This window comes from Coptis chinensis, chromosome 2 (assembly GCF_015680905.1).
Source record: "Coptis chinensis isolate HL-2020 chromosome 2, ASM1568090v1, whole genome shotgun sequence".
NCBI lineage: Eukaryota > Viridiplantae > Streptophyta > Magnoliopsida > Ranunculales > Ranunculaceae > Coptis > Coptis chinensis.
The window spans coordinates 71,868,351-71,940,439 of NC_141457.1; the positions used below are offsets into that span (position 1 = coordinate 71,868,351).

Below are 72,089 nucleotides of genomic sequence, written 5' to 3' on the forward strand. Positions count from 1 at the left end.
TTGGACAACCATACCAACTTTAGGTACATACTACCAAAGAAGACAAAGTGAAGTCTTGAACATTGTTATACTTCGCGTATCAGGAAAAATAAATACATTATTATATGTTTTTTAATCTAGAAATTCGAACTACTAATCTCACCAAACTCTAATTAATCTTCTTATTATGATACTTAATCTTATGACTGAATAAACAATGTCCCCACCATAAATTATTGTTAAACTGGGTCAATGTTAAATCACAAAATATGAGTACGTATTAATAAGTTGTGATAATTAATAAAGTTAATTAGTGAGCCAAATCACACAAGTGCTCACAGCTCAGGTAAATCTTGCGAAGTATCCAAAACACGCCTCTTTCACTATTATAAACTCTAATTAATCTTCCTAATTTGATCCCCTAATCCTTTGACCGAATAAACAATGCACCGCAAATATGTTATTGTTAAGCTGGGCCAATGTTAAATCACAAAATATGAGTATTAAGTTGTGATAATTAGTACGGTCATACAAGTGCTCACTGCTCAGTGCTCCCGTAAATCTAGGAAATGATCCATTTGGCGAACAATTTGAAATGCTTACCAAAGTTACATTTCGGTATTAGGTAGAATATCAATGGAACTGGGATAGAACTCAGATGGCGTGGGATAGTGGGGGGGTAAACCACGATGTTTACAAATATGGGGAGTTTATTATAAATTGGTGACAAAAATGGAGGTTTAGACAAATTAACCCTTAATATATATATGTATGCACTATGCAGCCTACTCAAGTGTATTATTTTGTGGAGCATCCGAGCAGGTTGCACTAAATAGAGTCCACACCATGTACTAGATTGGCAAGTTTAGTCATCGATAAATTAGCAATTGAATACCAAAACTGCTCGAATTTGCATGAACTTTTCCAAAACTACTTGAATTAATTAAGTTAATTGGCCTCTCTGCTAAGTAACGGATTTATGTAAACTACTAACCATCAATTTTTAGATGAAGTTCCAAAGCATAGAAGATGGAAGAACAAGTAACAGTTGATCTCCATATGACTTAATTAAGTTTGGTATATGGTTGGAACTTGGAACTATGGCCCAAATGCCGAATGGATGATTCAATTATTTGGTGCACCTGCTAACAAGGAAGTGCTAGAAGAAATTTTCATACGACTATAAAACTTTCCTGTAAGGGAGTAATATTCTCATTAAAGAATATTAAGCACGCGTTAAGCATAAGCAGAGATCGTAGCGAACTCATGACACCGACCTCTAAGATCGATTCGTGAGCAGCTCGCCTCATATAGGTGGTACACTTCTGCTCGCTCAAGAATACCTCCAGGCGAACGAGCGACCTAAAGCAGAACGCTTCGAATAAGGACACCATCCCTTATCTAGATGCAATCATCACAGTAGCCATACCTGTACTTCCAATCACCGTGATATATGAACTACTGCACCCACTCCCAATCATCACAGTAGCCATACCTGTACTTCCAATCACCGTGATATATGAACTACTGCACCCACTCTCAATCATCACACAATTCCAACCAAAACCAACCTAACACTCATACTTAATCACCACCCTACATATGTACATGACAGTACACGTGTCTCGAGGATCAACACCCTTCCCACCTATAAATACCACTTATATGAACTACGTGAGACCTGATTCTTCTCTCCCCCCAGAATCAAGAGAAGATACGTAGTGTAAAGTCCTGAATTATTATTAAGGGTATTTTTGTAAATTTCATATCAAATCCAGGGTTGTTATATAATTTGGTCGTCGGGTTTATATTTCAAAGGTACGTAACTTACCGAAACTTGACTCCGACTCATAAGTCACGTTAGGTAAGCGACCATATAGCGAAAAATTTGACAAAATGCCGGTTAAGCGGTTTTTCTAGCCGAAGGCACGAAGTTAACAACGTACTACACGCAGGGGTGGGTTATTGTATAGCCTGCGGTGAGATAGAATATAGAAGACTAAATTTAGCGGGATGGGCCGAAAAATAATTACGACGCGACGTCAATTTCGTTAGTGGTTAGGAGTCTAAGTAGGGCGTTAAGGCTAATTCGGATATATTGGGCTTGGGCCCAAATATATCGGCCCAAATTGAACCCACGAAATCGCGAAACCGAAAAATCGAAAATCAGCAAACCCAAAAATCGCGAAACCAACCTCTTCTTCCCCAATTCGACAGTAACAAAAACCTAGGAGAGAGAAACCAAAAATCCTCTCCATTCACATCGATCCAACCATAAATTCTTCACACCCAAACCTATAGACACTAAACCCAAATGAGAGAATTCGAAATCTCTTAATAAATTGAGCATCTCGAAGCCAAATCGTATGGCAGCTTTGGGTAATTCCTCTCCAACCGATTCAACCCAAGAATTCAACAACTAATCCCTAACAACACCCAAAGCAAGTGTGGGGATTCAAAAAATTATTGGAATTGGCGGCGATTTCATGAGAGGTGAGTTTGAATTCGTTTCAAATAAATAGTTAGCTTCAATTTCGATTTCTTGAGATTGTAATGCTGAATTTGATTGTGTTAGGGGTGTTGAAGGGCAGCGGCAGTTTGGAGGAGTTAAAGTGGAGGGAAACAAAGGTGGAGGAGCCGAAAAATTTTGAGTGCATCGGGTTTTTGCGAAAAGGTTAGTGAATTTAAACAAAATCGATAGTATAAACTCGATTTCGAAGTTCATTAGTGGTATTGGAAAGAAAAATGATAATAATAATTGGAATTGGTTGTTTAATGTCGGCAAGAGTTCTCGGGTTGGAGAAGGAGAGCTGCGATTTTTGGTGGAGCGACAAGCTAGGAGGATTTTGTGGTCGACTTGGTAAGAATTTGATTATTCAATCCAATTTCGAAAGCAATTCATGTTGATTTATAACCGTTTAAGACTTGAATGAGTAATGAGTGAGGGATAAAACACACCCCGATATTATTGTTAGAGTTAATATGAATCGAAGGCGGTGGATTTGGTTGTAGTTGAAATTTGGGACTGGAAAGTAGGATGGAATAGGATTGGCGTCGATATGAGGGCCTGCCATGGCTGAAATAGCCGTAGAGATCGCCGAGTAACAGCGTTTAAATGGCCTCAGAGCTCTGCTAATCCAGAGTTAGATAAAAATAAATACCCGAAACCAAATTCGTAGTGTCGAGATTCTTCTCGACTTACGTTATATAAGAATTCTCGTTCGTTCGATAATTTCTAATGGTCGACGTATATATATATGATGTGTAGGAGTAAATACGAGGGAATTCAGTTAAGCGAGCTTGATTCAGTTAAGTGGGCTGGAGGAGAACGGAGCTTGCTAAGGTAGGAACCTACATACCAATATATAGTCTGCTTATTTTCATGCATGATTTGAGTTGTTTAAAATGTTAAGAAATAGTTTATGATCAACCATGCATGTATATATGATATTCATGTTTTTGCATTGTAGTTTTCCCTCGATATGAATTAAGTATATGGATAGCTTTCGCGAAATGGTTTTCTCAGAAAAATCGGGTAGCGAGGGATTGTTTTCTCGGTTAAAAGTGAAAAACTGGTTTTGGGGAAAGGTTCGCCTCTTGTCCTCGAAGGAGACGAGAGATGGATTTTGTAATGCGGGTAAGGATTACCCGGTTGTTTGTAACTAGGTGCGAAGTTCGATTGGTCCCGGATGGTCGTAAGTTATTTTTTACGATGATTCGCCGCTTGGGAATCATCGGTTGTTATTTACTATGATCCGCCCGCTTGGGAGTCATAGGTTGTTCTCGCCGATTTCGGAAATCCAGAACTCACACCTATATAATCAACAGCTTTAAAAGAAAACTAGATATGTAACTAGAGTATTTGAAAATAATCGGTAATACGATTATATATATATATAGATATTACTATGTTTATCACGAGGAGATTTAGAAAAGGAACCGTGAATTCCTATAAAGAAGGAACCGTTGTCGCATTTCGAGACGGCAGCAGCTCTAGATTCCAACTGGTGTACACCTTTTGAGGTGGTGGGCCACCTTTAAAGGGATGCATCAATCGGATGTAGTCCGAATTCCTTTTCTACTTTTCTAGATAACCATGCTTGTAGTGTCACCGTATGGTGATTAGCTTGAGTGGGTTACATGTTACCCTCGATGAGGTTTAGACGCCGGGAGTGAGAGTTTAGTCCACTGGATGTGTGTCGATCCCGAAAGCGTCCGGCAGTCGTCGAACGGTTGACCACCGTAGTTAGGTGACAGCCCGTGATGGGGTCGTGGGTCACAGGGCCCACCCGAGCCCTAAAAAGCTTTGGGGATTTTGTGTGTACTAACACAACAACGGCATTTCAGCTCCCTCCCCGGTAAAAAATCGAAAATAATCGGTGCATGGTTCACACCGGGAAGCATCGAACCGAGATTGCCTCGCGGATCAATCGAAAACCACCGCACCCTCACCATTCTAATAGGATGCAAATGCCACAATAGTTGTATGATGATTGTGAAAACTCTATTTTGAATATCAATGAAGCATGTCGAGATGATTTATGCTAGTTAGTGATGTATATATACATAATCACAATATTTGAATACTATTATAGAACCCCCGCATGTTTTAAATGTTTTCTATAAGTAGTCTATTTATTGGCTATGTGCGCTTCTCGGGCATAGTTGTTTGCTCATCCTACTTAACATTTCGCATTTGCCAAGGAGGAGGGTTTCCCTAACCCTAGTGATGACGGGTATGGTGATTTGGGAGGATTCCCTTTACGCTTGACGAGAGGCGAGTCAAGGTTATATTTGGATCAGATAGAGATGACCTAGGTTATTCTTTTGTCAGATATAATGAGCCTAGCTCTTTTCCTTTGGTTATATAGAAAGAGACTAGTTTCTTTTGTTGTATATATAGAGAGCTAGGTCATTTTGATGTAATAATCGTATTTTGGCAAATCCGCTCTCCTTGTTTTGTAGTTATATCGTCATATCCCCGTAGTAGTTAGAGTTAAGTGTAGTATATATGGTTGTTGGATGTATGTATGGTTGTTGGAAGGGAATTATAAGATGTCCGTGGTTTATGACAAAGTTATGACAGTTTTTTGGTTTACTTAACGCCGATCAAACAAAGGAAACTCACCGAAATTTCGTAGAATCGGGATAGGTGTCTGCCTCGAGATTCATTCCACGTCCTCGGGATGTGTGTTGGGTCTCGGGGCGTGACAGAAAACGTGGTATCAGAGCGTCCACTATTAGATCCGTCTGGGAGCTGTAGTGGGGGACTCGGTCGCGACGCGTTTCTAAAGTTTCATCGGAACCCGATAAACCCTAGATACACTACCCCTAGTTAGTACGTTAAGCGTTAATACTAGTTTTGCAATGTCGAGACGTCGCATGGGTAGTTGTCTTGTCACAGCGGAGAGTGTGGACACGTGTCGGAGGAATTTGACGAATCGGACACCATTAGGTCGGAGTGAATTTTCATTTCGAGGTGCGTAGAATTCGCGCCTGAATCTCATCTCTTGAAATTCTACCCACGCTCATTCTATGCATGTGAATTCAATAGGGCGCGGCCTATGCTCTTGCATAATTTTGAGAAATTCTCTCTAATGGATCATACACTGAGTTGGCTCTTTGTGTATGTGCAGAATAGTCACCACGGATCCGGAAAGTACTAGTGGTGATGATGCTACGGATCGTGGTCGGGAGGACCGAATGGATAGGCTCCTCTATGATGAATCAAATGGCTCAAGCACAAAATGAAATGAGAGAGCGAGATCGAAAGTTTGAGGGCTAGTCGGAACGAGCCCCAAACTCTTCCTCGACATCCATCGTTATTCCACCGGTGTAGCACCGAGGTAGCATCCCCACCACCACGTGAGGGTTGAGGAGTTCAGCCACCGCAAAGTCAATCGGGTTTTTCACTGGGCAAATTTCATCGTTACGCCCACCTGAATTTGTGGGGTCTTCGAGGTTAAAGTAGTCAAGACCGGTTGTTAGACATGTCTAGTATGCTCGGACTCCATGATATGTACCGATGCGGAACGGGTTACTTTGGTCGCCTTCATGCTTAGAGGTGAAGCCAAACACCGGTGGATCAGTGTTAAGGACGTGGAGACGTTTCCTATGAGTTGGGCTAAGTTTGAGGAACTCTTCCTTTTGAGGTATGTTACCGAGGCGGCGAGAGATAAGAAGCGAATGGAATTCCTCAAGTTAGAACAAGGAAACATGACCGACGGGACAAGATGAAGAGAGATTCACCGCTCTTTCACGATACGGGAAGGAGATGATTTCCACAGAAAAAGCTAAGGCTCGGAAATTCATTGACGGTTTGAAACCGTATATGCAGAGCAAGATGTCGGTCCTTCAGATCGATTCCTATGCTGAGGCTGTGAGAAGAAGAGCTCAAGGTATTGAAAGAGTGGATGATCGCCTATTGCTACAGAGGCAAGAGGTTGGAAGCGGTAAGACAAATCGGCATCTCGGTGGTAGGCGGGATACGGGAAAGAGGCAGTTTACCAAGGTAGTGGTTCGTGGTCGCAAATGATGTATAGGCCGGTTATTCAGCAGGCACCACAAAGGAGGACACCAAATGCATTACCGTGGGTTTGAATGTGGTTAGGCCAAAGACAGAGTCTACCAGGTTGTGAGACCGATGAGTGGATCACGAGGCCACCGAGGGTACCCTCGCTCCTTCTCGCACTGAGCACCACCAGCAGAATTTGAGGCCTCGTGGTCGAGAGCTAGATTGCAATCTGTAATACCCCAGAGCAGCACAAACGGGAGAGAGAGTGTGGTTTGCTATGGTTGCGTGAAGTCGGGCATATCAAGCGGTTTTGTCCCAAGTCCACTTCAGGTGGAACAGACCACGGCCAAGGTGTATTATCTAGTGCCGAGGAAGAAGTTGTGGATCCCGCGATCACCAAGAGGAAGCCACGGTATATAATGCTATGGGGGCAGATATCAGCGCTACCGATCAAGTGGTTGAAGGTATGATATGTCTGTTTACACATAATGTGCATGTCATGTTTGATACGGGTGCTACTCATTCTTTCATTGCCAGAAATATGGTGAAGATTCTTGGTTTGGATGTAGTTAATACCGGGAGGAAGCTCATTTTATCTACTCCTCTAGGAAAGAAAACTATGTTCTTTGAAGTTTGTCACCATTGTGTGATAAAGATAGGTGATAGGGAGATGATAGTCGATCTAACGGTGATGGATCTAAAAGATTTTGATATCATCGTAGGGATGGATTTGTTAGGGAAGTATCATGCCCATGTAGATTGTTTTGCCAAGACAAAGGACGCTTTTAGAGTACGGACGTTCCGAGGTTGTGTTTGAGGGGATTAGAAAATACGGTATCTCGAAAGTGGTGAAGACCAAGTCCGACTTCAAGTATGATAGATAATGGATTGTTAGTCGGTCTTAGTCTCCAAGGGCCGGGTTCGAATCTTCCGAGCTTGTTCCTCAGAAGTTAGTGAGTTTGCGGCGTTGTTCCCCTGATGCATTGCCGGATTGCCTCCCCTGGCGGGAGATAGATTTTGTCATAGATCTAATCGCCGAACGAACGCCGCCTATTTCGATGATTCCTTATCGAATGGCTCCTCCTCGAAATGAGAGAACTCAAGTCCCAATTAGATGAATTGAAAAGATCGGGGTTTATAAGGGAAAGCCACCACCTTGGGGAGCACCGTGTTATTTGTGAAGAAGAAGGATGGGTCATTTCGCTATGTGTGGATTATCTAAGTCAATAATGTGACTATCAAGAACAAATATCCGCTTGCCTAGGATTAATGACCTGCTTTGATCGCTTAAGGGGTGTCAAGTATTTCTCAAGATAGATCTCGAACAGTGCTACCATCGATGAGAATTCGAAGAAGATATACTAAGAAGACTTTTCATTAACGCTAGGGCATTTTGAGTTTTGGTGTTACCATTTGATTGACAAATGCTCCAGCTGCATTTATGGATCTCATGCACCGAAAGTGATGTGGAAATACTTAGATCAATTTGTTATCGATTCATAGATGACATCTTGATTTATTCCAAGACTAGGGGCTGAAACACAAGGAACACTTGAGGATTGTCTTCCAAACATTAGTTGATCATCGCCTTTTATGCCAAGTTCAAGTGTGAGTTCCGCTTGAATGAAATGAGGTTCTTAGGGCATGTTGTATCGAGAATGGAATCAAAGTTGACCGCTCAAAGATAGAGGCGCGAATAATTGGTCGAGACCGACGCCGGCGACGGAAATCGAGTTTCTTGGGATTGGCGGGGTATTACCGCCGCTTTGTAGAAGGATTCTCTAGCATAGCGTCGTCCTTAACTAGATTGACACGTATGATGTGAAGTTTGAATGGACGGAGGCATGCGAGAAAGCTTTCCAAGAGCTAAAGACGCGATTGGTAACAGCGCCAGTTTTGACTATTCCAGATCCGGAGAAGAGCTATGTGATTTATACTGATGCCTCTAACACCGGGTTAGGATGTGTCTTAATGCAAGAAGGCCAAGTGATAGCGTATGCGTCTAGACAATTGAATGCCCATGAGAAGAATTATCCTACTCATGACTTGGAGTTAGCGGCGATCATTCATGCTCTAAAGATATGGAGGCATTATGTGTATGGTGAGAAGTTTGAGATATTCTCTGATCACAAGAGTCTCAAGTACTTGTTCTCGCAGAAAGATTTGAATATGAGGCGAGGAGATGGGTTGAGTACATGGAGGACTATACATTCACATTGCAATACCATCCGGTAAAGCAAATGTAGTTGCAGATGCATTGAGTAGGAAGCGAGAACATGTCCGTGGCTCGATGATGATGAAGGAGTGGCAATTGCTAGAGTCCGCCGCTTTCTTATGGTTTGAGATCACGGAAATGGAAGTGGAGATCCTCGGCGTGTTATTTTGCAGCACGATGATGACAATGACGCAGAAAACACCTTGGTTCGTGAGATTGTGGATGCCTCGTAATACATCGAGGGATGGACCTAGGTACCGAGGATATGTGGATAATGCCGAGGATGTTGATTGGGAAAAATCCGGAGATGGAAGCATCGATTCGTCAGAGGAAGGATTTGGGTACCTTTTGATCACTCTTTGCGAATAGTATCTTGAAGGAGGCACATAGATCGGCGTATACCATTCATCCCGGTGGTACCAAAATGTACGAGATCTACGCGCCGCCGGGCTTTGGTGGCCGGGCATGAAGCGACACATTCGCGAATATGTTAAGAAGTGTGCCACATGCCAACAGTGAAAGCCGAACACCATAGACCACCGGTCTTCTTAAACCTCCGAGATTCCGAATGGAAGTGGGAGAATATAACCATGGACTTTGTATCCGGGTTACCGAGGACCAAATGAGGGGAATGGATTCTATATGGGTCATTGTTGATAGATCGACCAAGTCCGCCCATTTCATACCTGTTAAGACTACTTACTCGCTGAAAAGCTAAGTAGAATCTACATGTCGATGTACTCGAGGTTGCATGGGGCACCATTATCTATAATTTCAGATAGAGGTACTCAATTTACCGGTTCATTTTGGAGAAGTCTTCAAAGGAATTGGGGACCAAACTGAAATTCAAGACAAACATTTCATCCGCACCGATGGGGGCAATCGGAAAGAGTCATCCAAATCATAGAGGATATGCTTCGGGCTTGCGTTTGATTTTGGGGGTAGTTGGAAGACTCATTTGGCATTGGCTGAGTTTGCTTACAATAACAGCTTACCAATCTAGTATTGGTATGGCTCCGCTTTGAAGCGTTGTATGGCGTAATCTTTGCGTAACACCTCTCGCTGGACCAAACCGAGATAGTATTATGTTGGGGCCGAGATGGTTAGTGACACCACCGAAAGATCGAGTGATAATGAATCGGTTGCTCACAGCCCAGTAGTCGCCGAAAAGCTATGCGGATAGGCGAGACGCCCCTTGGAATTTTATGAAGGTGACAGGTATTCTTGAAAGTATCTCCGAAGAAGGGCATTCGAGAGGTTCGATGAAAGGGAACTTGCACCTAGATATGTGGGACCATTCCCCGATTATTCAAAGATCTCCGAGCTAGCTTATAAGCTCGAGCTACCGTAAAGGCTATCACGGTTCATAACGGTTCCATATCTCGATGCTACGCAAGTATGAGCCGGATCCACTACATGTTGTCGATTTGGAATCGTTGGAGTTGAAGAAGACATTACCTATCCGAAGGGCCAGTTCAGATCCTAGATGCAGAGAGAAGAGATTGAGGTCCAAGGTCATTCCATTGGTAAAGGTCTTATGGAGAAATCACAACGTGGAGGAAGCAACATGGGAGAAGGAATTTGATATGAGGCAACAATATCCAGAATTGTTCGAGAACTAAGGTATGATTTAATTTCGAGGACGAAATTTTCTTTTAAGGAGGGTAGGATGTAAAGTCCTGAATTATTATTAAGGGTATTTTTGTAAATTTCATATCAAATCTAGGGGTTGTTATATAATTTGGTCGCCGGGTTTATATTTCAAACGTACGTAATTTTATGAAACTTGACTCCGACTCATAAGTCACGCTAGGTAAGCGACCATAGGCTTAAAAATTTGACAAAAATGCCGGTTAAGCGGTTTTCACGGTCGGGTTTCACGAAGTTAACGGCTTTACACGCATGGTGGGTTATTGTATAGCCCTCGGTGAGATAGAATATAGAAGACTAAATTTAGCGGGATGGGCCGAAAAAAATAATTACGACGCCGCCAAATTTAAGTTAGTGGTTAGGAGTCTAAGTAGGACGCTAAGGCTAATTCGATATATTGGGCTTGGGCCCAAATATATCGGCCCAAATTGAACCCACCAAAAAACCGCTAAAAAAAAAAATCAAAAATCAGCAAACCCAAAATCGCTGAAACCAAAAACCAACCTCTTCTTCCCCCATTTCGACAAGAACAAAACCTAGGAGAGAGAAACCAAAATCCTCTCCATTCACATCGATCCAACCATAAATTCTTCACACCCAAACCTATAGACACTAAACCCAAATGAGAGAATTCAAATCTCTTAAAAATTGAGCATCTCGGGCCAAATCGTGGCGGCAGTTGGGGTAATTCCTCTCCAACCGATTCAACCCAAGAATTAGAACAACTAATCCCTAACAACACCCAAAGCAAGTGTGGGGATTCAAAAACGCTTGGAATTGGCCGTAGATTTCGAGAGGTGAGTTTGAATTCGTTTCAAATAAATAGTTAGCTTCAATTTCGATTTCTTGAGATTGTAATGCTGAATTTGATTGTGTTGGGGGTGTTGAAGGTCGGCAGTGGCAGTTTGGAGGAGTTAAAGTGGAGGGAAACAGTGGTGGAGCCGAAAATTCTTGGAGTGCATCGGGTTTTCGCGAAAGGTTAGTGAATTTCGCTTACAAATCGATAGTATAAACTCGATTTCGAGTTCATTAGTGGTATTGGAAAGAAAAATGATAATAATAATTGGAATTGGTTGTTTAATGTCGGCAGTAGCTCGGGTTGGAGAAGGAGAGCTGCGATTTTGGTGGAGCAGCAAGCTAGGAGTGATTTTGTGGCTGACTTGGTAAGAATTTGATTATTCAATCCAATTTCGAGCAATTCATGTTGATTTATAACTGTTTAAGACTTGAATGAGTAATGAGTGAGGGATAAAGAACACCCCGATATTATTGTTAGAGTTAATATGAATCGAAGGGCGTGGGATTGGTTGTAGTTGAAATTTGGGACTGGAAAGTAGGATGGAATAGGATTGGCGTCGATATGAGGGCCTGCCATGGCTGAAATAGCCGTAGAGATCGGCCGAGTAACAAGCTGCTTAAATGGCTCAGAGCTCTGCTAATCCGATAGTTAGATAAAAATAAATACCAAAACCAAATTCGTAGTGTCGAGATTCTTCTCGACTTACGTTATATAAGAATTCTCGTTCGTTCGATAATTTCTAATGGTCGACGTATATATATATGATGTGTAGGAGTAAATACGAGGGGATTCAGTTAAGCGAGCTTGATTCTGTTAAGTGGGCTTGAGGAGAACGGAGCTTGCTAAGGTAGGAACCTACATACCAATATATAGTCTGCTTATTTTCATGCATGATTTGAGTTGTTTAAAATGTTAAGAAATAGTTTGCGTATCAACCATGCATGTATATATGATATTCATGTTTTTGCATTGTAGTTTTCCTCGATATGAATTAAGTATATGGATAGCTTTCGCGTGAAATGGTTTTCTGTAAAATCGGGGTAGCGAGGGATTGTTTTCTCGTTAAAAGTGAAAAACTGGTTTTGGGGAAAGGTTCGCCTCTTGTCTCGAAGGAGACAGAGATGGATTTTTTGTAATGCGGGTAAGGATTACCCGGTTGTTTTTGTAACTAGGTGCGAAGTTCGATTGGTCCCGGATGGTCGTAGTTATTTACGATATGATTCGCCGCTTGGGAATCATCGGTTGTTATTTACTATGATCGCCCGTTTGGGAGTCATAGGTTGTTCTCGCTTTCGATTTCGGAAATCCAGAACTCACACCTATATAATCAACAGCTTTTAAAAGAAAAACTAGATATGTAACTAGAGTATTTGAAAATAATCGGTAATACGATTATATATATATAGATATTACTATGTTTATCACGAGGAGATTTAGAAAAGGAACCGCGGAATTCCTATAAAGAAGGAACCGCTGTCGATTTCCGAGACGGCAGTTCATTTCTAGATTCCAACTGTGGTGTACACCTTTTGAGGTGGTGGGCCACCTTTAAAGGGATGCATCACCGATGTAGTCCGAATTCCTTTTCTACTTTTCTAGATAACCATGCTTGTAGTGTCACTGCATGGTGATTAGCTTGAGTGGGGTTACATGTTACCTCGATGAGGTTTAGACGCCGAGGAGTGAGAGTTTAGTCCACTCTAGATGTGTCGATCCCGAAAGCAGTCTGCGTAGTCGTCGAACGGTTGACCACCGTAGTTAGGTGACAGCCCGTGATGGGGTCGTGGTCACAGGCCCACCGAGCCCTAAAAGCTTTGGGGATTTTGTGTGTAATGAACACAACAACGGCATTTCAGCTCCCCGCCGAAAATCGAAAATAACGGTGCATGGTTCACACCGGGAAGTATCGAACCGAGATTGCCCGCGGATCGGGCCGAAAACCGTACCATCACACCATTCTAATAGATGCAAATGCGCCACAATAGTTGTATGATGATTGTGAAAACTCTATTTTGAATATCAATGAAGCATGTCGAGATGATTTATGCTAGTTAGTGATGTATATATACATAATCACAATATTTGAATACTATTATAGAACCCCCGCATGTTTTAAATGTTTTCTATAAGTAGTCTATTTATTGGCTATGTATGCTTCTCTACCGGGCATAGTTGTTTGCTCATCCTACTTAACATTTCGACGACGAGCGATTCATGGGAGGAGGGTTTCCTAACCCTAGTGATGACGGTATGGTGATTTGGGAGGATTCCCTTATGCTTGACGAGAGGCGAGTCAAGGTTATATTTTGGATCAGATAGAGATGACCTAGGTTATTCTTTTGTCAGATATAATGAGCCTAGCTCTTTTCCTTTGGTTGTATAGAAAGAGACTAGTTTCTTTTGTTGTGTATATAGAGAGCTAGGTCATTTTGATGTAATAATCGTATTTGGCAAATCGGTTCTCCTTGTTTTGTAGTTATATCGCCATATCCCCTGTAGTAGTTAGAGTTAAGTGTAGTATATATGGTTGTTGGATGTATGTATGGTTGTTGGAAGGGAATTATAAGATGTCCGGGTTTATGACAAAGTTATGACAGTTTTGTGGTTTACTTAACGCCGATCAAACAAAGGAAACTCTGCCGAAATTTCGGTAGAATCGGGATAGGTGTCTGCCTCGAGATTCATTCCACGTCCTCGGGATGTGTGTTGGGTCTCGGGGCGTGACACGTAGGCAGCTCGCTCTATAGTGAACTCGGTCTTTCCTAAATCCAAACCTCTTCCTCTTCCTCATTCGTATGTAAAGGAAAAACACACATTTACATTGGCACCGTCTGTGGTCTCAATTACTTGATAAACCAGTTTCATATAAATCAAAAACCAAAAACCAAAAACCTCATGCCCACGAAGCATGGCAAGCCTCGAAGCTCAAGTTCAAAGCCTCGCAAACCAGCTCGGTTTAACAAACGAGAGCATTTCCTTGCTCTGGTAGGAAAATGTTGCTCTTCGCGCACAAGTAGATGCACAACAACAATCAACTGGGAACATCGCTGAGAATGACATCAATGAAGTTAATCAGCAGATTAACGAACTATCGCAAAGGATCGGCCAAAGTGCAGTGAGAAAAGATGCAACCCAGATCGTCCAGAAAATACTCAAGACGTGCTGAGCATTGCCATTCACTACGGAGGTACTAAATAAACCCTCCCCTCAAGATTTCGTTCAGCCACGTTTTCCGATGTACGATGGCAGCACGTGCCCTGGTCAACACGTGGCTCGTTATATTCAAAGCTTGGCACTATATAGTGCACCAGAGTTTGATCGCCTCCACTGTCGTTTGTTCCCCGCCAGCCTCAAGGATGGTGCACTTGATTGGTTTTTCTCACTCGAGCCAGATTCGATAAAGACCTTCGAGCAACTTACCGATTCATTTGCTAGTTAGTACGTGCATAATAGACGTAAGAAAGCTGATCTGGATTCGCTGTTCCAACTTTCACTTGGCGAAAACGAAACAATTCGTGAATTTCTAGGTCGGTTCAAAGCCGAACTACTGTGCATGGAAGCAGGTCTGAAAGAGTCTTTCACTACCTTGACATTTTACAACGCTTGCCGTGTGCGCAACACGGCACTCGCCAGATTGCTGATGAAAGAACGCCCCGAGACTTTATCTGAGCTGTACGCTCGAGTCGACAAGTATATAAAGTTGCAGGATAGCCTGAAACGGCAAGGCCTACCAGAAGAAGAAGAGGTCGCAGCAATATCAGGTGACCCCCTAGCTTCCAAAAAGCGTCCCCGACAACAAGAACGGAAGCCGGGAAACAGAATGAATAATGACTGAGAGTTTGTTGTCCTGACACGCTCTCCCAGTTACATCTTAGAAAAGATCAAGCGAGCTTCATATTTCCGACCTGATGTGCGGCAACCAGCGGACCGACTTGACAAACCTTACTGCGCATTTCACCGAGCCAAGTGTCACGAGACCGATGCATGCTGGGGGCTAAAGCATTACCTCCAGGACCTCATTAAACCTGGACATATCAAACAGTACACCAACATTGCCGATGGTGATTTACGCCATAAGCTCATGGCTCGTTGAGTGCGCAGCAGATCTCCACCTCGCTAGGACCACCACAAGGCTCAGGCTCGTTCCCGCAGCAGAGGACGTCCCAGAGACCGTTCTCGCCATGAGCGCCGTCAACATTCGTTAGATCGCGACAATGACAGAACCATTCATATGATCACTTTCCCAGATGATTCTGTAACATCTTCCAGAGAGAAACGAAGGCGTGTCGGTGCCCTTCAAGAAGTTTATCATTTTTCTTCACAAGCTGCACATGCCCCGCAAAGTTCAGGTCGCAACGCAGGGGATATCACTTTCACAGAGGCCGACCTGAACAAGGTTTGCCTCTCTCACAACGATGCACTTGTCGTCCATGTCAAGATCAGCGACTAGACAGTCAAACGCGTTCTGATAGACCCTGGTAGTTCGTGCAACATTCTGTTCTACCATACCATTCAAGAGATGAACTTACCTAAGTCAGTCTTTATATATCCGATTGCTCCTCTTTACGGGTTCAATGGCTCTAGAGCCGACCCAATTGGTGATACCATACTCCCAGTTTCTGTGGGATCACGCGAAGATAAAGTCAGTTTCAACACGCATTTTAGCGTCTTGGACATTAAGTCATCTTATAATGCCATACTAGGATAACGTTGGATTCATCAAATGCAAGCTGTACCGTCAACATTGCATCAAGTTCTCTGCTTCCCAGGCCTTAGAGGTATGATGGAGCTTCGTAGCTATCAACTCGAGGCTTATCATTGTAATCAAATCCTCTCAGCAAGCAAGACCGTTGACTTACCAATCCACACAAAGAGCGAGCCCACCAGCTACACAATGGCCAAAGACTTGGTTGCCGAGGTCAGAGATAAGACAGCAACACATCACACTGGGGGCTCCAGCAAGAAGGTCCAGTCGTTCCAAATCCAGAAATCAATCAAACCATTGTTGCTCCACCAGTCAAGACCCCAGAGGTCGCATCAGTTGTTGTTGCTCTACCAGTCAAGACCCTAGAGGTTGCATCAGTTGTTGTTGCTCCACTATTTAGCACCACAGAGGTCATACCATCATGTTTCGCTCAATCAGTACCAATTCCAAAGGTCACTCCAGTCTCTGTTGTCATGACCATAGAGACCACCCCTGCCCCTGTTGTCGTCGCCACAGAGATCGCTCTAGACCATGCGACCAGTTCCACTCTCCCTCAGATCGACAAAGTATCTCCAGAGATTAATCCAACTGAGGAAGCATCAGTGTCAAAGACAACATCTCAACATGCAGACAGAGAGCGAGTGAACCTAGGAATAGAAGAAGATCCTAAGTTCGTATATGTAGGGGCCTAACCTTGACCCCACACTCAAGGCCTAGCTTGTAAATTTTTTGGCCATGAATAAAGATGTTTTTGCTTAGTCGTATGTCAATGTGCCTGGAATAGATCCTAATGTTGCGTGTCATAGACTAAATGTGAACCTTAATGCTAGACCAGTTCGTCAGCGACCTCGCCAACTATCCCTGCGATTCTAGAAAGCCATCAATGATGAAGTCGACAAGCTTAAGTAAGTCGGTTTCATTAGAAAAGTAGACTATCCAGACTGGATCACCAACATTGTCACAGTTCCAAAAAAGAATGGCACAGTTTGTCTTTGCATCGACTTCACGAACGTTAATCAGGAAACGCTAAAGGATAGCTTCCCTCTACCTCGCATCGACTGACTCGTGGATCAGACATGTGGCCATGAGCTCCTCTCTTTCATGGATGCGTACAGTGGATACAACCAAATCCCACTTGCTAAAGAAGATCAAGAGAAAACATCATTCATCACAGAACAAGGAATCTATTGTTACAACGTTCTTCCCTTCGGCCTTAAGAACGCTGGCGCAACATATCAGCGTCTTGTCACTGACATGTTCCAAGACATGTTAGGTGACACCAAGGAAGTCTACATCGATGACATGGTCGTCAAAAGCAAGAAAGCGGAAGACCACCTCACTTATCTCGAGAAAGCATTCTCTTGGTTGTGCCAAACTCGAATGAAGCTAAATCCCTAGAAGTGCCTCTTTGGAGAGTCCTCCGGGAAGTTCCTTGGGTACCAAGTATCATAAAGAGGGATCAAAGCTAATCCAGACCAAATCTGAGCGTTCTTGGACATGCCCGATCCCCAGACAAAGAAGCAAATTCAGAAGTTGTCAGGAATGGTCGTGGCACTCAACCGATTTATATCAAGGGCGTCAGACAAGTGCCGACCTTTCTTGAAACTTCTTAAAAAGGCTGAGCAGTTCTCGTGGAACGATCAATGCCACCAAGCGTTCTCCACCCTCAAAGAGTACCTGACTACACCCCCCGTCCTGGCCAAGCCTAAGGATGGCGAAACGCTGGGGATATATTTAGCGATATCAGACTTTGCCATCAGCTCGGTTCTTTTCAAAGAGGAAAACAACTTAGAGAAACCGATCTATTTTACAAGTAAGACGCTCACTCCAGCTGAAAAGAATTATTCGTACATTGAAAGAGCAGTACTCGCATTGTTATACTCGGCAAGAAAATTCAGGCCCTACTTTCAAGCGCATCCAATCAAGATACTCACCAACCTTCCTTTGAAGAAAATTATTCACAAAGAAAACAAGACAACTCGCATGGCAGTATGGGCCGAAGAGCTCGGAGAACACCATATGGAGTTCGTCCCTCGCACTTCACTGAAAGGGTAGGTCATGGCAGATTTCCTAGCAGATTTCCCTGTCGATAACCCAAATTGGGAACCAGAAGTAGAGGTCGCACCCATAAAGGAAACTACTAAGTCAATATGGTCTCTCTTTGTCGACGGTGCTAGTAACCCTGGAGGAAGTGGAGTCGAAGTCGTCTTAGCATCCCCAGATGGAGCCATGGTCGAGAAATCAGTTCGCATCGACTTCGTGACCTCTAACAATGGAGCGGACTACGAAGCATTAATTATGGGGCTTCGCATGGCGCTACAACTCGGTGTAAAAGAACTTCAGGTCTTTAGTGACTCGCAACTGGTTGTTCACCAGATTGCAAAAGAGTACACTACCCACGAAGGTAACCTTTCTAAATACCTTCAAGTCGTTAATCAGTTACTTCCTTCTTTCAAAAAAGCCACGATACACTACTTCTTGCGTGATGAGAACCGTCACGTAGACAGTTTAGCTTATTTAGCCACTCAAACACCGAACTGCCCCCCTAGACAATTACTTATTGAAGTAGTTGACCGACTTGCTTATCAAGTAGACCATGTATTAGAAATCAGTGACTTGTGCCCGCTCTCTACCAATCAGATGAGCCAAACATGGATGCAGCCCATCATTGAATACATCCAACACAGCACGCTCCCAGAAGAGCGTACTAAGGCCAGACAAATCCCATATCAGGCGCGCCATTACTGCATGCTCAATAACAAGTTGTTCAGAAAGTCCACTGGCGGCCCTCACTTGAGGTGTATAAGCCCAGAACAAGGCCAACTGATTTTTGCTGAGATTCATGAAGGAGAGTGTGGAAACCATGCGAGAGGTCGCTCTTTGGCTCACAAAGTAATCTCCCAGGGATACTTTTGGCCTCACATGCAGATCGACGCCAAAGCATATGTACTCAAGTGCGTCAAATGCCAGACTTTTGGCCACAATATCATACAACTAGCTCATGAGTTGATTAACATTGCGAGCTCTTAGCCATTTCACATGTGGGGCATGGACATCATGGGACCCTTCATCCCACTGAAAAGCACCGGCTTCGGTTTTGTCTTAGCTGCAACCGATTATTTTACTAAATGGGTCGAAGCTATTCCACTAGTAAATGTCAAAGAGTCACATGTCAGAAACTTCATCTGGACTCATATCATCACCAGATTTGGTTTACCGCACACACTGGTGATCGATAATGGCTCCCAGTTCAAAGGCAAAACGGTCAAAGAATTTCTAGCCAAGTGGAAGATAGTTCATGCATTTTCCACTCCCCAGTACGCCCAGAGCAATGGTAAAGCTGAGGCCAGCAATAAAGCAATCTTAGAAAATTTGAAGAAAAAGATTGAAAAGAACAAAAGCCAATGGCCAAATCAGTTAGAGAACATTTTGTGGGCTCATCGCACCACAGCTTGCTCAAGTACCTTGTGTTACGGCATAGAAGCCGTTATTTCCACCGAACTGACAGTCACTACTACTCGGTCAGAACTTGTCGAGTCTGGAGGCAACGACTCCATCTTAGCACTAGAGGTCGATCTGCTGGAAGAACGGCGCGACCTAGCCGCCATCAGAGTAACATCCTATCAGCAAATTCTGAAGAAGTCCTACAACAAGCGAGTGCATCCTCGATCTTTTCAACATGGTGATCTAGCTCTGAAAAAGACTCAAGATGACTCCAAACTAGTACCAACATGGGAAGGCCCATACATAGTGGAACGTGTTGTAGGCAATGGAGCGTACTGGATCAAAACCCAAGAAGGGAAATTATTACCACGACCTTGGAACACTTATTTGTTGAAGAAGTTTTATGAATAAAATTACATCGTTGTATATTCCATGTTTTCTTTTACTGTAAATTCAAGGTTAATTTTCTTATGTTTATTATTATAATCTACTCTATTTACTCGCAAGGGTAAGACACGCAATTCTCACCGCAAGCACGACCAGTATACTTGCACTATCGACACTTTTCGAAGTTTCAACGCTCTCAGTGAGCAATGCGCTTTCTTAAGCCAACACGCTCTCCGTGAGCAGAACGCTCTCTGGAGCTTACAGGCTCCACAGTCTCTTCGAGTCTCGCTAGTCAAGGACCTATACTTCTAGGATCGACTCAGCGAGAACGCTCTCAGTGAGCAATGCGCTTTCTTAAGCCAACACGCTCTCCGTAAGCAGAACGCTCTCTGGAGCTTACAGGCTCCACAGCCTCTCCGAGTTTCGCTAGTCGAGGACCTATACTTCTAGGATCGACTCAGCGAGAACGCTCTCAGTAAGTAATATGCTTTCATAAGCCAACACGCTCTCCATGAGCAGAACGCTCTCTTGAGCTTACAGGCTCCAGTGCCTTCCCAACCCACCTAGTGGAAAACTCTTAATGTTAGGCTCAGATCGACGAGAATGCTCTCAGCGAGCCTTACATCATAGCGTAATAACCATGAAAGAAAGCGATAACTACGAGCGTAACGCGTCTTTAAGCTAAGCCTCAGGCTCCTTAGCCATTTCATACCATACGCATTATAAACAGGGCCTTAGCTATAAGCATTCAAGCAGAAACATGCATTCCATACACATTCAATAGAAATACTCGGCCAACGCCAAGAAACTAGTTCCACCGATCTGCTGGGTTTACCCAGGAAATCCAGATCGGTACTTCTTACAATTTAATAAAACATTGAACTGCCCCTTTCGTGGAAATCAGTTCTCTGTATCAAAATAGCGAACTGCTCAGGCAAGCCTGAAGACACAACTCTATTGTTAACTCTCATATATAAGAGGAGAAATTACAAAATATTCATAAACTTTCAACAACTAACAAAGACAAGAGGAGAATTCACAATCAAGAATCAATCACGACATGCTTATCTTTCGAGGCAGCGCTAGTCGAAGGTGCCTGGCAGATCTCAACACCACACGCATACCTGGGCCCTGCTACCAGCCATCACTCGCCTTTTTCAGCTGGTGATATTTCTCATCCAGCTCGGCATATTGGACACAGGCCATGGTATACGCATCCTGCGCCTTGCGCGTCACCCCCTGACATTGTTTGGCATACTCAGTCACTTTAGTTAGCTCCCCCTGTAGCTCAGTCATAGCGGTAACTAGCACAGTGTTCTCGTCAGCAGCATCCCGATACTTCTTAGTTATCATCTCCAGTTTCTTCTTGTCAACCCCCCACGCAGCTCGCATACATCCCAACTCGACGTGCGGGTTAACGTCAATATCAGCGCGCTGCACAGCGTTCTTCAATTTGTCATACCTTGCAAGAAACTGCAAGTACAATACTAAAGTTAAACTTGCCTAAGAAACGGAAAGAAAACCACAACGCATGAGAAGCTCACCAAACAAGCAGCCATGTCTATGGTTCCCAACAGCGTCTCCATATCTTCATCCTCAACCTCAGCTTTATCACCATCCAACACGATCCCTTTCAGGAGACTGGTCGCTATGGGTGCCGAGTGGAAGCTGCAGTCAGAACGTTTCACAACACGCTTCTTCCCCGTCTTCCCCATATAGTAGAATTGGCTCCCCACATCCCCGAGACGCTGGGGCGAACTCTCACTAGCGACGTTGTGGCCTCGACCTGGGTCGCTACGTTCCTCAGTAGCTTGCTCGGTCTCATCCGTCTGCCGAGGAGACCTGAATACAACGCCACCAGTCGAGCGACCTGAACTCCTGGGTTGCTTATTGCCCTTAGCTTCTGCAGCAACAACTTTTCTCTTACCTCTATCACCATGAGCATGCGGGTGGAACTCCATTTCCTCCATTATAAGAGGGGAGGTTTATCTCAAACTCCCCTCCCCCTAGTGTACTTGCGGCACCTGGCCATTGTGCAATCTACAAGCAAAATTGACATTAAACGAGTTAACAACCAAACCACAGTTTCTCGATCAAAAGATATAGCTAACAATGTCAACAAACATACCTGGATGAGCAGCGAAGGAAATGGCACACATCGGTTTGAAGAAGAAGAGATGTATCAGCAAGACAAGCAAATGCCTTTAGTATTCTAGGAACAGTTCTACTTATTCGCAAATAACGTATCTTCCCTAAGCATGTCATAATTACATCGAGACGCCAAACATCAGGCCACCTGGCAGCCATTATTACACATCTCTAACCGCTCATTTGTGTACACGTGTCACGCACGTGCAGAAATGCTTCAAATCTCCAGAACGAAGAACTCAACATATGTCCTACTATCTCTGTAGTTCTTCACGAGTCGCCAACTCTCATGGCATGCGACCTACAATGCTAAATTACCATTTAAAGACAGAACGCCCATTCAAAGACCGTAGGTTACTTAAAGTTAACTACTTTCACAAGGAATCGTTTACGCAATCACACAGACATAGCAATATCTCCATTCATACATTCAACCATACATGAGTCATACAAAGCAGAGAAGCAAGTAGTAAACATAACATATAAGCAAAAGACGACTGGGTCGGACAAACCCAGACCACAGTTCACATTTTATCCGAGCTGCTGAGTCTACTCAGGAAATGCAGCTCGGCTAATCACCATTCAGCATCATATTGGCATCCCAGACCAATACGAGGTGACAAGTCGTTCAACGTGTTGATAAATAGAAACAAGAAAAACGAATTGCCCAGGTTACCCCGGGAAACCAGCTCTATGGTATCACAAATTACAAACATTAAAATCAACAACTTAATCTCACAACTCGCCAGCTCCAGGCAGGACAACCAAATCTCCAGCCACTAGAGAATCTTCCACTTCAGCATCTCTCCCCTCAACCACAATGGACACACCATCCACATCTAAACCCACAAGTACATTAGACACATCAGCTTCAGTTCGAGGTGCAACAACCTCTTGAGCAACGATAGCAGAAGCAGGAACATCACTAGCACCTCCCTGCACCCGTACCATTGAGGTACAAGGAGCTTCGTGTTCATGTTCCTCTTTCAAGGCATTGTAAGCGGCCTCCAGATCAACAAATTCAGCGTCCAGAACGTCATAAGCTTTCGTAGCTTCCTGAGCAACCCCTTTGTAGTGCAAGGCGTACTCATTCAATCTACCAATTTCCACAGTAGCCGCATGAACGTTCTCTTTAGCGGACTGTAGTTTCAGCTTCAGTTCGCCCGCTTCAGTAGTTTTGCCAAACTAAGAGCTTGATGCTTCTTCTTCAGCTCCTCCAGCTCCTCGCGTTCCATACTAGCAGCGTCCTGAACATTCTTCACCTCGTCTGTCAATTTCACCATAGTCTCTCTCTGACTCAGCAAACTGTGCAATCTCCTTCAGCTTCTGAAATCCACTCACAAGCTGCAGCCACACACGTATATTAATAATCAGTTCGCAGCAATTTTCATAAGCGAACAAGTAAACCAAACATGGACAATTTCACGTACCAGACATTGCACGATCTCCATCCGCCTCAGGTCATCAGCCAGCCCTTTAGCATCCAGCTCCTTGCGATTGCCATCCAGAGCTATATGTTCAAGTAAACAAGCCGATACCTTACTCCACCTGAAGCTGCAATCAGTTCTCCTTACAGTCCGCTGCACCCCCTGGTCATCCAAGTACACTAGCTGCGACTCCAAGTCATCAGTAGTCACAGGCGACTTCCTACTAGCCTTACTCGGACCCTTCGCCTTCGCCAGTAGGTTGGGCTCTCGTAACAAAGGAGACGAACTCGGTCTAGCCCCAAAAGTGGCCAGGTCCGGAACTTGTTCCGGCCTCGACCGAGTACTACGAGTGGTTGTATCGCCAACTCGACCACCACCAGAACCACCCCCGTCTTTGGGAGTCCCCCGCGTCGTGCCCGCCGGTTTTGGCAGCTTTTGCAGTGTCTTGATCGGACGCGTCTGCTTTCCTCTTCATCGAACTGCTTCGCGCGCGAGGGTTGAAGACCACCCTTTCCAGCTCTACAGGTGCGTCAATCGACCCCCCTTCAAGATGCCACCCCGACCCACCAGCCCCAGAGGCCCCAACACCTCTAGAGGGTCGTTTATCACCACCGCGACCTCGATTCCTATCTTCCCTAGTTATCAGATCGCTCTTTCGTTTATCCATCACTGCTTCACAAGCTTGACCCCATGCCCTTTTCTTCTGAACTCTCCTTTTCTCCCTGATCATCGGTCCTCCTTTTTCCACGAAGAAATGAGCAATTTATGGCAGTTTTGCTTGCTTCTCAGACCGAGTCAACCTCGCAAACTTTTCTGTCTCCTTCCGATTAGTTCGTTTCTTAGCAGCGTAATCTGCAAACACAACAAAAACACATGTCAGTTAGAATGATAATGACCGAGCACTTAAAATTACAAGCAAATGCACTCCACCCACCAGAGATGTTGCAAATCCTAGTTTGCAACCTACATCCTCTAACACAGTAGTTTCCAACTAACAACAACAACCTCTTCTTCCAAGCTTCATTGCTTACACCATCAATAACACTAGACTTCCCACTCAAAGTTTGCAAGCTAAAGTTGAAATCGCGAGATCGCTTGGCAACAAAATGTTCCATAATATCAGACACCCCTATGTGGTATTCACCACTTTCATTCAGTAAATCGAACACCCTGAACAACCGCCAGGTGTTGCCAACAAACTGACAAGGGGATTTCCAACATTCAGCTAAGAAATCACAAACCAGCTTCGAGAACGGTATTCTCATATGCGCTCTCAGCTGACCCTCATAGATTATAATCCCACAGTGTGGAGGGTTATATTCTTCACCTCGCACATTTTCATGCGGTTCTGGCTCATATATCTCCAGGTTGGGTATATCTATCCCATAAGTTGCCCTCAGTTCGGAGAACGCACTCGCCGCAAAACGATCCACCGTCCTAGGGGGCAACCCACTTGAAGATGACCCTTCATCGCGACCTGACGTGCTAGCCACAGCACCAACAGAACCAGATCGTATACTACCCTCATCTTCCCTACCTTCAGCCTCACCATGCTCAGACCGACTGCCAAGGCCCAACTCTTCCTCATCTTCCTCATACTCCCCACAACTTAAAGAGATCTCCTGAACCTCTTCCGATCGAGTATCGTCAGATTCAGACATTTTCACATTTTCCTCTTATCAAATACTCAAGATTAAATAATAAAACCTAACACCGACCTACCTCCTAGACACACAGCACTTGTACAAGAAGAGAGAAAATTGAAAATGGAAAGGTAGCGGCATCAGAAGCACTCACCTGAGAAACCCTAGCCTGCGGTTTTGCTGAAGAAGAAAATAGGAAATAACTTTCTAGTTATTCCAAATTTGATTTTATGAAACTGCCTATTCAGTTACCAAGGAGTTATGATTATCGCCTACGCCCTAGCCCGCACACGTGTCTCAAGGACCTGTCTTTTCAAGATTCTGGAAAATGTGGCAACACGTTTCCTTGCCAGCTGCTATGATTCTGTCACGTGCCAACCGCATGCCAACTTCCAGTTCTCATTAACTCGTTATACAACACGACTCGACCCTTACGGCGAACCAGTCAATTCCCTTCACGCCAGCACGCTCTTCCACTCATGCTCAACACGTACGGCTGTTTTCTCTCAGCAGATTACTTTAATGGACAACACAATCTACTGAGAGGGGGCTGTGTAAGGGAGTAATATTCTCATTAAAGAATATTAAGCACTTGTTAAGCATAAGCAGAGATCGTAGCGAACTCACGACACCGACCTCCAAGATCGATTCGTGAGCAGCTTGCCTCATGTAGGTGGTACACTTCAGCTCGCTCAAGAATACCTCCAGGCGAACGAGCGACCTAAAGCAGAACGCTTCGAATAAGGACACCATCCCTTATCCAGATGCAATCATCACAGTAGCCATACTTGTACTTCCAATCACTGCGATATATGAATTACTGCACCCACTCCCAATCATCACACAATTCCAACCAAAACCAACCTAATACTCATACTCAATCACCACCCTACATATGTACATGACAGTACACGTGTCTCGAGGATCAACACCCTTCCCACCTATAAATACCACCTACATGAACTACGTGAGACCTGATTTTTCTCTCCCCCCAGAATCAAGAGAAAATATGTAGACAGCTCGCTCTATAGCGAACTTGGTCTTTCCTAAATCCAAACCTCTTCCTCTTCCTCATTCGTATGTAAAGGAAAAACACACCTTTACACTTCCCATGCAACAATGTGGAAGAAGAATATTTTTAGCAAATACAGTTAGTGAGATTTGATATCTAAACAGCACAACTAACCATCATACGATTGTAAAACCTTCCCATGCAACAATGGAGTACTCGCAACAATGTGAAAGAAGAATAATTTTAGCAAATACAGTTAGTGAGATTTGATATCTAAACAACACAACTAACTAAATCCATTACTAGCGCAGGCATTGACTTCTGTATTTTTCATGCTTTTTGTTTTTGTTTTTTCCTCTCCAAGTTACATGTATTAATTCCACAAGTACAAATTATTAGCAAAATAGGATGGTCACTGCTGGAATTTGTACCAATCGAACTTAGTTTTCACTGTAAACATACTCCAGGGTAAAGAGTGGTTTTAGCATCCAAATGTTTTGGACGTATGTAATTGTATCCAACGGATGTTTATTCCAAACTAACGGATTAATTGTTAGTGCACGTTCACTTTAATTGTCTTTTGCAAAGGTTGTAACTTGTAATTAATCAGTATGAGCAAAGAGCCCATTAGCGTGTTTACTTAGCCCAAAAGCATTCGTGTGTTTGGTTCAAACAGTAAGAAAGTGCTTTCCAGTATTGTGTTACAATACAATGGAAAGTAATTTCTTTACCAAATGTAAAGAAATTGATTTCAAAGGAAAGAAATCGTTCAAGATCGAGTACTGAACCAAATTTAGGAGTTAGGATTCTATACTCTCTATGGAAATACAATTCCAGAAACAGCTACTGCTTGTAAAGTGTAAACCCAAGGTTGAGGTTTATGGAAAAAAGAAGCCAAGGCTGAGTACCATGTTGCTATTGTACAACTGTACACGGTTTTTATCAAAGAAACCAGAATACATTAATTTTCATTTCAAAGGGATTAGTTAATTGGAATTCCTGCAAATTGGGGTTAACAGATTCTAGCTTTCTTAAGCCCAATTGTCAATCCTACACCAAACAGTTGCTTTTTATATTTTTGTGAGTGGCTAGATTGAGTTGGGCAACCGCACCAACTTTAGGTACTATCAAAGAAGACAAGAGTGAAGTCTTGCATATTGTTATATATACTTCGCGTATCAGGAAAAAAAATATATTTTGTTATATGTTTCTTAATTAATTTAGGAATTCGAACTACTAACGAACAATCTCACCAAACAGACACCTCTTTCACTATTATAATCCCCTAATCCCTGGACCGAATAAACAATGCACCGTAAAAAAATTTATTGTTAAACTGGGTCAATGTTAAATCACAAAATATGAGTATTAAGTTGTGATAATTAATGAAGTTAATTAGCGAGCTAAATCACACAAGCGCTCACGTACTGCTATGGTAAATCTAGCAAAGGATCCATTTGGCATTGCAGGCTTGCTGCTGGTTTGTTAAGTTTAGCATTAATTAGTTGGACGTAAACAATATGATAAATTCTAAAATGCATAACAAAGTTTACTTAGAGCATCTCTAGGTGGTGGCAGTATCACTTGCAAGTTTGAGGGCGAAATTTGAAGAAAATATCCTCAAATTTTGACCAACTCTAGGTGGTCGCAAATATCGGACACAAATTTGTATGTAGGGTCTACAATGCGCGCCATTGGTAATCTCACGCACTAGTACCACTGTCACGCGCCATTGGTACTGTCACGTGACAGTACCAATGTCGTGTGCTATGATTAAATAAATGTCGCGCGACAGTTGAACTGTTGTCATTCACACATTTGTTTTCAACATAGTTTCTCTAGTTTAAAAAAAAAATGGATTGCGCCGACGAATATGTCTATAATAACCAAACAAGATGGAGTGGTGACGGTGAGAAAGATCAAAACAGTAGTAATAGTGCACTGGTTTGGAGCAATCACATGAGTGATCTAGATGATGATCGAACCAGGAAATTTTGGAGCTAGAAACTAGGGAGCTGAGCAGGATGATCCATTGCTACTTCAGTATCAGCAAGTCGATTTTGAATTTCCTGCAGAGCCTATTGATTTCAGCTATCTTAAACCAGTGCATGATAAACATGTGTCAAGAGTTGTTCTTGAACAACAAGTATGTATTTTAATTTTATATATTACCAGTAGTGTTTAACTGTAGTAGTTAATACGTAAATTTTTATTTTTATTTTTTTAATTTAGTTTCATTTTGCGTATATCAGAGATGTGTTAAGTGTTGAGTTCGGTGCACTCCACGTGCGCTGAAGACGTGGTAGGATGATATTAAAAAAGTCGGTGCACTTGACCATGTACGAGATGTAATTCCAGCGACTCCCTTCGGTCATCTAGTTGACATACCTAGCTTACAATAAGACTGACATTCAGGGAGTTATCAATGGTTTAGTTGACAGATGGTGGGATAGTGCACATATTTTTCACTTCCCTCAGGGAGAGTTGAGCTTCACTCCACTAGATTTTTGTATGATATCTGGTTTGAGTATAGGATTAGGTCATCCATTGAGATGTAGCATTGAATTCTAGAGTTGTGCCCAAATGATGACTTTCTTCCCTTGTCTGACCGAGGAGTCATATGACAGTGCTGGTGTTAGGATTTATGGCATCAAGGTTGCATACATTACGCCGTTGACTAATGATGATGGGTTGCAGTTTTTAATAAACTATTTGTCACTTGATTCTGATGATGGTCAAGCACATGTCGATGAGTATGTAAGAACTTTCTATATGTATGTGATGGGTGTCTTTTTTTTCCTTCTGGCCATTCCACGATTAACTTGGGGTATCTTGCCAACTTTGAGCACTTGCATGAGTTGGGTGGTATTGATTTTGGTGGAGCCGTATACTGTAATTTGTTGCGTTGTTTAAATAGGGTTTCTCGGCAGATAGGTGTTGTCACTAGTCCCCAACTTGGAGGGTTTGTTATTCTCTTAGAGGTATGGTTTTATGAGTATTTCCGTGTTGCAAATCCTATCCTCACAGAGTACACCGATGAGAAGCCTATGCTCAAGGCTTGGTATGGACCTCGTCGAGCTCGTCTGACCAGTGAGATCAGTCATAACATAACTTTTGTCCGAACCTAAATCGAGCTTAGCACACAGGCTTCTATTGTTTGGAGACCTTGGCAGACATCTGTGCACGTCGACACGAATGACTGTAGATACGCATTGTTCATTTCTCATAGGAGGATAGTATTCACTTGCGGGAGGATATGGAGTGGTATTTAGGGGATAGATGTTACAGACATCTCACACCATGCTTTGGTACCCCCCCTGATCCGCCTACCCATGTATCAGAGGCTAAGGACATGACCTTACATTAAGCTAGTCATCGAAAGAAACATGGATTGGAGTTGGCCAGTAGCTTCTGACCTAGTGACATCGCAGACTTATGAGCAGTATTACCGTTATTGGTTTAAGGTATCTATTGGTCATTGATCCCAGTTGTGGGTCGTACATGCAATCTTGATACTACCACTTTGGCGTATGTTTGACTAGATTATAACAATCTTGCCATATCCATGGTTTCCCAATAGTAGTTGCATAAGTTATTGCCGCGTCTGTAACCTACATTTATATAAAAAAAAACAAAAACAAAATCAATATCAATATCAAGTAGTATACAGTAAAAACATAAAGAAAACGAAGTATAAATTAAACAACTTTGACGAATCTTACAATGTCTTTGCATCCCCACCCGTTTGGAGGTTGTTCTTCAAACTTTCTTAGTATAACATGATATTTGTTCAAGAACGGTAAAAGAATCGACCAACGTTGTGAGACTCCCTTCCACTTACGATTGTGGTTAAACCTTGAATTTGATTCATCCTAGCTATAATTCGTTCCTAATAAATTTGTCCCGATTGATCATTTCCTACTATAGGATATTCTCCAATCTCAATCCACGCTCTAGTAAGAGCAATATTTTCTTCATTTGTCCAACTTGGACCCCTACATTGTTTTGGTTGTGACATTGAGATTGTTGTGTGTGAAATTATTGAGTTGTTTGATCAGAATGTTTGGGTTGAGTGTATGTAAAATGAATAAGGAAATTAGTGTAGATATATGGATGTAGAATTCCGGCCATTTTTTGCCCGTTTTTTTTTCTTATTGGAGCACGCAACAGTGATAGTGTCGCGCTCCTGTTCCAACCTTCCCTCCAACCTTTTTTTCTTATTTGTTCCAACCTTCTTCTTTCTTTCTTGTCGGTCACCTCCTTTCCCTCCAAGAAATGCTTAATGGGATCCATCCATCCCCCTTCTTCTGTAATCTGACACACTTCTATCACCTCCACTGTGTTTGGCTTCTCTAGTCTCCCTACTCGTATTGTTCTTTCCTCGGACCCAGGTATGGCTGCAACCACATATGCCAAGGCGTCCACATGCCTATTCTCACTGCGACCCAAGTGTAAAAATCTGAGCTTCTCAAACTTGCCGGACCTTTCGTGCACCACCTTTAAATACTTAGCCATTCACGGACATCGAGCAGCGATCCATTAGCTTAACACACCATCAGATTTAAGTCGGAATACACGGTCAGTTCCTTTACTCCCAAGTCCTCGGCCATTCTCAACCACGCTATCACTGCCTCATACTCTGCTTCATTACTCGACGCCACGAACCCTAGTTTCATGGTCTGTTCTATTATGTTATTATCAGGCGTGACCAACACAACTCCAATGCTGCTGCATGCGTCAGTGGCAGATCCATCAGCGAATACTCTCCACCTATTCCTCTTATCCCTAGGGTCTAGTAGGTCGGGCTCCCCATCCCTCTCCGGTTCCATGACCATCTCTTCTCCCCAAGTGGGATCTTATGCGGGGAACTCAGCTAGAAACTCTGCTATCACCTGCGCCTTCTCTGCGGTTCTTATCTGATATTGTATCTCGTACGAACTAAGCATCACTGCCCATTTTAATATTCTGTCTGACTTCTCTGTCCTTAAAGCTTGTTTGAGAGGCAGGTTAGTCAGCACCACCACTGTGTGTGACTCGAAGTAGGGTTTCAACTTTAGAGTTGGGAAGATTAACGTAAGGGCATACCTCTCAATTCTGCTATACCGTGTCTCTGCATCCAACAATGTTTTGCTTTGAAAATACATTGGATTCTTCATTCTGTCGACTAGGCAGACCAGAACTGACTAACTGCATACTCAGTAGCCCCCAAATACAAGTATAACTTCTCCCCCTGCTCTGGCCAAGATAGCAATGGAGCCTTACCCAAATACCTTTTCAGCTCTTGAAATGGCTCCTCACATTCTGATGTCCACACTAAATCTAGGGTGCTTCTCAGTAACCGATACAGTGGTCTACATTTGTCAGATGATTTGGAAATGAACATATTCAAAGCCGCAACCCTACCTGCCAACCGCTGCACTTCCTTGACAATCTGCGGTGACAACATCTCCACCAATGCTCTTATCTGTTCAGGATTAGCCTCTATTCCCTACTGAGTAACAATGTAACCCAAGAACTTTTCCGTGGTTACTCCAAATGTGCATTTCTCCGGATTCAGCTTCAAATTGTACTTTCACAGCATCTCAAATGTCTCTCTTAATCCCTTTAGATGCTCCTCCTCAGACATGCTTTTCTTCACCATGTCATCTATGTATATTTCAATCCCCTTCCGAATCTTACTTTCGAACATTTTTTCTCCCAATCGCTGGAAAGTGGCTCCAGCATTCTTCAATCCAAATGGCATCCTGGTATAGCAATACGTGCCGCATCTACGACAAATGTTGTCTTCTCTTGATCCGGTCCGTACATCGCGACCTGGTTATATCCCATAGATGCATCCATGAACAAAAATATTTTGAATCCTGTTGTCCTATCCACTAATTCATCAACCCGCATCATGGGATAGCTATCTTTGGGACACTCTACATTCACATTTGTAAAATCAATGCACATACGAACCTTGCAATTCTTTTTTGGTACCGCGACTACATTGGACAACCAATCCATGAATTCCACCTTTCATATTATTCCAACTCCTTTTAACCGTGAAACCTCTTCGCGAATGCCCTCCGCATACTTTGGTCTAATGCTCCGCATCCTTTGTCTCACTGGCTTGGCATCCTCTTTCATGTGTAGCCGATAACACATGAACTCTGGGTCTAACCTCGTAACATCCTCAATTACCCATGCAAACACGTCTTTGTTTTCTGACAAGAATTGTATTAACTTACTTTTCCACTCCTCTGGCAAACTGGACCCTACCGTGGTGAACCTCTCTTCCTCCCTTTCCCCAATATTCACTACTTCAATCTCATCGAGTGTCTTCGAACCAACCGTCGACTCCTCCTCCCCCTCCACAGAGGTGCACTGTAATTGCTATGCCTGCCTCTTCCTAGCATTTGAGCTCTCTTCTTCTGGTCCTCGGATCAACCGTTTCACTATACCTCTGTGACTGTTCTTGGCCGTCACCTGATCTCTGCGAACTTCATACATGCCCATCGGGGTGGAAAACCGTATCACTTGATAGTATGTTGACGGGACAACCTTCATCTCGTGAATCCACTGCCTCCCTAAAATTGCGTTGTACTGAGAAGAAGAATCTACCACCATAAACCGTGCGAAGACCGTCACTGGACCCATGGTTACAGGAAATAAGAGTTCTCTCATAAGCTTCGTCATACTCCCATTGAACCCGTATAAATTAGTCCATGGAGGCCTCAATTGCCTAGGATTAATCCCCATTTCTTCTGAAGCTCCTTTAAATAACAAATCCACTGCACTACCACAATCGATCAACACCCTCTTCACCATGTAATTTCCCATTGCTACTGTGATGACCAAATGCGTCTTCATGGGGTGAATCCACTGCCCGTAGATCCGCACTGCTAAGGACGATCTGGTCTCTGTATGTCTGTCCCGCCATTAATCTGCTGGATGCTCGCGGTTCTCCTCACTCTGTCTTTATGGGCATTATGACTTAGTACCTCTCCACTAAAAATCACATTAATACTTCCTAGTATCCGATCCTGGCGTGGTATGCGCTCCTCATTCTGTGCTCCCCTTACAAACTCCCTCATCCTCCCTTTTTCCACCAATCATTGAACCAACCACTTTAGAGCATAACAGTCATCGGTCTTATGATTTCGTATCTGATGATAGTCGCAGAACGGTTTATCTAGTAGTTCTATCGGGGTGTTCTGCGTCCTTTCATATCCCTGCAGGTTCTTAATCAACGACAATATTTCGCTCAGGGGTCTTTTCAGCGGTGTCACTTCTATCTCACGGTATGGCTTCCTTTATCTGTTTTCTCTTTGAATCCCCTCCCGGCTTCTTTTTGCCCTTGGCGGGTATCCGCGATACCCCCCACTTTCCTTCTCCGATGCCCCCACCCTTCGGTGTTCCCTGTCTTTCTCCAACGATAGCACCGCTTTCCCTGACTTCTTAGACTCCTTCTGTATAGTGTCCTCATACATGATATGTTTTTCCACTCACAGATATAACTCATGTAAAGTTGCAATCTCGTTCTTCGCCACAGACTGGTGTACCCCTGTTCCTGGTCACAACCCTCTTTCAAATGCGATCACTACTGTTCTCTCATCCAGATTTTCTACCTTCAATGTCTTAGCCTTGAATCGACACAGGTACTCCCTCATTAACTCTGCGGATCTTTGTCGAACATTAAATAATGCCGCGATATCCACCACTCCCTTTTTCTGGTGTATGAAGTGATCTATAAACGCCTATTCCAACTCTTGAAAGTTCCTTATGCTTCCCGCTGGCAACCAGTAATACCAGTCCGACGCCCCTCATTTCAGACTAGCTGGGAACATCATACACTGTAGTCCATCATACCGAGCCTCTTGCTAGAGAGGCATCTGTTGTCGGAAATGATGGATGTGGTCAGCTGGGTCTCCTTTGCCATCGTATCTTTCGAACCTAGGTCGGTTGAATCACTTTGGCACCTCTGACATCCAGATGTCATCCGCTAATGGGTTGCGATTCAGTCCGGCTACCACTTGGCTAGCCGCTCCCCCACGGCCCTTTGTTTACTGTTGATTCGCCTCTCTGTCATTATCTATCATCTCCTGAACTTGTTCCATTGTCAGGCCAGCCATCGGGTTTTCGACAAGGTTCGGCCCGCCCTCCTCATCGTCAGACTCCTCCCTTGCTTCTTCCCCTTCTTCCTCCTCCACTTTTTCTTTTTCTCTCCTCAGTTCGTCGTTCTCCTCTCTCAATCTCCTGATCTCCTCTCGCATTAGCCAGGTCTCTTCTATTTCATGCTCCACTCCTCGATATCCCTCCTCATCAATCACCGCCTCCGGTGTCGGATCTTGCACCACTGCCCTCTTTGGTCTACCTACCCCTTTCTTCGCTTTTGGTGCCATTTTTGTCTTTTACAATCTCTTCGTCCCCACAGATGGTGCCAAATGTATGAACCTAAAACCTACAAATAAGAACCAAAGAGCTCAACCCTCCTTCTAGACCTCGTCTCCTCCTTTTCCTCTCTTTCTTTCTCTCCCCTCCCTTCACTGTGCCGCCCTCTTTTTTTCTCTCCATACTCTTCTTTTTCTACATCTACCCTCTTGCATCTGGATCGTCCATCTATCTCCTCATCTCACAGTTCTCCATCTTGCCGTACCAATGCCACGTCCGCGGTCTAGGGTTCCGTGGCCACGATCCGCTGCTCCCCGACTTCCCTTCTTATGTTACATGCCTTTCTTAGTCCCCAGGATTTAGTCTACATCTCTTTATTTTGCCACTACAGTTGCTGTAATTTCTATCCCACCAAAAAACTTTTACGCATTTGTAGTAAGCTTGCCATGTAACTAATTAGTTTATTTAGCGATAGAAATTAGAGCAACAAAGCTCACGTGCTTAATCATATGAACTCGTCGTTATGTAAATCAAACAGATTGAGACGACAAGTGAACTGAGGTACTAAATTGAAGCAAATTGAGAATATGTGGCACTAATAGGAGAGAAAAAAAATTTGTGTACCATTTAGGAAAAAAAAATAAAAATCGTGGTACTAAATAGTTATAAACTCTTTTTCCAAACAATACTTCTTTTAGGCCATGCACTTGTCCATGTAGCCAAACCATAGTTCTTCTAGACATGTACGTAGCCAAACCACGGTTCTTCGATCTACTTATGGATTGATGGAAGTTCTTTCATTTTTTGGCATTGATTAAGCCATATCAATTTACGAACGCATTGGCAATTTACCAAATAATAGAACAGGGAAGTTGGTTTTGTTGAGCTAGCTAGATCAACATTTTGGTTTTTGCTGGAGTGATATGAGTCACATGATATTATGCACAATACATTACTTACATTTGATCAATCAATTAGTGCTTTCAAGTGATCAAGCATAACCAATTTAAACTAGCGCTCATTTTGGATGATTTTTTTTTTATTGGTAAGCCTGTTTTTAAATGAGATCAGTAACTCTTTGATATTGGCGGGGTTCGAGCACCAGACCTCTGGTATCATCATCCAAAGGTTTTACCGACTTTGCTAGTTGGCACCTGCCATTTTGGATGAATTACCCCAGCTATATATAATTAAGCTAATTAATCTTCACGGGCTAGTAAAAAAATCATAATAAATGCATCTGGTATAGTAGACATGAATTATGAATAACACTAGTCAACACGTACTTGAAAACACACAATTATCTAACAATGGTCTTATTTAAATGTTGCATGCCATTGTTTAAGGAATAATTATAATTAATAGTTGTTTAACCAGGAAAACATAACAAGGTTGTATATATAAGGAAGTAGTAGCGCTACATACAGAATGCATAGAAGTCGAAAAGAAACTGTGAGAAATATCATTGTTTCAAAGAAATTAAAGAAGTAAGTTTAATTTGCAATATTATTTGTTCTTGGAAATGAGAACTAGCTTTTCAAACTTTTTGTTAGTTTGCTTAGTATTATTCGGAAGTGCAGGAATTTGCCATGGAGGTGAATTAAGGAAGAATTTCTACAAGAATAGCTATCCTCAGGCTGAGGAAATTATCAAGAGCATAATTTGGAAACGTGTTGCTAGTAATTCAACATTGCCTTCAAAGTTTTTGGGAATGCATTTCCACGATTGCGTCATCAGGGTAATAATGAATATATACCCCTACATAAATAGATTCATCTTACGTAATGCATCGTGCATTATAAGATTTCAACCTTAATTTTGGCAGGGGTAACAAACATGTACACGTACTATGACTTGTACACAGTCATTTGCAATTAATTGTCAATGCATCATGTAAGTATACATGTCTTGATGAGTTAATTTGGTTGATGTATATATTATTTACACTTTTCAGGGTTGTGATGCTTCAGTATTACTGAACTCCACGCCTAATAACAAAGCTAAAAAGGAAGCAATAGCAAACCTATCATTGGCAGGTTTTGATGTTATCGACGAGGTGAAGACACAACTAGAGAAGACCTGCCCAGGAACCGTTTCCTGTGCTAATATTGTTGCTTTGGCTGCTAGGGACTCCGTTTCGTACCAAGTAAGTTCTAAGTTTAAGCCTTCAGTTCGTACCCCAAGCAGCAATCAACCTTCTTCAACACTAATCCTGTCAAGACTTATTGACTATGTTTATTTCATGAACACACCCGATAAGCAAACATGCAAATTGGGTCAGCATTGTAAACAATGTTGGTATGAGTAGCCCTAAAATACAAATCATACTTATACATATATATACACAATCAATAAGGCAGTTTGTTCCTCCACCGAGGCGCCTTAACATCAAACGAATAATACAATATTCTTAAGTACATTAATTAAGGTAGGTAGTTCCTCCATTGAGGCGCCTTAGCTTCCAATTCAATAATAATATTAAGGCATTCAGATCCTCTAACGAGGCACCTTAGCTTCCAACCATATTAGATCAACTACATCTAATAATAAAATAACCAAACTAAAACTTACTCTATACAAACATTGGTGTAAGCCTGATCACAGAGTGGGTCACACCTGTATAAATAATCAATTCAACTCACCCTTCTACAAAACCATTGTGAATGCAACATAAATTACAATAAAACAACCATATTATATACATAATTCCAATCATCTCATTGAACCAACAAGAACCATCTTAAAAACCAATTTCACAACCACCATCAATCATTTATTATATATTTAACATACATTTTGATATATCATCACAATTATTGTTTAGAGTTTCTTCAAGTGTGTCTAGAATCACATCATCTCTATGTTTTACCTAGTTTCCATGGCTACCACAATCGCTTCCCATCTCCGAACATGTATATCTACATGCCTCCCCTCACGTAATGAACCACTCCATGCGTAGTTACCCTAAGCGGGATATCGCATACCAGGTAACCCCCACACGAACGTCATTATGTGGGTACTGCCACTATTCGGCATAAATTATCCGTGTCTCGTTCTAAATTTTGTGAACGAGATAATTAAGCCACTATTCGGCTACGATTGCCCTACACATGGGTCAATCAGCATCTTATACGCCCTATACAAGGGCCAATCATATTACGTACGTCCTACACAAGGGACTAATCACATGAGTTGTGGTAGCTAGGTTATAGGATTTTTGTTACGTAATTTGTTCAAATTTATGTTTATGTCTCTTAAAATTTCAACCTCGTCTCGTGTCAATAAATCATTGCACTAAACCATAATATTTAGAAATATCTCCATGCATCTCATAACAACTTTCATTCTTTCACGTGCCAAATAAATAATTACACTAAACCAAAAGATTTAGAATTATCACAATGCATCTCATGACCAGAAAAATCTTTTAACTCGTCAATGTAAAGTCCAACGAAATATTTCCATTTAAACATATCTCAAATTTATCCAAAGACATTTTCATACTATTGCATAGCAACTCAATCGTAAATATAACGCCAACCTTATTTACGTAATCATTCCTAAAAAATGTTGCATAGAGGACACACACTTTAAGATCACAATGAGATTATATCATAATGCAATATAACACACCATGGCATTGACAATTGATTAATATATCATCTTTTAAATATATTGAACAATCATAAAAAGTGCTGCATATCACTATATAGCATTCATTACCAAAACTTTAATATTTACAACAATGTCATCAAGGCTTAGAAAAGCTATAGTAGCCTCATTAATTATCACAATGCTACAGTAACAGTACACATTATTAAAAATGCTACAATATATTTACTATTGCTACAGTACGTGCTACAGTATGTAGTATTATAATTATTTATAACCATGCTACAGTAATAATATTCTAACTTATTTTCATTGCTACAGTACATATTCATAGAAAAGTTAGACTATAGTGCAAATTCATATATAGTATTTCATAAAAACAATATGATTAATTTAAAAAGTTTCCCAAACATAATAGCATGTGTTAACTAAGAAAAATCAATCATATAATCATGTTCTTATTCAGGCACAACAACAAACAAACATTTCTTCTATAATATCAATTTAATATATGCTACCACACAAAAATAATGGATACTCACTAATACAATTTCGATCATATTATTTTCTCCCTTTTACATTATTCAATGTTAATATCTAATACGCAATATTTAATAGATTAATGTAATTAAATGTAAATCCATATATAAAGCAACCGTTTCATGACTATGATGCAAACACTAATTTTTAACGTTCCAAGTACCAATATAAATTACTCACAATATTTTTTTTCTAATTAATTAGACGCAATTTAGAATCAACAACTAAATAATTGAAAATAACAAATTAGTGAGGTCTACTCACCTTTTCTTCTAGCGAAAGAACAATAAGAAAAAGAACGTCACTCCACGTAGATCCAAGAAAACCCCAAGAAATACTAAACAACGAAAAACTCCAAGAAAACACCAAGCATAGAAATACTCGTTGTTATCATTTTTTTTTCCTTCTTCTTCTTTTTAAATCTTCTTTTGTTTTCTTCTTCTTTCTTTTAGATCTAAAACAAACTCAAAACATTTCCATATTTACAAATTCTCCACACAATTTATTTTCAAATAAAAACCTTACTCTCTCCACAAATTATAGACATTTTTTTCTAATCAAAGTCTTTCCATATTTTTTTCCATAAATTATGAACTTATTCTCTCCATGTTTTCTTATTAATAAAATCTCTACACATTATTTTAAAACTTAAAAACTTTCCTATTAAACCATTTTCAAACCAAACAAACTATTTTCTTTATTTTTTTTCAAAAAGTCAAACATACATATTCACTTCAATTTAATAGTCAACTTAAGACATTGTCAATAATATATAAAATTTTGTGAAATAATAAATTTTAGACATTAATAAAAATAGAGGTGTTACAATTATACACATCTCAAAAGAATCTCGTCTCGAGATTCGGAAGTTAGGTAAGCTATATGAACAAGTAATGTTAGTTACTAAATTAGAACATAAGTAATATTAGTTACTAAATTAGAACATACTCAAGAATATACAGAGATTAAACTTAAGCAAGATAATGTTGATATTAATTATTTTTTAAACAATTCCAAAATATATGTTCTATACTGTAACAAAATCTATTATATATAGTTTAATTGTCTACGTTAAAACAAATTATTACTTTCACTTAAACACAAGATAAATATATTATTTATCTGTAGCATGCAGTTTCTTGACACGTAACAAACTCTATAAAAAAAATAATATTATACTTAAACTAATCAATAATGTGGGGGTAAGTTCTTCCCTACATAAAATATTAGAGAGTTTTTTATTTAATTTTATTTATTTATTACCATGCACAAAAGAAAATTAGTGTCCTAACACATTTAAAACAAAATGTCACTCATGTCATTGAAACTACAATAAAAAAAAATCTCAAACATATTAATTAAGCGTACTCCAGTATCATATGAGTCAAATAGAAAGGGAAACATCTAATTAAAAATACAAACAATAATATGAATGAAGAACGTTCACTACTCTAAACACCAATGTATCATCATCACTAACGCATAAATATTCTGCAACATGATTTTTTTTTCCATACTATCAACAAAACACATTAAAATAATCTTATCCAACCTTACATCAATTTTTTCTCATGAATATATCAAAATTTATTTTCTTTTACTAGTAAACTTGATAAAAACGCGTTTAATTGTACGTTTATTGGTTTTCTTGATTAATTAAGTCCGAGGTCCACAGTCCGAAGTCCAAAGTCCGTATAGTCGTATGTTTTAGTCAAGTTATCTTACTCATGTGGGTTTGGTAGGATAGGTCGAGTAAGGGATCGTCCAAACCTTAGGGCTCGGAAAGGTTCACAACTGGAATTACAATTTTTGGTGAGTAGGATTTTAGGTTTTTTAGTTGGTTTTAATTAAATTAACGGTAATGCAAATAATGTAAATTACTACGGTGATTTTGATGTAGATAACCAAAGATAGAGAACAGGGAGAGAGTTAATCATACTCATGCAAGAATCATTTTTCAACAATTTATATTACCACGTCCTTACATCTCTAATTCGTCTCGTGTTTGGAGACGACGTCGAGTATTGATCCCTAGCGCATGCCGACATCTCTGAGCCGCATCACACTAGCATAAGGAGTTGAACTAATATTTCATCTCTGGAATATCATTTCAGCTCCTGGCTCAATTCCACATCAGCTGGACAAATTTGAGAGCTGTTTGACACCATAGAGTCGTGCGCGAGACTGTTCTGGAGCATCAGCACTCCAAATTTGTACAGTCTCAGTCATTTTGGGACCAGATGTCTAATCTATGCCTAAATCCTAAGTAGTGATTCTAGAATATTAAAGAGTCAATCTGAATTCTCACACGAGCAGCATAACCCTCCCCCTAAGGGGGGGGGGGATTAGCTCATGGTCATTGAAGGAATAATAAAACTTGCTATGTACATTAAGTAAATAAATGTAGGACATGAATTACACTAGAAAAGAAATGACTGTTATTAAGGGTAAATTGACTTACAGTATTGATAAGCACCCAAAATTGTAATATTAAACCCCGAGAGACATAGCATTTTGGTCGATTATGTGTTTAATAATCATGTAATAATTATATTTTCGTACTTTTGCAGGTTTCCGCATTTAAAATGAATATAATGATAAAACATGCATCGAAGTATGGGAATACTGGAATATTTGAAGTTTCCCACTCAACCCCAGTGAAGCCCAACAGAGCCTGACTAGAGCCAAAGTTTTCAAAAGAACAAAACCAGTGCAGAACGGGTCCACATATAAAGAAGTAGCAAACTTCCGAAGCTCAACTCTGATAAATTGGGGTGCCGACGTTGGCTAGTGAACTGCCAGAGCGACCAGGGCGACAAACTCTATGCAAAGGTAGAAAGTTGCAAAAATGCCAAAATCGGCGCCGCCACTGGACACACTAAGTGGACCCACTCTGTGGGCCCAAAAGGCATGACGAGTCAGCATAGGCAGGTGGCAAGTAATGGTCACAAATTTGTGCCACCTTGCAATGAGAAAGACACGTACCAATTCAATGTTTGAATTGAATTGGGCTATAAGACGAAACTAAAACATATAAAGACAAAACCTTATAAAGCTAAATGACAAAATTTAAAACAGGTAAAACAAAACTTTGATTCTCAAAGCTTTGAACGTTTTAATTAGCTAACATACAAACCTGATTAAATGTTGGGATTTCACGTGAAGGGTCTTCCGCCTATATATATGCGGGGGTAGCTTTCATTATTCTTCCTTCAGCATTTTATGCTCTAGCTTTCGCTTAGCAGTAGTTAGTTTTAATTCAGCACTTACATTCCATCATTTTCATTCCAGCAGCTTAAATACTGTAAGTCATTTTACCCTTAATAACAGTCATTTCTTTTCTAGTTTAATTCCTGTTCTGCATTTATTTACTTAATGTATACAGCAAGTTTTATTATTCCTTCAATGACCATGAGCTAATCCCCCCCCTCAGGGGGAGGGTTATGCTGCTCGTGTGAGAATCTAGATCGACTCGTTAATATTCTAGAATTGCTATTAGGAATTAGGCATAGATTAGACATCCGGTCCCAAAATGACTGAGACTGTACAAATTTGGAGTGTTGATGCTCGAATCAGTCTCGCCACGACTAAAAATGTCTCGGCGACGACTCTACGGTGTCGATGACTCTCCAATTTGTCCAGCTGATGTGGAATCGAGCCAGGAGCTGAAATGATATTCCAGAGATGAAATATTAGTTCAACTCCTCATGCTAGTGCGATGCGGCTCAAAGATGTGGGCATGCGCTAGGGATCAATACTCGACATCGTCTCCAAACACGAGATGAATTAGAGATGTAGTGATGTGGTAATATAAACTGTTAAAAAAATGATTCATGCATGAGTATGATTAACTCTCTCCCTGTTCTCTATCTTGTTTATCTAAATATAAATCACCATAGTAATTTACATTATTTGCATTACTGTTAATTTAATTAAAACCAACTAAAAACCTAAAATCCTACTCACCAAAAGTTGTAATTCCAGTTGTGAACCTTTTCCGAGCCCTAAGGTTTGGACGATTCCTTACTCGACCTATCCTACCAAACCCACGTGAGTAAGGTAACTTAACTAAAACGTACGACTATACGGACTTTGGACTTGGGACTTTGGTCTTTGGACTTCGGACTTCAGACTGTGGACCTCGGACTTAATTAATCAAGAAAACCAATAAACGTGAACAATAAATGCGTGTTTATCAAATGGCGCCGCTGCACGCCGAAGGACTCTGGACTTAACGTAATAACTGGAACACATCACGTAAAACCGCCTCCCCTACCTCTTCATTTTTTAAATTTCCATTTCTTTTACGATACTAACGTGTTACGTAACTGTTTGCCTTAACTTTTTCTACTAACAAATATCTGTGAACCAAGTTTTGTTTATTTTTATTAGCACAGTTTAAGTATTCCGTAGGAACTTGAAGTACTGAACTGACTAAAGAGTCTCGGACGAGACTAAATTAGTAGCGCGAGACACTAACCTGGAGTATCAACACTCCGGTTTTCAGGTACATGCCACTTTCCTTTTCAGTACTCTTTTGGACTCTCTTGTCTAGTTTAGCAAGTAAGTTCACAAGCTCGGGAGTTAGTTCGATCGTGTACGAGGAATCGCGGGACACCAGGTTTCAAATCCTTAAACTCCTCAAACTTTGTCGAGGATATTATTTGGTTGTTACTATAACCTGTTTTACCTTGCATGTTTGTGTGTGGCATAAGAACTCTTTGCATATAAATGTGGTTCGTCATTACATATTCACATTAACACGATCAATATGATTCGAATATATTTGGATGTATGTGTAGTTTCAAACCACATGCTTAGAATATTTTTGTATGTGTATGTTACATCAATTCACATACGCGGTATTCATTTGTATGAGTTCGTTCTCGACATTCCCCTAGCTCACATATAACTTACATATAGTCGCACGTATAAGTAATATAGATTTGCATGTGTAGACTTTCTGCGTAAACTAGTACATGTTAGTTAGTTTCTATTTTTGCATCTATCGTTTTTAATTGCATATTTCGTAATCACGTCTCCATAATATATTAATTACGTAAACTAAAATAAAATAAAATAATAATACAAAAATAAAAAAATAAAAAAATAAAAAAATAAAAATAAAAAAATAAAAAAAATCATAGAAATTAAAAATTTCATCTAAATCATCTTAATAACACCCCGCATAATACACCATCATAAATCATCATCCTATTCCATCAGTGCCTAGGAAACTTGAAAAAAATTGAGGTTGCCTAATTAAGGAACATGCTAGCACGAACAACCTCCCTTAATTCTCTCAGGTGACCTGTCTACTGGAATATTCACACGTTATCCTAGCTTACCTACTCAAGTTAGCAACAGCTCAGGAAGACGTGCTTCACCTCCCTCTTTCCTTAATTCTAAAACCTCCAGTCATAACTCATTCCTTATGGACCTTAAATTAAAATTTATATTTGTATGAGACTACGGTCTGGTAAACATAAGGAATTAGAACTTACATATCGGCGTCGGAAATACAATAAACAACTGCTTATGCTATCTCCTAGACATAGTTCCTCCTTCGTAAACCAAGCTCGTCAAACATCTCTGTTGCCGTCATCTCCCGTAATTATGGCCCAGGAAAATCCCACAGTCGAGAAACCCCTTTCGGATTTCTATACTGCCTTACAAGAAGGACCTGCTTCTCGCATTAAACTCGATGCTATTGTAGGTGATTTTCGAATTCCGCCAAATATTTTCGGTTTGTTACCTGTTTACCATGGTCTAGACCATGAAAAACCGTACAATAACCTTATTCGGATGCAACAAGTAGTCACCACTTTCCGCCATCCGACTGTTACCAACGAACAAGTCTTGCTTGGGTTGTTTCCCTTCACCTTAGCTTGATAAAGCTTCAGTTTGGCTCACAGGCGAAGCGCTGCAATCCATTGACACATGGGCCAAACTCGTACAAGAATTCATGATAAAGTTCTATACTCAGAATAAAACTATAGAAATGCTTCAAAAGATTCAATTCTTTCGCCAGCACCCCCAAGAATCCTTTCCGGAAGCATGAAGCAGATTTACTGATCTGCTTCTCGAATATCCCCATCATCAACTCGACACCGCTGTATTAGTCCATTCATTCTTTAATGGTCTCTCTGTCCATCAAAAGGAAATCTTAGATATCATGAACGGCGGTTGTTTCATGGACAAGGGCACTACTGAAGCATACACGTTTCTTGAGAAACAGGCTTCACGAAGCACTCATTGGGGAAACACTGATTCTTCTAGATCTTCTAAAGACACTCCTACCAAAGTTACGTCTATGTTCGAGGTCAAACCCGATCCGGAATTAAAAACTCTGATCGAGTCCCTAAACAAAAAGGTCGATGGTCTTTCGGTACAAGTAAATGATCAAAACCCAAACAGGTCATGGCTACCAACGCTTCCCCATGTCCTCTTTGCTTAAGTCCGGAGCACGCCAATTCTTATTGTCCTTTGGTATACGAGTGCCCTCCCAAACCTTCTAAAGAGGCTTGTGCTTCCAACATCCCTAATACACCTTGGCGACAACATCCGAATTTAGGTTGGGCACCCCTTGCCCAACAACAAGTTCCTCCGGGTATCAACAACGTTCCTGTACGACCACCCGCGAACTACAATTCCTATCGTCAAGGAAATCCTCCGCAATTCCAGCAAGGGCAAAGTAATTTTCCCAACAATGCAAATATAGGGTACCAAAACAACCGCAACCTTGTTCCCGCTAATCAAGAATATGGCTACCCAAATCAACCCGTAAATAATAACTGTGAACTAGTTCCTGCTGTTCCGCTGGTACAATCCACGGTAGATAAAACAAAATAAAACTTTCGACATACATGAATCAACGAAATCAAATCCTAGCTTCTATCCAACAGTCTCTTCAGTTGTTAGCTCAGGATAAAAGTCAAAAGGGCGTGTTCCCTGGCCAAGCAGTTCCAAACCCCAAGCCTACAAACACTGCCTTTGAACTCAACAATGCACCAGGATCTAGTAATCTAAGCCAGGGTGAGGTAAATGCCATTACCACTCTTCGTTCTGGCCGAACCATCGACAATAAAATACGTATGCCAGACGAGGAATTAACAGAAATCACGGCTGACGTCCTTCCAACTCCTACTTCGCAACCTATAACGGATGAAGTTGTACCTTTCAATTCTACACCCACGTCCCTAGGAAAAGACGCCACTTATCCTTATGCGCGATTCCACCCAAAAGCTCTGTTCCCTGCCCATTTGGTAAAGAACAAATGTGACGAACATTTCGATGAGATTCGTGAAACCTTCAAAAATTTGACCATAAACTTACCTTTCCTAGATGCGCTTAAGCATTTACCCAAGCATGCCAAGTTTTTGAAGGACATGTGCACCACCAAACGACGTACGAATGTTCCTTAACAATCCTTCCTCACTGAGCAGTTTCCCTCGATTACCACTACCAATGGTGTGGTAAAGTACAAGGACCCAGGTCGACCAACTGTACCATGCATGTTGGGCGATAAGTATACCGCTACCGCACTTTTAGACCTAGGTGCCAGTGTTAACCTACTTCCCTACTACTTATTTAAGCAGTTAGGTCTTCATGAATTAAAACCTACCAATATGACTCTGCAACTCGCGGATCGCTCCATCAAGTACCCAAAGGAAATAGTAGAGAACGTCATAGTCAAGGTCCAAGATTTTTACTACTCAGTTGATTTTGTCATTTTAGATACTGAAGTGGACTGTGACTCCATTCCTATCATCTTGGGACGTCCTTTTCTTGCAACTGTTAATGCTCTCATCAATTGTCGGGACGGTTCAATGACATTGTCTTTGGGGAACTTTTCTGTCGAACTCAACGTATTCAAATTAATGAAGCAATTTCCCGATCCTATAATGGAGGGCGAGATTAGTTTGGTTAATAATCTGGAACATGATTATTTCATAAACTCTTTTCCCCCAGACGAGATACACCAATTTCTTTCTTTTCATAATCCTGAGTTTGATGATGACTCGTATATAAAGGATGTCCACACATTATTAGAGTCGGTACCACTATTCGATCCTACTGCTGCATTGCAAACTGATTCAGATGAACCGGATTCGCTCTTTTCCATTGAAGAGATGATCCCTCACGAATCCTTGATCCCCAATCCTCCAACTCCAGATTTAAAACCTCTACCCTTTGATTTGAAGTACGTGCATCTCGATCTCGATGGTAGTCACCCTATAATAATTTCTGCTCACTTGACTACCGACGAAGAGGCACGTTTGATTCATGTCATTCGTGAACACTGCTCCGCTATCGGATGGTCCTTAGATCATATCAAGGGAATAGACCCTAGCATATGTATGCATCGCATACATCTCGATGACGGCACAAAGACATCGCGAGAACCACAATGCCGCCTTAATCCCACCATGAAGGAGGTGGTGAGAGAGGAAGTTTTACGTTTACTTGATGCGGGTATCATATACCCTATCTCTGATAGTGATTGGGTTAGTCCTGTCCACGTTGTTCCCAAAAAGTCCGGCATTCAAGTTGCACAAAATGAAAATGGTGAGTGCATCTCCACTCGCATTCCATTAAAATGGAGAATTTGCATTGACTATTACAAACTTAATGACAGAACATGTAAATATCACTTCCTTCTCCCATTCATTGACCAGATGCTAGAACGTTTAGCTGGTCATGCTTACTACTGTTTTCTTGATGGCTATTCCGAATACTTCTAAATTGTCATTGATCCCGCCGATCAAGAAAAGACAACTTTCACATGTCCCTTTGGAACCTTTGCATATAGACGAATGCGTTTTGGTCTTTGTAATACCCCAGGCACCTTCCAACGCTGCATGCTTCACATTTTCAGTGATATGGTGGAACGTTATATTGAAGTCTTCATGGATGATTTTTCCATCTACGGAAATTCCTTTGACGACTGCCTATCCAACCTTTCTAAAGTATTAACGCGTTGCGAAGAGAAAAATCTGGTACTCAATTGGGAGAAGTGTCATTTCATGGTTACCAAAGGACTTGTTCTAGGTCATATTGTTTCGAAAGACGGGATAGAGGTTGATAAAGCTAAAATTGTTAAAATTGCTTCGCTACCTTTCCTACGTACAGTTCGTGATATCCGTGCCTTTTTAGGCCACGCTTGGTTTTACAGGAGATTCATTCAAGATTTTTCTAAAGTTGCTCAACCTTTAACTAATCTCCTGCTTAAGGATGCAGTATTCGACTTCAATTTCAATTGCAAACAAGCTTTTGATACTCTAAAAACCGCTCTGACTACCGCTCCTATCATTCAACCCCCTAATTGGTCTCAACCATTCGAACTAATGTGTGACGCTAGCGACTTTGCTATTGGCGCCGTACTAGGCCAAGGACATGATGACAAACCCTTTGTCATTTACTACGCTAGTAAAACTCTTAATGACGCCCAACATAATTACACAATAACTGAGAAAGAGTTCCTAGCTGTTGTCTATGCCTTGGATAAGTTTCGCCCTTACCTAGTTGGAACATCCACTATCGTATATACTGACCATGCCGCACTTAGGTACTTACTCGCGAAAAAGGACGCAAAATAACGATTGTTCCGCTAGATCCTTCTCTTGCAAGAATTCACCCTGGAAATCAAAGACAAGAAAGGAACCAAAAATGTAGTGGCCGACTATTTATCAAGGCTGGTTGGTGACATTAATAGTGATTCTGAAGCAATCTGTGATTCCTTCCCAGACGAATATTTGTACTCTATTTTCTCATCGCCATGGTACGCGGATATCGTTAACTACCTAGCTACTGAGGAAGTTCCTTCCTTTTGGTCACGTCCTGATCATAAAAAGTTCTTATCCACTGTAAAATATTATTTTTGGGATGACCCCTACTTCTTTAAGTATTGTTCCGACCAACTCATTCGTCGTTGCATTCCTGACTAGGAGCACACCGACGTATTATCCTTTTGCCATGAACAATCTTGCGGAGGTCATTTCAGTGAAAAAAAAACTGCAGCCAAGGTATTACAATGTGGTTTTTACTGGCCTACCCTTTTTCGCGATGCACATGAACATTGCATAGCTTGCATTCGTTGTCAGCACCTAGGTCGAATTACCAAATGAAATATGATGCCCCTAAATCCTATCTTGATTGTGGAAATTTTTGATGTTTGGGGCATTGATTTTATGGGACCTTTCATTATTTCTCAAGGTTTTCTATACATTTTAGTCGCTGTAGACTATGTGTCCAAATGGATTGAGGCACTTGCATGTCGCTCAAATGACCATAAGACTGTCGTGAAATTTGTTAAAGAAAACATTTTCTCTCGTTTTGGTGTCCCCAAAGCTATCATCAGTGATGGGGTACACATTTTTGTAATAATTTTTTTGGGTTTTTAATGAAGAAATATGGAGTTACTCACAAGGTTGCTACTCCATATCACCCACAAACGAGTGGCCAAGTGGAAGTCTCCAACAGAGAGATAAAGTCTATTCTGGAGAAAACTGTCAACCCATCAAGAAAGGACTGGTCTCTCCGGTCGGATGCCTTGTGGGCATACCGAATAAAGATTTAAGACACCTATAGGGATGTCTCCTTACCGCATTGTTTTTGGAAAACCTTGTCATCTGCCAGTTGAACTTGAGCATCGTGCCCTTTGGGCCATCAAAAACCTCAATTACAATATCATCGAGGCAGGCGAGAAGCGAAAACGGCAATTAAATGAGCTTGAGGAGATTCGGAGTGATGCTTATGATCTCTCGAAATCCTACAAAGCTAACATGAAAAGAGTGCACGACAAGCACATTTTGCGTAAGGATTTTAAAATTAGCCAAAAAGTTTTATTGTACAACTCCAGATTACACATATTTCCTGGTAAATTGAAAACACGATGTTCTGGTCCTTTCATTGTGTCAGCTGTGAAACATTATGGGGCAATCTCTTTGTTTAATCCACAAGATAACAGCGAATTTCAAGTCAATGGACAACGCCTAAAACATTACCACGAATTACGCTCACCAGATGTTGAACAGACTCTTCTTCAGGATCCGGTCTACACAGACTAGATATTTCGTTTGGCGTACTCAATCTTGTTTTTATAGAGGGTACGCCATTTTGGTAGCCGGGCCATCTTCTATCTTATGATCTCCATAGTTTGTTGAAGTGTGTGGTTGCAAGCGTCGGAACCTTAGTCCACGAAAACTCTATTTCAGAACTGAGTATAAATGTCTTCTACAACACGAGCAAACGTGCTTTTCGGTAAACGATGGGTACCTAAAATTTCACCTCCTTCCTTCTCTTTCCTTTTCTAATCTCTACCTTGCGAACTTCAGCTAATCATTTGGTGTAAGTCTCACTCATCACGAACAGGGAATGGTCGTAGTACTTTTGCTCGTAAACGACGTGCGCGAAAGATGGGCTGGTGTATGCATTGTCAAACACCCTTCTATCTAGGTCTTGACTTCCTATCCGATACTAGTCAGTTTAAGGTATACTTTTGTCTGACACCAGCTGCGCATGATAATCTTCGTCGCCGCACTGTTTCTCCTACAGGTTGGGATTCGTCTTGAGAATCTGACGTTAAAAGACCCGATTCATCTTGAGAATCTGATGTTAAAAGACTCGACTCATCTTCAGGATCTGAAGTTAAAAGACTCACATTGTAGATATGTTTATATTGTTGCCTTTTCCCTTTGCATTAAGTTTTGCACATGAGATTCGTATCCAACCTCAGATGCCGCATACTTGGAACACAAATGGGCAATGAATTCCACCAGACCAACCCTAGAATTGGTTACTTTGAGTTCCCTTGGGGCAGTTTGAGAATAGCCGTATGTAATAAGGGCAATTTTATTAGACCGTAGCGCGCACGGTCCAGGATGGTACCGTCCTGCCCCTAACCCCATAATACATAGAGGTAAAGCCACAGTCTGGCTGGATTGGGTTCGCTCCAGAGCTGACATGACAATTGTCTAAGATTTAAGATGATGACTCTTCTGGACATCCAATGTTTTTCACGAATATCTCCCTTGTATATAAATAAAACCTTTGTTTATAAATAAAACACTCTCTTTCTATTCAAAAACTCTTATGACCTTTGAGGATGACTCATACAATTGGATAACATTTTTCGTGCGGATCATTTTGATATCTCATTCGTCCAATTCGGAGTCCGGACGAGTCATGGGTAAGCATTTGAATTTTTTTAGGCTTAAATCGGGCTTTACGCTTGATTTGGGCTTGGGAAATTTTTTTGGCCCAACCAAAATATCGAATTCTAGGTCCATTTAAACACGAAAAACCCGAAAACACGCGTCACCCTTACATTCTTCTTCTTCCCAAAAAACCGGATCTTGCCCCCTCTCGTTTAAGTCTCGCACGAGATAGGCCCACAATAAATCCAGGTCTCGCGCGAGACTGTTATAACTCCAACCACAATTCCTTTCCGTCAGCAAGTTCCATTTCTTCCCCTCATCATTAATCCATATCCAGCCTTTCCCTAAGACCAGTAATGGCCGGTAACAGGCGTATTTGTGTGGAGAAATTTTTTGGAAATTTATTTGAAAACGGGATGTGTGCTCCATTCTTTGATAATGAAATTCACTCTAGAGGATGGGAGTACTTGTTATATGCTAATGGAGGGCTTTATTCCAAGGATTTGGTAATGAAATTCTACGATAATGGGAGCTTTAATGGCGACCATTTTTGGGTTATCGTCGAGGGTGTGCGCCACGAAGTCACACCTGTTTTGCTCTCCGGGATCACGGGCATTCCTTTGGTCAACCACGTGCTGACTCAGCAGCAGTCCGTGTACCCATGGACTTATGACCTAATGCTCGACACTCTAATCGAGGGAGAGTACAACATAGATGGAAAATGCGATATCGGTAGCAGGCGCGAAAAACCAGTTAGGTTGTGACTCAATGGTTGGGACTCGACGTCATTGGCACCTCGAAGCCCTCAGACATCAATAAGACCTTCCTCCACCTTCTCTGGATCCTCCAGGAGCGAAAGGGTAACTTCTGCATCGTTACCTTTCTTTTTGATATTATTACACATGCCACTCTTAGATCAGCCCCTCTTGCTGTTCTGGTAACACAAGTTATGATTACCTTGGGTTTTCTGTCCGCCACCCCGCTACTCCCTATACCACAATATGAGAATATGCTTGTCTTCAAGAAATGCATACAGGACCCTTGGGAACCCACAGCACCTAGGGCTGCCGAGCACGCTAGCGTACGCTCCTCTCACCTACCCTACTTTGATGAGACTGCCATGAGTAAGATCACCCACCCCATAGAGGCCTTACGTGCTGTGAACAGTGGTATGAGAGACATGTACATTCGCCAGGTATCGATGAGACGTACCTTGGGCGAGTTACGGACAGATATGACCACTCGCCACGAGTCGATAACAGACAGCATGGGCGAATTCCAGCAGGAAATGAGAGCTTCCATGACTGCATTTCAGGACAATATGCTTACTCCTTATAACCAGTTCCAGCGAATGTTCATGGTGAGCCATCATCAGTTTCAGGCTCAGGTGATGGATACTCTTGGTGGTATCCAGGAGCAGTTAGCATCAACGGGAGCTTGTACTGCACGACGTCGTAGGACTCCTGGTTCTTCTTCTGCAGCCCTCGAGGATTCTGCTGCAGCCCCTGAGGATCATCATTAGCTAGTTTATTTTTCCAGTCTTATATAATATTTCTGTCAGATATTTGATTTATGTGTTTGCATTTCCAGCTTAATAGTAGGTTATTTCCTAAAAATTTCTACCTGGATATATTAGTTATGTCTAATATTGTATTATATAGGTAGGAACATATATAATAATATTAGTAATAATAACTTATATAGATATATATAAATATATATATTTTAGATGTCACACTTAACAGCAAAATTTATCGTAAACTAACGTTTTATTAAACGGTCATGAAAACCCACAAAAAACGGTCATGAAAACGCACAAAAAAACGGTCAGAAAATGGTCAGAAAACGGCAAAGTTCTTTCTATAAATAAGTTCAACACTTCCTCCACATTCACTCATTTCATATTTTTCCCTCTACACTTCTTATTCTAAAAAATCGTTTTTAGTCCGCTCCAAATTTCAAGCTTCATGGATGCATTAGAAAAGTTTGAGCAGCGGCAAATTGAATATGCTAATCAAGTCTTCATGCTTGTTTGTTTCATTATAGTAATGTTGTTAATGTGGCATATAGTTCTATCTAATATTTAGATTTGTATTTCATTTTCCGTATCATTATGTTGTGTTTCCATACCGTTGTACGTTCTTACATCTTATTGTGATAGTATATCTACATTTTCCTTGTCCTTCTACTTACGCTATTTAAAAAAAAAAAAAAAAAAAAAAAAAAAAAGGGACTCCTTGTCACATGCCCCATTCTTCTCATCCACACTACATCCACTTTTGCACATATCTTAGAAGATACACGTGGTTTAACTACCCTGTGACACCTCGATCCGTATCTTTTACATTTTCGGATTGGTGCCTATTTATAACAAGGACAGATACCTCAAAAATCTAACTTCCCTTTTTCCAAAAATATTTTTCTTCACCACTCCATTTTTAATGGCCCTCACTCGAAGTTTCATGCCCGAGCAAAATTTTATGGAAAATTTCCAAAATGGTCTTTTTCATCCCTTTTTTGACGTAGAAATATCACGTCGAGGATGGCACTCTCTTTTACATCATAAGCAAGCTTTTTATTCCAGAGAATTGGTCTTGTTGTTCTATAAAAGCGGTTATTTCCAAAATGGGCAATTCTTTGTCCGTGCTAACGAATGCGAGCGTGAATTGACTATGGAAATCATCTCTGAGGTACTTCAAATTCCAATTACAAACCAAGGAGTACACCTTCAGGATTCACCTTTCGACAATATCAGGGATCTGATGTTTGCAACTATCCTTCATGGCGAATACAACCGGAAAAACCGTATTGTTTATTAGCGATCTTTGCAAAAGAACCAATTATCTGTGATCCAATGGGTAGCTCATAATGTGCTCGGCATGTCTAAGACTTCCGAAATAACCAAACCCCTCTTCCATCTACTCTGGGTCTTACAGAGTAACTGCAATGATTTTTGCATTATTAAATTTCTCTAGAAAGCAATCGCACGTGCCAGGAAAAAGGCAGCTCCTTTACCAACCATTGTGACACTTATCATGATACGCTGGGGTTTTTCTAGTACTTCTCCTCATACACCTCACCTCATACACCTCTTCGAACAGCTAACATTCTTACAATTCACTCAGTATGTAGGAACGGATTCTAGAACCCCAACGTTGCAAAGAACCATGTCGGTGCAGAAACCGACGAAGATTGTTCCGCCGACAACATCTTCACTGAAAATACATTATGCAACGTATTTAATCCCATGGAAGGTCTTCGTTTAATGCAACAAGGACTGATGACATTATTCAAACGTCAGAACATTATCATCACCAGTCTTCTTGAATTCCAAGACCTACGGACAATAAACGAAGAGGAACAAGCACAATTATTGCACAGCCACAACCAGTTCTCGGCAAATCACACTCTCATAATGGAGAACCACACAGAGATTTACCAGATAGAAAGCGAAATGTTGCAACGGGCTGTTGCACGGATTGACGGCATAGAAAATCTTATAAATGGATCCCTCCTACAAAAGGATCCTCGCCATTACTTGGACCCATGAAACCATTTAAATTTTGCAATTTTATACTTGTCATTTTCTTTTTAGTTTTTAATTTTCTTATGGTAAATTGTTTTTACTTAATTATTCTCATCATACTCTAATATTTGTTTATCCTTGTCTAAACAGGTCACATTTTTTTTCACACATCTTCTACAATGGAAGCTCCAAAGATGATTCTAGAACAATCTTTCTATTCGTTGCTAAATTCTCCGGCATATGGACATCTTTTCAGAGACTACATCACTCAAGTTGGTTGGAACTCTCTTATTCTACACCCGGAGCAGACATACTCCCTAGGTTTGGCAACTTATTTTTATGATCACATGGAAGATCTACTAGCTGTCCAAGGTTTCCCTTTGAATGGCTTTACACTCCGTATTGGTAACACCCGACACTCTTTGTACGAGCCAACTGTTGCAATGGCCCTAGACCTTCCTCCTCTTCAGCTAGACCTCCCCATTCAATACATGATAGAGAATGACTTTATGGACTATTCTAGGGAAGATTTTGTTGCCCGATATGGCGATGGCATTGCCCATGTCAGAGAACGTGTTGAAGCTGGCCGATGTCCAGACTTCACTATTCCACTAGCCAGTATGACCATGAATGTTGGAACTGCCATGTTATTTATTCTTCTGAACATCATGGGGGATTGGCATTTTTCCATTGCATCAAAGTCAGCGTGTAAGACATTTCATGCATTGGCCTAGCAACATACCCCCTTTGACATTACATACCTAGTAATTGAGAATCTTAAGAAGGCTCGATCTTTTTGGAAGCACTATATCACCCTGCCAGTTACAGCATGCAGGATAGTGAGGACGTACTTCCCACAGTTTGCGGCCACCTTTCAGGACTGGGTAAAGGTTGACTCTATGTGTCCAACAAATAAGATAATTCGTTCTTTGCGATTTAGGACATGGCGACGTCCTGCAAGGTATCTAAAGAAAGTTCGTTCTTTCCCTAATGATGATAAAATGATAGCTCATCTAGACAATGCAAAAAAGAGGAAGTGGAGTGAAGTCTGGAAAGGTATGATAGATTGGCCGGATGCAAAGGAATGACATTTCTACAGGGGATCGAGCAAGGATGGACTATCCCCGCCAAGGTTGGGGCAATGTGAGTTGATGCATGTACATATTTGTTTTACGTTTTGATGTGAAATAAATAAATAACCTAACATTGTGCTACTCTAACAGTGTGCTTCTACTTTTATGATGTATAATATATAGTGTGTTACAATAAATTTTTGTGGAAGATGTCAGCTATATTTTTGCTCAAAGCCTCTCAGGTATACTCTTTCTTCCTCTTAACATTGAGGACACAGTGTCCGATGGTTTGAGGGTGGTGAGAACCTTTTGCAAAAATTAGGCATGCATAGTTGTATATAATTTACTTAATGTCTAAATAAACGTATTTAGTGACAAATTCTCGTTTCCCTTTCTATGATGAAAAATATTTAGAAATCTCACCCTAGCATCATAATTAGGACTTGTTCTTAGAAACTTAATTTAATATCATGATGCAATAGTTTTACATCTTTTCATGAGCATTCATGCACTGACTATCATTAAATATACACAGCAGTAAGTTTCTGGGACCCACGGTTATACAACTTAGTTTCCATATCCTGTAAGAATCTAACCAAAAGCTTAAAAATGTGTGATATATCAGTAATGACACAGAGGAGTAGTTCTTCTGAATAAGAGAAGTTCACATGGCTACTTACTTGATCACTACCCAAATCCTAGGCGAGAATTTAGGCCTTATTTGGATCGATATAGCCAAAAATTCGCACCTGTAAAAAACATTTACTGCTAATCGCTCCACTGAACCTTTCATTAATCCTTTCTACTTCACCAAAAAAAAAAAAAAATCATTACCCATCTATTAACCACAAATAAATAAGCCTACCTAGATGATGAGTATGAGAAATAGGATGAAGTGCAGAAAAATGAAGAGAAAAACCTTGTCACAAATCAAAATCAGTTACCTGTTTCAGAAGAAAAGAAAAAGAAAAAAAATAGAAATATGTTTCCAAAAATCAAAAGAAATATCAAGGTTAGAGTTCCCCCAAAAAAATCAAAAGGGAATACAAAAGCTTGAAAAATCCAAGTATGGAAACCCATGTTAGAAGCAGGAAAAAAAATAAGGATTCTCTAGTATAAATATCTCGAAGACCTTATTTTCTCATACTTATATATTTTTTTTTTTTTTTGAATTTTCCATTCCATTTTCTTCTACACTACCACCTAAGCCCTATAACACCTAATAAAGACTTCTAGCTCAATTAGGAGTAGGATAGTGTGATAATAAGTAGTAGTTGTGATATCTCGGCCTCGGCTCCTCTGACTGTCATTGAGTATGAGAGGAAACGTGTGCCCACTGCACACTGGAGATAGCAGAACTTGAGTGGAAAAATAAGAGAGAAATTGTGTTTCGACACATACCTGTGAGAACCTACTTAAGGACGCTATCCAAAGGATCCAGAAACGGCCCTGTTCGTACATTTCATTATTAGATCACTGCATGCATGCTCATACGAAGATGTTTCGATTATTGTATGTATATTAACTTGAATTTTGAAAGAATAAAATCCTTGTTTTCCCCTGCTAATGAGATGTCTAGATACCTGAGGTTAATTAAGGAAACAAGCTTTTGTTACTGAGTCGTTGTAGTATAAATGAAGTTTGTGAGTATCTTCTCTGGAACACTCTCACGAGGCTATAACTCGTCCACTAGGGAATTCCTAGTGGTTCAAGGCCTTGTTGCATACGGTCAATGCAACCGCACTCTGCGAAATGAGATTTAGCTTAGGACAACATATTTTTTGACCACTTATCATTTTAATGTCTCCTCTTTGCTTGAGGACAAGCAAAAAATGCTTTTTGGGGGTGGTGTGATAAGCACCCAAAACTGTAATATTAAACCCCGAGAGATATAGCATTTTGGTCAATTATGTGTTTAATAATCACGTAATAATTATATCTTCGTACTTTTGCAGGTTTCCGCATTTAAAATAAATATAATGATAAAACATGCATCGAGCAATGCGGAATATCTTGAATATTTGAAGTTTCCCACTCAACCCCAGTGAAGCCCAACAGAGCCTGACTAGAGCCAAAGTTTCCAAAAGAACAAAACCAGTGCAGAACGGGTCCACATATAAGCAAACTTTCGTAGCTCAAATCTGATAAATCGGGGTGCCGACGTTGGCTAGTGAACTGCCAGAGCGACCAGGGCGACAAACTCTACGCAAAGACAGAAAGTTGCAAAAATGCCAAAATCGGGGCCGCCACTGGACAGACTAAGTGAACCAACTCTGCGGGCCCAAAAGGCATGACGAGTCAGCATAGGCAGGTGGCAAGTAACGGTCACAAATTTGTGCCACCTTGCAATGAGAAATACATGTACCAATTCAATGTTTGAATTGAATTGGGCTAAAAGACGAAACTAAAACATATAAAGACAAAACCTTATAAAGCTAAATGACAAAATTTAAAACACGTAAAACAAAACTTTGATTCTCAAAGTTTTGAACGTTTCAATTAGCTAACATACAAACCTGATTAAATGTTGGGATTTCACGTGAAGGGTCTTCCACCTATATATATGAGGGGGTAGCCTTCATTATTCTTCCTTCAGGATTTTATGCTCTAGCTTCTGCCTAGCAGTAGTTAGTTTTAATTCAGCACTTACATTTCGTCATTTTCATTCCAGCAGCTTAAATACTGTAAGTCATTTTACCCTTAATAACAGTAATTTCTTTTCTAGTTTAATTCCTGTCCTGCATTTATTTACTTAATGTATACAACAAGTTTTATTATTCCTTCAATGACCATGAGCTAATCCCCCCCCCCCCTCAGGGGGAGGGTTATGCTGCTCGTGTGAGAATCCGGATTGATTCGTTAATATTCTAGAATTGCTACTTAGGAATTAGGCATAGATTAGACATTCGGTCCCAAAATGACTGAGACTGTACAAATTTGGAGTGCTGATGCTCCAAAACAGTCTCGGGCGCGACCCAAAATGTCTCACGGGCGACTCTATAGTGTCAGACAGCTCTCCAATTTGTCTAGCTGATGTGGAATCGAGCCAGGAGCTGAAATGATATTCCAGAAATGAAATATTAGTTCAACTCCTCATGCTAGTGCGATGCAGCTCAGAGATGTAGTGATGTAGTGATGTGGTAATGTGGTAATATAAACTGTTAAAAAAATGATTCATGCATGAGTATGATTAACTCTCTCCCTGTTCTCTATCTTGTTTATCTAAATATAAATCACCGTAGTAATTTATATTATTTGCATTACTGTTAATTTAATTAAAACCAACTAAAAAACCTAAAATCCTACTCACCAAAAGTTGTAATTCCAGTTGTGAACCTTTTCCGAGCCCTAAGGTTTGGACGATCCCTTACTCGAACTATCCTACCAAACCCACGTGAGTAAGGTAACTTGACTAAAACGTACGACTATACGGACTTTGGACTTGGGACTTTGGTCTTTGGACTTCGGACTTCGGACTGTGGACCTCGGACTTAATTAATCAAGAAATACAATAAACGTGAACAATAAATGCGTGTTTATCAAGTATTTAAGCTGCTGGAATGAAAATGACGGAATGTAAGTGCTAAAATAAAACTAACTAATTGCTAAACGGATGCTAGAGCATGAAAATGCTGAAGGGAGAATATCAAAGGCTATCCCCTCATATATATAGGCTGATGTCTCGTGAAGGATTTAATTGGCTTTTGTTTGTTAGCTAATTGAAACGTTCAAAACTTTGAGAATCAAAGTTTTGTTTTTACCTGTTTTAAATTTTGTCTTTTTGCTTGTTAAGGTTTTGTTTTTTAGCCAATTTCAATTCAAACCACCTGGTTTGAATTGGTACGTGTATTCTATGTTGCGAGGTGGCACAAAATTAAAACCATCACTTGCCACCTGCCTATGCTGACTCGTCATGCCTTTTGGGCCCGCAGAGTGGGTCCACTTAGTATGTCTAGTGGCGGCGCCGATTTTGGAGTTTTTACAACTTTCTGTTTTTGCGTAGAGTTTGTCGCCCTGGTCACTCTAGCAGTTCACTAGCTAACGTCGGCACCCAGATTTATCAGATTTGAGCTTCCTGTTTGTTTGCTTCTTTATATGTGGACCCGTTCTACCGGGTTTTGTTATTTTGGAAACTTCTACTCAGTCGGGGCTCGTAGGGCTTCACCGGGTTGAGTGGGAAACTTCAAATATTCCAAGATTTCCGCATTTCGATGCATGTTTTATCATTATATTCATTTTAAATCGAAAACCCGCAAAGTAATGCGAAAATATAATTATTACATGATTATTAAACACATAACCGGCCAAAATGTTATTATGTCTCGGGGTTTAATATTACGGTTTTGGGTGCTTATCACACCACCCCCAAACAGCATTTTGCTTGTCCTCAAACAAAGAGGAGACATTAAAATGATAAGTGGTCAAAAATGTGTTGTCCTAAGCTAAATCTCATTTCGCAGAGTGTGATTGCATTAACCGTATGCAACAAGGCCTTAAACCACTAGGAATTCCCTAGTGGACGAGTTATAGCCTCGTGAGAGTTTTCTAGAGAAGATACTCACAAACTTCGTTTATACTACAACGACTCAGTAACAAAGGCTTGTTTCCTTAATTAATCTCAGGTATCTAGACATCTCACTAGCTGGGGAAACAAGGATTTAATTTTTTCGAATTTCAAGTTAATATACATACAATAATCAAAACATCTACGTATGAGCATGCATGCAGTGATCTTATAATGAAATGTACGAGCAAGGCCGTTTCTAGATCCTTTGGATAGAGTTCTTAAATAGGTTCTCATAGGTATGTGTCGAAACACAATTTCTCTCTTATTTTTCCACTCAAGTTTTGCTATCTCCAGTGTGCAATAGGCACACGCTTCCTCACATACTCAATGACAGTCAGAGGAGCCGAGGTCGAGAAGTCACAACTACTACTTATTATCACACTATCCTACTCCTAATTGAGCTAGAGATCTTTATTAGGTGTTATGGGGTTTAGGAGGTAGTGTGGAAGAAACTGGAATGGAAAATTCAAAAATGATAAGTATGAGAGAATAAAGTCTTTGAGATATTTATACTAGAGAATCCTTATTTTTTTTCCTGTTTCTAACATGGGTTTCCATACTTGGATTTTTCAAGCTTTTGTATTCCCTTTTGATTTGATTTTTTTGGGGGAATTCTAACCTTGATATTTCTTTTGATTTTTGGAAACATATTTCTATTTTTTTCTTTTTTTTTCTTCTGAAACAGATAACTGATTTTGATTTGTGACAAGGTTTTTCTCTTAACTTTTCTGCACTTCATCCTATTTCCCATACTCAGCATCAAGGTAGGTTTATTTATTTGTGGTTAATAGATGGGTAATGATTTTTTTTGGTAAAGTAGAAAGGATTAATTAAAGGTTCAGTGGAGCGATTAGCGGTAAATTTTTTTTACAGGTGTGAATTTTTGGCTATATCGATCCAAAGAAAGCCTAAATTCTCGCCTAGGATTTGGGTAGTGATCAAGTAAGTAGACGTGTGAACTTCTCTTATTCGGAAGAACTACTCCTCTGTGTCATTGCTCATATATCACACATTTTTAGGCTTTTGGTTAGATTCTTACAGGATATGGAAACTAAGTTCTCTAACCGTGGGTCCCAGAAACTTACTGCTGTGTACATTTAATGATAGTCAGTGCATGAATGCTCTTGAAAAGATGTAAAAACTATTGTATATGTATTAAATTAAGTTTCTAAGAACAAGTCCTAATTATGATGCTAGGGTGAGATTTCTAAATATTTTTCATCATAGAAAGGGAAACGAGAATTTGTCACTAAATACATTTATTTAGACATCAAGTAAACTATATACAACTATGCATTCCTAATTTTTGCAAAAGGTTCTCACCACCCCCAAACAGTCAGACATTGTGTCCTCAAAGTGTTAAGAGGAAGAAAGAGTATACCTGAAAGGCTTTGAGCAAAAATATAGCTGACATCTTCCACATAAATTTATTGTAACACACTATATATTATACATTATAAAAGTAGAAGCACACTGTTAGAGTAACACACTGTTAGGTTATTTATTTATTTCACATCAAAACATAAAACAAATATGTACATGCATCAACTCACATTGCCCCAACCTTGAACTGTGGGATAGTCCATCCTTGCCTCGTCCCTGTAGAAATGTCATTCCTTTGCATCACGCCAATTTATGATAGCTTTCCAGACTTCGCTCCACTTCCTCTTTTTTGCATTGTCTAGATGAGCTATCATTTTATCATCATTAGGGAAAGAACGAACTATCTTTAGATACCTTGCAGGGCGTCGCCATGTCCTAAATCGCAAAGAACGAATTATCTTGTTTGTTGGACACATAGAGTCGACATTTACCCAGTCCTGAATGGTGGCCGCAAACTGCGGGAAGTACGTCATCACTATCTTGCATGCTGTAACTAGCAGGGTGATATAGTGCTGCCGAAAAGACCGAGCCCTCTTAAGATTCTCAATTACTAGGTCTGTAATGTCAAAGGCGGTATGTTGCTGGGCCAAGGCATGGAATGTCTTACAAGCTGACTTTGATGCAGTGGAAAAATGCCAATCCCCCATGATGTTCGGAAAGAATAAATAACATGGCGGTTCCAACATTCATGGTCATATGCGGCTAGTGGAATAGTGAAGTCCGGCCATCGCCGCCTTCGCATCGCGTTCATCGATGTGGGCAATGCCATCGCCATACCGGGCAGCAAAATCTTCCCTAGAATAGTCATTAAAGTAATTCTCTATCATGTATTGAATGGGGAGGTCTGGCTAAAGAGGAGGAAGGTCTAGAGCCATAGCAATAGTTGGCTCGTAAAAAGAGTGTCGGGTGTTACCAATACGGATTGTAAATCCATTCAAAGGGAAACCCTGTACAGCTGGTAGATCTTCCATGTGATCATAAAAAGAAGTTGCCAAACTTGGGGAGTATGTCTGCTCCAGGTGTAGAATAAGAGAGTTCCAACCAGCTTGAGTGATGTGTCTCTGCAAAGATGTCCATATGCAGGAGAATTCAGCAACGAATGGAAAGATTGTTTTGGAATCATTTTTGGAGCTTCCATTGTAGAAGATGTGTGAAAAAAATGTGACCTGTTTAGACAAGGATAAACAAATATTAGAGTATGATGAGAATAATTAAGTAAAAACAAATTACCATAGGAAAATTTCAGTATAATTAAAAACTAAAGAAAATGACAAATAACATAAAATTGTAAAATTAAAATGGTGTCATGGGCCCAAGTAACGGCGAGGATCCTTTTGTGGGAGGGATCCATTTAAAAGATTTTCTATGCCGTCAATCCGTTCAACAGCCCGTTGCAACATTTCGCTTTCTGTTTGGTAAATCTCAGCGTGGTTCTCCATTATGAGAGTGTGATTTGCCAAGAACTGGTTGTGGCTGTGCAAGAATTGTGCTTGTTCCTCTTCATTTATTGTCTGCTGGTCCTGAAATTCAAGAAGTCTGGTGATGATAATGTTCTGACGTTTGAATAATGTCATCAGTCCTTGTGGCATTAAACGAAGGCCTTCCATGGGATTAAATACGTTGCATAATGCATTTTCAGTGAAGATGTTGTCAGCGGAACAATCTTCGTTGGTTTCTGCATCGACATGGTTCTTTGCAACGTCGGGGTTCCAGAATCCGTTCCTACATACTGAGTGAATGGTAAGAATGTTAGCTGTTCGAAGAGGTGTATGAGGAGATGTACTAGAAAAACCCCAACGTATCATGATAAGTGTCACAATGGTTGGTAAAGGAGTTGCCTTTTTCCTAGCACGTGTGATCGCGTTCCAGAGAAATTTAATAATGCAAAATCTTTGCAGTTACTCTGTAAGACCCAGAGTAGATGGAGGAGGGGTTTGGTTATTTCGGAAGTCGTAGACGTGCCGAGCACATTATGAGCTACCCATTGGATCACAGATAATTGGTTCTTTTGCAAAGATCGCTGATAAACAATACGGTTTTTCCGGTTGTATTCGCCATGAAGGATAGTTGCAAACATCAGATCCCTGATATTGTCGAAAGGTGAATCCTGAAGGTGTACTCCTTGGTTTGTAATTGGAATTTGAAGTACCTCAGAGATGATTTCCATAGTCAATTCACGCTCGCATTCGTTAGCACGGACAAAGAATTGCCCGTTTTGGAAATAACCGCTTTTATAGAACAACAAGACCAATTCTCTGGAATAAAAAGCTTGCTTATGATGTAAAAGAGAGTGCCATCCTCGACGTGATATTTCTATGTCAAAAAAGGGATGAAAAAGACCATTTTGGAAGTTTTCCATAAAATTTTGCTCGGGCATGAAACTTCGAGTGAGGGCCATTAAAGATGGAGTGGTGAAGAAAAATTTTTTTTGGAAAAAGGGAAGTTAGATTTTTGAGGTGTCTATCCTTGTTATAAATAGGCACCAATCCAAAAATGTAAAAGATACGGATCGAGTGTCACAGGGTAGTTAGACCACGTGTATCTTCTGAGATATGCGCAAAAGTGGATGTAGTGTGGATGAGAAGAATGGGGTATGTGAAAAGGAGTGCCCCTTTTTTTTTCGTAAATAGCGTAAGTAGAAGGACAAGGAAAATGTAGATATACTATCACAATAAGATGTAAGAACATACAACGGTATGGAAACATAACATAATGATACGGGAAATGAAATACAAACCTAAATATTAGATAGAACTATATGCCACATTAACAACATTACTATAATGAAACAAACAAGCATGAAGACTTGATTAGCATATTCAATTTGCCGCTGCTCAAACTTTTATAGTGCATCCATGAAGTTTGAAATTTGGAGCGGACTAAAAACAATTTTTTTGAATAAGAAGTGTATAGGGAAGAATATGAAATGAGTGAATGTGGAGGAAGTGTGGAACTTATTTATAGAAAAAAAATTGCCGTTTTCTGACCGTTTTTAGATGCGATTTCATGACCGTTTTCTGACCGTTTTTTGTGCGTTTTCATGACCGTTTAATAAAACGTTAGTTTACGGTAACGTTTGTTGTTAAGTGTGACATCTAAAATATATATGTATATATATATTTATATATATCTATATAAATTATTATTACTAATATTATTATATATGTTCCTACCTATATAATATAATATTAGATATAACTAACCTATCCAAGCAGAAATTTTTAGGAAATAACCTACTATTAAGCTGGAAATGCAAACACGTAAATCAAATATCTGACATAAATATTATACAAGACTGGAAAAATAAACTAGCTACTGATGATCCTCAGGAGCTGTAGAAAAATCCTCGGGGCTGCGGAAGAAGAACCGGGAGTCTGCTGCGACGTCGTCGCGATCTGAGCTCCGTGGAGGCTAATCGCTCTGGATATCACCAAGAGTATCCATCACCGAGCACTGGATCGATCTTGGCTCGCCATGAACATTCGCTGGAACTTGTTCTGGCGAGTAAGCATATGATCCTGTAATGCACTCATGGAAGCTCTCATTTCCTGCTGGAATTCGCCCATGCTGTCTGTCATCGACTCGTGGCGAGTGGTCATATCTGTCCTTAACTCGCCCAAGGTACGTCTCATCGATACCTGGCGAGTGTACATGTCTCTCAAACCACTGTTCACAGCGCGTAAGGCATCTATGGGGTGGGTGATCTTACTCATGGCAGTCTCATCAAAGTAGGGTAGGTGAGATGAGCCTACGCTAGCGTGCTCAGCAGCCCTAGGTGCTGTAGGTTCCCAAGGGTCTAGTATGCATTTCTTGAAGACAAGCATATTCTCATATTGGTATATAGGGAGTAGGGTGGCGGACAAAAACCAAGGTAATCATAACTTGTGTTACCGTAAACAAAAGAGGGGCCGATCTAAGAGTGGCATGTGTAATAATATCAAAAAGAAAGGTAACGATGTAGAAGTTACCCTTTTCATCTGGAGGATCGAGAGAAGGTGGAGGAAGGTCTTGTTGATGTCCGAGGGGCTTCGAGGTGCCAATGACGTTCGATCCCAGCCATTGAGTCACGCCCAACCGGGTTCCATCGCGCCGAAGCGCGATACGCGCATTTTCCGTCTATGTTGTACTCTCCCTCGATTAGCGTGTCGAGCATTAGGTCGTAAGTCCATGGGGACACGGACTGCTGTTGAGTCGGCACATGGTCGACGAGAGGAATGCCCGTGATACCGGAGAGCAAAACATGTGTGACATCGTGGCGCACACCCTCGACGGTAACCCAAAAATGGTCGCCATTAAAGCTCCCATTGTCGTAGAATTTCATCGCCAAATCTTTTGAATAAAGCCCTCCATTAGCATATAACAAGTACTCCCATCCTCTAGAGTGGATTTCATTATCAAAGAATGGAGCAAACATCCCGTTTCCAAATAAATTTCCAAAAATTTTCTCCACACAAATACGCTTGTTACCGGCCATCACTGGTCTTAGGGAGAAGCTGGATATTGATTAATGATGAGGGGAAGAAATGGGGCTTGCTGACGGAAGGGAATTATGGTAGGAGTTGTAACAGTCTCACGCGAGACCTGGATTTAGTGTGGGCCTATCTCGTGGGAGGCTTAAACGAGAGGGGGCAAGATCCGGAATTTAGGGAAGAAGAAATGAGCGATGGTGACGCGTGTGGTCGGGTTTAAAGGGCCTGAGATTTCGATATTTTGGTTGGGCCAAAAATTTTCTGAAGCCCAAATCAAGCCAAAAACCCGATTTAAGCCTAAAAAACTAAACGCTTACCCACGACTCGTTTGGACTCCGAATTGGATGAATGAGATATCGAAATGATCAGCACAAAAAATGCTATCCAATTGTATGAGTCATTTAAAGGTCACAAGAGTTTTTGAAAAGAAGGAGAGTGTTTTATTTATAAACAAAGGTTTTATTTATATACAAAGGAGATATACGTGAAAAACACTGGATGTCCAGAAGAGTCACCATCTTAAATCATAGACAAATGTGATGTCGGCTCTGGAGCGAACCCAATCCAGCCAGACTGTGGCTTTATCTCTATGTATTAAGGGGTTAGGGGCAAGACAATACCATCCTGGACCGTGCGCGCTACGGTCTAATAAAATTGCCCTTATTACATACGGCTATCCTCAAACCGCCCCAAGGGAACTCAAAGTAACCAATTCTAGGGTTGGTCTGGTGGAATCCATCGCCCGTTTGTGTTCCAAGTATGCATCATCTGAAGTTGGACACGAATCTCATGTGCAAAACTTAATGCAAAGGGAAAAGGCAACAATATAAACATATCTACAAGGTGAGTCTTTTAACGTCAGATCCTCAAGACGAATCCCAACCTGTGGGAGAAATGGCGAGGCGACGAAGATTATCCTACGCAGCTGGTGTCAGACAAAAATATACCTTAAACTGGCTAGTATCAGATAGGAAGTCAAGACCTAGACAGAAGGGTGTTTGACAATGCATACACCAGCCCATCCTTCGCGCACGTCGTTTACGAGCAAAAGTACTACGACCATTCCTTATTCGTGATGAGTGAGACTTACACCAAATGATTAGTTGAAGTTCGCGAGGTAGAGAGTAGAAAAGGGAAGAGAAGGAAGGAGGTGAAATTTTAGGTACCCATCGTTTACCGAAAAGCACGTTTGCTTGTGTTGCAGAAGACATTTATACTCAGTTCTGAAATAGAGTTTTCGTGGACTAAGGTTCCGGCGCTTGCAACCACACACTTCAAAGAACTATGGAGATCATAAGATAGAAGATAGCCCGGCTACCAAAATGGTGTACCCTCTATAGAAATAGGATTGAGTACGCCAAACGAAACATCTAGTCTGTGTAGACCGGATCCTGAAGAAGAGTCTGTTCAACATCTGGTGAGCGTAATTCGTGGTAATGTTTTAGGTGTTGTCCATTGACTTGAAATTCGCTGTTATCATGTGGATTAAGCAAAGAGATTGCCCCATAATGTTTCACAGCTGACACAATGAAAGGACCAGACCATCATGTTTTCAATTTACTAGGAAAAATATGTAATTTGGAGTTGTACAGTAAAACATTTTGGCCAATTTTAAAATCCTTACGCAAAATGTGCTTGTCATGCACTCTTTTCATATTAGCTTTGTAGGATTTCGAGAGATCATAAGCATCACTCTGAATCTCCTCAAGCTCATTTATTTGCAGTTTTCGCTTCTCGCCTGCCTCGATGATATTGTAATTGAGTCTTTTGATTGCCCAAAGGGCACGATGCTCAAGTTCAATTGGCAGATGACAAGGTTTTCCAAAAACAATGCGGTAAGGAGACATCCCTATAGGTGTCTTAAATGTTGTTCGGTATGCCCACAAGGCATCCGATAAAAGCGAGAGACCAAATCCTTTCTTGATGGGTTGGCGGTTTTCTCCAGAATAGACTTTATCTCTCTGTTGGAGACTTCCACTTGGCCACTCGTTTGTGGGTGATATGGAGTTGCAACCTTGTGAGTAACTCCATATTTCTTCATTAAAAACCCAAAAAATTTATTACAAAAATGTGTAACCCCATCACTAATGATAGATTTGGGGACACAAAACGAGAAAATGTTTTCTTTAACAAATTTCCGCGACAGTCTTATGGTCATTTGAGCGACATCGAGTGCCTCAATACATTTGGACACATAGTCTACAAATGACTAAAATGTATAGAAAACCTTGAGAAATAGGGAAAGGTCCCATAAAATCAATGCCCCAAACATCAAAATTTCCACAATCAAGATAGGATTTAGGGGTATCATATTTCGCTTGGTAATTCGACCTAGATGTCGACAACTTAATGCAAGCTATGCAATGTTAGGTGTGCATCGCGAAAAAGGGTAGGCCAGTAAAACCACATTGTAATACCTTGGCCATAGTTTTCTTTCCAAAATGACCTCCGCAAGATTGTTCATGGCAAAGGATAATACGCCGGTGTGCTCCCCATTCGGAATGCAAATAATTTAATGAGTTAATTCGAACAATACTTAAAGAGGTAGGGTCATCCCAAAATAATATTTTACAGTGGATAAGAACTTTTTATGATCAGGACGTGACCAAGAGGAAGGAACTTCCTCAGTAACTAGGTAGTTAACGATATCCGTGTACCATGGATGTGAGAAAATAGAGTACAAATATTCGTCTGGGAAGGAATCACAGATGGCTTCAGAATCACTATCAATGTCACCAACCAGCCTTGATAAATGGTCGGCCACGACATTTTCAGATCCTTTCTTGTCTTTGATTTCCAAGGTGAATTCTTGCAAGAGAAGGATCCAGCGGAACAATCGTTGTTTTGTGACTTTTTTTGCGAGTAAGTACCGAAGTGCGACATGGTCAGTATATACGATAGTGGATGTTTCAACTAGGTAAGGGCGAAACTTATCCAAGGCATAGACAACAGCTAGGAACTCTTTCTCAGTTGTTGTGTAATTACGTTGAGCGTCATTAAAAGTTTTACTAGCGTAGTAAATGACAAATGGGTTTGTCATCACGTCGTTGGCCTAGTACGGCGCCCAATAGCAAAGTCGCTAGCGTCACACATCAATTCGAATGGTTGGGACCAATCAGGGGGTTGAATGACAGGAGCGGTAGTCAGAGAGATTTTTAGAGTATCAAAAGCTTGTTTGCAATCAAAATTGAAGTCGAATACTGCATCCTTAAGCAGGAGATTGGTTAAAGATCGTGCAATTTTAGAAAAATCCTGAATGAATCTCCTGTAAAACCCAGCGTGGCCTAAAAAGGCACGGATATCACGAACTATACGTGGGAAAGGTAGCGAAGCAATTTTAACAATTTTAGCTTTATCAACCTCTATCCCTTCTTTCGAAACAATATGACCTAGAACAAGTCATTTGGTAACCATGAAATGACACTTCTCCCAATTGAGTACCAGATTTTTCTCTTCGCAACGCGTTAATACTTTAGAAAGGTTGGATAGGCAGTTGTCAAAGGAATTTCCGTAGATGAAAAATTGTCCATGAAGACTTCCATATAACGTTCCACCATATCACTGAAAATATGAAGCATGCAAATTTGGAAGGTGCACGGGCATTACAAAGACCAAAAGGCATTCGATGCGTATGCAAAGGTTCCGAAGGGACCGTGAAAGTTGTTTTTCTTGATAGGCGGGATCGATGACAATTTGGAAGTATCCGGAATAGCCATCAAGAAAACAGTAGTAAGCATGACCGGCTAAACGTTCTAGCATCTGGTCAATGAATGGGAGAGGGAAGTGATCTTTACGTGTTCTGGCATTAAGTTTGTGATAGTCAATGCAAATTCTCCATTTTAATGGAATGCGGGAGGAGATGCACTCACCATTTTCATTTTGTACAACTTGAATGCCGAACTTTTTGGGAACAACGTGGACAGGACTAACCCAATCACTATCAGAGATAGGGTATATGATACCCGCATCAAGTAAACATAAAACTTCCTCTCTCACCACTTTCTTCATGGCGGGATTAAGGCGGCGTTGTGGTTCTCGCAATGTCTTTGTGCCATCATCGAGATGTATGCGATGCGTGCATATGCTAAGGTCTATTTCCTTGATATCATCTAAGGACCATCCGATAGCGAAGTGGTGTTCACGAATGACATGAGTCAAACGTGCCTCTTCGTCGGTAGTCAAGTGAGCAGAAATTATTGTAGGGTGACTACCATTGAGATCGAGATGCACGTACTTCAAATCAGAGGGTAGAGGTTTTCAATTCGGAGTTGGAGGATTGGGGATCAAGGATTCGTGAGGGATCATCTCTTCAATGGAAAAGAGCGAATCCAGTTCTTCTGAATCAGTTTGCAACGCAGCAGTAGGATCAAATAGTGGTACCGACTCTAATAATGTGTGGACATCCTTTATGTACGTGTCATCAACAAACTCAGGATTATCAAAAGAAAGAAATTGGTGTATCTCGTCTGGGGGAAAAGAGTTTGTGAAATAATCATGTTCCAGTCTATCAACCAAACTAATCTCGCCCTCCATTATAGGATCGGGAAATTGTTTCATTAATTTGAATACATTGAGTTCGACAGAAAATGTTCCCGAAAGACAATGTCATTGAATCGTCCGAATCAATTGATGAGGCGTTAGCGTTGTTAAAAAAGGACGTCTCAAGATGATAGGAATGGAGTCACAGGCCACTTCAGTATCTAAAATGACAAAATCAACTGGGTAGTAAAAATCTTGGACCTTAACTATGACATTCTCTACTATGCCCTTTGGGTACTTGATGGAGCGATCCGCGAGTTGCAGAGTCATATTGGTAGGTTTTAATTCATGAAGACCTAACTGCTTAAATAAGTAGTAGGGAAGTAGTTTAACACTGGCACCTAGGTCTAAAAGTGCGGTAGCGGTATACTTGTCGCCCAACGTCCATGGTACAGTTGGTCAACCTGGGTCCTTGTACTTTACCACACCATTGGTAGTGGTAATCGAGGGAAACTGCTCAGTGAGGAATGCTTGTTGAGGAACATTCATATGTCGTTTGGTGGTGCACATGTCCTTCAAAAACTTGGCATGCTTGGGTAAATGCTTAAGCGCATCTAGAAAGGTAAGTTTATGGTCAAATTTTTGAAGGTTTCATGGATCTCATCGAAATGTTAAATCCGCGTTTGTTCTTTACCAAACGCGGCAGGAACGGAGCTTTTAATGCGAATCGCGATAAGGATCGATGGCGTCTTTCCCTAGGGGCGTGGGTGTAGAATTAAAAGGCACAACTTCGTCCGTTATAGGTTCGCGGTAGGAGTTGGAAGGGCGTCGCCACCGTGGTTTCGTCGATTCCTCGTCGGCATAATGTATTTTATTGTCGATGGTTCGGCGAACGAAGAGTGGTAATGGCATTTACCTCACCATACGGCTTGGATTACTAGATCCCGGTGCATTGTTGAGTTCAAAGGCGGTGTTTGTAGGCTTAGGGTTTGGAAATGCTTGGCCGGGAACACGCCTTTTGACTTTTATCCCGAAAGCTAACGGTTGAAGAGAATTTTTGGATAGAAGCTATGATTTGATTCTGTTGATTCATGTATGTCGAAAAGTTTCAAAATTGTTTTATATCGGCCGGGATTGTACCGTGGAGCAGCCAGGAACTAGTTCACGGTTATTATTTACGGGTTGATTTTGGTAGCCATATCCTTTATTAGCGGAAACAAGGTTGCGGTGGTTTTGGTACCCTATGTTTGTATTATTAGGAAAATTACTTTGCCCTTGCTGGAATTGCGGAGGATTTTCTTGATGATAGGAATTGTAGTTCGCGGGTGGTCGTACAGGAACGTTGTTGACACCCGGAGGAGCTTGTTGTTGGGCAGGGGGTGCCCAAGCTAAATTCGGATGTTGTCGCCAAGGTGCATTAGGGATGTTGAAAGCACAAGCCTCTTCAGAAGGTTTGGGAGGGCACTCGTATACCAAAGGACAATAAGAATCGGCGTGCTCAGGACTTAAGCAAAGAGGACATGGGGAAGCGTTGGCAGCCATGACCTGTTTGGATTCTTTATCATTTACTTGTACCGAAAGAGCACCGACCTTTTTGTTTAGGGACTCGATTAGAGTTTTTAATTCCGGATCAGGTTTGACCTCGAACATAGATGTAACTTTGGTAGGAGTATCTTTAGAAGATCTGGAAGAATCAGTGTTTCCCCAATGGGTGCTTCATGAAGCCTGTTTCTCAAGAAAAGTTTATGCTTCAGTAGCGCCCTTGTCCAAAAAACAACCGCCATTCATGATATCTAAGGTTTTCTTTTGATGGTCAGAGAGACCATTAAAGAATGAACGGACTAATACAGCGGTGTCGAGTTGATGATGGGGACATTCGAGAAGCAGATCAGTAAAATCTGCTCCATGCTTCCGAAAAGGATTCCTGTAGGTGCTAGCAAAAGAATTGAATCTTTTGAAGCATCTCTGTAGTTTTCTTCTCAGTAT

The 72,089-nt window shown here is 41.0% G+C and overlaps 1 protein-coding gene and 1 pseudogene across 2 annotated transcripts; one reads left to right on the forward strand and one right to left on the reverse strand.

The window, feature by feature from the left end:
- Positions 1–32,298: 32,298 nt before the first annotated feature.
- Positions 32,299–32,745, reverse strand: LOC147517611 (uncharacterized). Its single transcript, XM_086593647.1, has one exon. It carries the CDS (start codon positions 32,743–32,745, stop codon positions 32,299–32,301), a length of 447 nt encoding a protein of 148 aa, XP_086449773.1.
- A 3,073-nt stretch (positions 32,746–35,818) lies between these two features.
- LOC147517612 (peroxidase 24 pseudogene) lies at positions 35,819–41,727 on the forward strand (annotated as a pseudogene). Its single transcript, XR_015213082.1, has 3 exons — positions 35,819–36,034; positions 36,251–36,442; positions 41,019–41,727. The product of XR_015213082.1 is annotated as a peroxidase 24 pseudogene (transcript).
- The last annotated feature ends 30,362 nt before the right edge of the window (positions 41,728–72,089 follow it).

Excerpts from the sequence above, each read along its gene's own strand:
- LOC147517611 (XM_086593647.1), bottom strand. The coding sequence starts at position 32,745 with ATGGGAAATTACATGGTGAAGAGGGTGTTGATCGATTGTGGTAGTGCA.